A 72,089-nucleotide genomic window follows, 5' to 3' on the forward strand; every position below is an offset into this window, starting at 1 on the left:
TCCAGGGGATCTTCCAGACCTAGGGATTGAACCTGTATCTCTTATGTTTCCTGCATTGGCAGGCAAGTTGTTTACCACTAGCGCCACCTAGCATATATATATATATATATATATATATATATATATATATATATATATATATATATATATATATACACACACATATATATATATATGCTTCCCCAGAGATATCATGGGTTTGGTTCCAGACCACCACAATAAAGCAACTATTGCATACAGTGAGTCACATGAAGTTTTTGGCTTCCCAGTGCATACAAGTTATGTTTATACTGTACTCTAGTCTAAGAGTGCAATAGCATTATGTCTATAAAACCACATACATATCTTAATTTTAAAATACTTCATTGCTAAAATATGCTCATCATTATCTAAGCCTTCAGCAAGCTGTGAATTTTCTTTTGCAACAGTAACATCAAAGATTGCCAATCACTGATCACTATAACAAACGTGGTGGTTTAGTCGCTAAGATGTGTCCAACTCTTGCAACCCCATGGACAGTAGCTTGCCAGGCTCCTCTGCTCACAGGACTTCCCAGGCAAGAATACCAGAGTGAGTTTCCATTTCCTTCTCCAGGGGATCTTCCTGACCCAGGGATCAAACCCGTGTCTCCTGCATTGCAGGCAGATTCCTTATCCCCTGAGCCACCAGAGAAGCCCATAACAAATATAATAATAGTGGAAATGTTTGAAATGTTGCAAGAACTAACAAAATGTGAGGACAAGTAAGCAAATGCTTTTGAAAAAATGGTGCCCATACACCTGCTTGACACAGGGTTGCCACAATCTCAATTTGTGTTGTAAAAAAACGCATTATCTGCAAAGCCCAGTGAAACAGACCAGAATAAAATGAGTTATGCCTAGTTGTTGAAAGTAGTTGAAATGGAGTGCAGTCAGTAAGAATTGGAGAAGTTAAGCCATGTTTTCCACATAAAGACAAAACTGCCTTGGTTAGTGCATTTGTAATTAAGCATTGTTTCAGCCTTATTACTTCCTTGTCTGATAAGCTGGTCTATGCAGTAATAATCAGAACTTTCTCTTATTTTACCTCAGCTCTACCTGCTTGTATTTCTCACTTTCGAATGTTTGATTGTTATTTAATTACTGATGTTAAATGTGCAGACAACACCTTTAGTGCTAATATGTCAAGAGAACAAAGGTCTACCTAGAAACTTTTAGGTGATCATCAGCAGATATAAAAAGTCACTTTATTCCAAAACTCATGTTTTTCGAGAACCTATCTCTGAAGTTGGAACAAAGGTGGAACTGATGTGTTCTCTTCCCCCTTCTCTATGGAGGAAACAGAACAATTTTGACATGAAAATTGGATGTTAATCCCTTGCCAAAATTCTCTAGCAGCTTCTCATTTTATTTTCAATAAAATGCAAATTCCATATCTTGGTCCACAAGGTCTGAATGCTTTGTACTTGTTTCCTCTTTTCTTAATGTGCCATTTTCTCTCTTCCGTACTATACTGCAACCGCACTGAACACTCTCACTGCCCAGGTACACCAACATCGTTCCAAACTCAAGATTTGTTCTTGCCAGTCCCACTACTTGGCATCCTCTTTCCCAGGCTTTTGGAATACTGTCTTCTAATGAGGCTTCAACTCAACATTCCACAACATCAGCAAATCTTCTCTGATAGGTGACTCAATCTATAATTGTCTCTCCTTTGTCCAATTTACTGTCACGTCATCTTAGTCTTTTTGATGGCACTAAAAATATCTCATTTATGTGTTAATTCTCTTCATTGAAATAGAAGTTCTGAAAGGGCAGGGATGAGGTATATCTTAATTATGAATGAATCCTCAGTGTCTTAATATCATTTGACATAAAAACTGCCAAAGGAGAAATGTTTTGAATGACTAATGCTGACACATTTGTAGTAGAAGAGACATTATAAAGGCAATTACAGAGGGCTCACCTGTGATGACAAAAAAAAGTAATCTTATATGCCTTGTAAAGGTTTGTTTGAGGTACAGTTGGGTCCTAGTACAACCTGCATTGCAGCATCTCTTGATGGTGACAGTTATCATGAGATCAACTAAATTATTGAATTCTGGAATCCAGACCTATCTCTTCCTTTTTTTTTTTTAATGCCATAACTACAAGGGTCTATAGTCACTAAGAAGAGGAAGTTCTTATAATGGTAACATATTATAGGTGGGAAGGAAAAAAAAATCTATGGAGAGAAAGCAGCATTACCTTGACTGTATAGACATAAAAAGAAGAATGTTAAGACTTTCTGACCAAAGTGGATATTGTTCAGGGCAATTATAAAACATAAAATTCTTTGGCAGGAAGGTTAGATTATTGTTAGGATATGGTTAAAGAGTAGATCATAAATCCTGGAATAAGAGTATAGACCTGATACAAAAAAACTCCTGGGGACAAATGTAAGTCTTTGTACAGGGAAGTGGCCCAAAGACAGCAACATTTATGAAGTGCAACCTGTCAGTTATAAATTGGGCAAATTCCAAATGGGGGGAAAGAGAGGTTAGGATACTTAAGTTGCACAATTACTGTTTCAATACTTGCCAAGAAGCTAATTGCTTTTACTCAGATAAATCTAAACTTTAATATTGGTTTGAGGTCCTTTGCCAGAAGAACACTGACTTTTCTCTTAACTGCATAAATTATTGGGATTTTGTTACTTAGAGAAAGAATAAAACAGTAGTTCTTCACAACTGTATAGAGAGAGAATAGTTGATATGTTGGTCTGAATTTTTCTTCTTCTTTTCTTTCCTTCTTTCTCTTTCACATATCCTATCTCCCATTCTCATTGTCTTTCTTTTAAAAAGACATTTTAGAGACTTTTTAATGTGTGTTACCAAGATGCTAGATACCATAGGGATGCATGAGAAGAAGAAATCTAGACTCAGTTTAAGACTTTGGAGGAGGAAGTGATGAGTGTGGGCTGATGCTGGAGAAGGAGCCACAAATGTGTGACTGACTACAGGTCTGCTTGGACTTGCTCACAGGCACATTTCACTTTTTAAGGGCAGTGATTTCTCTCATCTCCTCCCAGTTGGAATTTAGTAACCCCAAGAAACTACACCTCAGAATAGTTTAGAAGAGAGAAGAGACAGAATTTTTCTACTCAGTTTCCTCCCATCTCTCGATTCCCATTAGTCAAGACCAATGCCCTACTTTACTGAATGTTACTGGTCAGCACCTTGGTGGTCAATAATAAGGATGAAAAATCCCACACCCCCATTTTTTATTGCAGTATGCAAGCGGATGTGGATTGGTTTGTTGGACATAAGAGGCCTAACAGTCTGGGACCTCAGCTTGACCACCAGCCAGCAGAGAAATCTTGCCAAGTGGAATGGCAAAGGCAGCAGCAGCATGATCCTCAGGGAAGAAAGCGTCTTTGTAAATGAGGAGGCGGCCAAGGGACTTTGAGGAGACACAGATTTTTGTCTAACTGTACAGTAGTGAATGAGTAGGACACTGGATATATGAGTTTAGTTTGGGAGAGTGATCTGATCTGGAGATAGATATGTCGGAGTTATCCGCCCATAGATGCTGTTTAAAGCTTTGAGCCATCTTAGATAACTAAGGTGAATGCAGCTGGAGAAGAGAATAGCAGCAGGGGCTGAGCCTGGAGCTACTTTAACCTTACACTGCCAGGAGAGAGAAAACCATAGTGCAGAGTCAGGAGTGAATAGTGACAAAAGAGAACAAAATAGAGTGTGATGTTCTTGAAAGCCAGTAAACAAGTTATATTAAGAAAGAGCAATCTATAAGCGTTTATTTTGACATGCATGAGTAGGTCATCCCTAAAGCAGGTACCTAGAAACAGAAATACTAAGTTATAGAGTATGCACCTTTCGTATTTTAAGACACTCAAGTTGCCCTGAAAACTGTCTGCCCCAGTGTAAAATCAGTACTCTGAGAGAGTTTTCCAAGACTCAAACATTTAAACCATTTTTGACTTAGGAAAAAGTAAATTTGATGAATGAAAAATGATCTACTCCTATTCTTTCAAATCACGTTTAATTGTTACTGTCTTTGGATACTTTTTAATATGTCAACTGTTTTAATTTTTTGAAAAACTGTCCTTTTCCAGTATCCTGTTTAGTTGTTTGCATATTTCTTATTGACTTATAGATGTTCTTTATGCTATGTACTGGTCCTTTATTTTGTAATATATATTTTATGTATTTATAATATCTTATTTATAGTTATAATTTTTCTTCCAGTTTTTCTCCATCTGTTAATTTTGTTGGTGGTGTCTTTTGTCAATGATTATTAGCACTTTTGAGATAGCCACATCATTTTTTCAATTTTTTTTTTTAACTAATTTTACCTTGGAAAAATTTTAATTAAAGGGCTCAATATCATAGAGACTGTTTTCTTGGTTAAAAGTCATGTTTCTATTTTTACATTTATTCTTCATCTGGAATTTGTGTTTGTGTTTGAGGTAAGTAATAAAATAAATGCATTCTATTTAAATATATTTGTCCATGTGGAGAACTAGAGCCAATAATAATTAATCATTCCAACTGCTAATTTGTCATACGACTTCCAAACACATCAAATTCCCACTTATGCTTCATCTTTAGAATTTTCTTTTCTGTTTGTCTCTACTGCCTTGAAAATCGTTCTATGTTGAAGGTCTCCAAGACCATCCTCAGGTTTGATGATTTTTCTAGAAAGACTCAAGAGAACTCAGAAAAGCTGTTTTACTCAGCCACAGTTTGCTACACCAAAGGATACAAATTAAACCCAGTCAAGGCAAAAGGTGCAAATGTGAGGGTCAAGCAGAGATTAGGAACAAGCTTCCAACTGTCCTCTTCCCCAGAGTCATTGAATAGCATTTAATTTCCCAGCAACTTATGTGTCAAGGTGTATGAACTTTTGTAAAACAGCCTATTTCATAGGAGTCTTGGTGTCAAGGTTTCTATTAAGAGTCAGTAAAGTAGACATGGTTTATTGTCCAAGTGGCTGACCTTGGTTACTTAGTTTCCAGCAACTCCAGAGGTCAAACTGATAAACTATGGTCCGAGTACCCCACCATGTCACATTATTAGCAGAACTATCTGGCATGCCCCAAGACCTCATGTATGTACATACACTCTTAACAGAAAGGGTATTCTAAAGACTTCACTCAGGAACCAATCCTTTCTTTGGAATGTGACAGTTTTGAACACTCCGATGCTGTTGGTTAACGCTTAACTGCAATTTTCAGCCTTTTCTTTCCATTTTGAATGTTGTCTATAAAGTTTTCCTTGGTTGGAAGTGGTTTGAAACCATTAGTGAGCAATTGCAGAAATAGACCTCTCCCTCAGTAATTTGGAAGTATTGCTCTATTGATGTCATGAATCTAACAAACCTCATGTGTCTGATGAAATAGCTCATGAAAATGGATTTTTACACGTTATTATGCTGCTTTTCCCCTCTGATGACTTTCAACGTTTCCCTTTATCCTTAACATGTGGAAGCTACTCTACCATGTGTTCAGGTGTGGTTTCATTTGTTTCTTGCTTTTTAAATTTGTTTTGATATTGCTTTGCATTAAATGGATTTTTGTAACATGTGGAATCACACATTTCTATAATTCTGAGAAATTATTTCCCATTATTTCTTCAAATATTGACTTTTTCTGATTTCTATTACTTTACTCTGAAATTCTATTGAAATTAAAATTTGAACTTCTGGATTTATTCTCCATGCTTCTGAACATTCTTTGACACTTTCTAGAATCAACTCATTTTTTTCCCTTTAATTTTCTTTATTTCCACAGTTAAAAAAAAGAAGCACATAGACAAATGGTTTTTCATAACAGATTACAAGTGGGTCCATTCAGACCTGCTCTCAAGGTGCTGTCAGCCTCCAAGGGGCTGCCCAGCTAGCAGCTATTATTCATGTGGCCAATGGGTTGATCTGGATGCAAAAGCATGCAGCCCTCAGGGTGGCAAGTTTCCTCTCCTCTGGTCTTCAATTAGGTTAAATGGCATCAGCGTCCATATTTACAGATGTGAGGTGTGGTAATTCTAAGCAGTTCTCCATCCGGAGCCAGCGATGGGTACCTGGACCTGGGGCCAAGGAGGAGGTCGGAGTGACTCTGCCACCACTGTGAGCTTGTCTCCCTCCTTCCTAAGGGGACGAGGGGCTGTGCCCGCAGTCAGACCCTTCCAGGAGGGTTAAGCCAGGTAACTGTAGGTGTCCTTTTCATCACCCACTCGCTCCAAATACTCTTTCTCGATCAGAATGTCAATACATTTCTTAATCACTGAGATCTGAGGCTTGAATACTGAGGACAACTGAGTCGCTACTTCTCCGAGTAACTGCTGGTGTTTTACAACCTTCCTCATTTTCATTATTCTCACAATAGCCGCCTGGATCAGCAGTTTGCGATCTTCCTCAATGTTTTTGTACATGGTTTCTTGTTCCCGCTTCTGTTCAATTTTCATTGGCAAGCTGATATTAACCCTTAATTTCTTACTTTTATAACCAAAATGTAATTTTATTAAGGTGTCTGGCTTCAATTCCACCTCGTCAACATTTGCACTTTTGTCTTCCAAAACCAGTAACTTAAACTTCAATAAAATCTGTAAGACTTGTGCCACAATGTCCATTTTGATCTGAGTGCTGTCCATCAGCTGTTGAATGGTGTAAGCATCTTCCGTGTTGTACTGGAGCAGGATGGCCATCTGAAATGTAGATACACGCAAAGTGTAGTTGTTTTTGAAGTAGTTTGTTACTAATTCTCCTTCAGACAGTTGATATGCCCATGACAATTTTCTGTCACTGTAACAGCTGGCATAAAATGCAGTGAAGCGCCGATAACATGGTTCCAGCTCTGATGGCAAGAGAACTGTACAAGATTCCTCAAAGGGCCACCATCCGTAACTCAGAACGTGAATACTGAAATCTAAGTCCAAAGGCTCTGAATCCATCAGGTGCTTTTTGAACTGCGCATTCAAAGCTTTGCTTACACCAATGTCTTGAAACATCCGCTGAAGTTTGGAGGTATACTCAAAACCACAAGCTTGCTTTAACTTAGAGACCATGCTTGCTTCAGCATCGTCACTCGCACTGTTCTGATGGACAAGCCTTTTGGCCAGCATTTTCGTGTAGAACTTCTGAACCACATCTTTGTCATCCATATACTTAAAGACCGTCATCACGTGGTTAAGTGTGTCTTCTAGTTCTGCTTCTTCTGGGTTCTTGGAACTCTTCTTCAACAAGGAATCACAGTATTGAGCCAGCAACTCAGGGGATTTACTGGATGACTGAGCCATTTTGGTAACTGCATTGTTGTTTATGAAGCCGCTGCATGCCTTGTCCAGTGCAGCCACGAAGTCAGCATGGTTCCTGAATGCTGATATCACCAGGGCATTGTATTTTTTATGGATATTCAATACTGTCTCTACATACATTCTGGGGTCATTTAAAGCAGCTTCTCCACACTCCTCAATTGCTGAAAGACCCTGATTATGAATGTGTGTCTCCAGGATCTTTTTAAATTCTCCCAGGCCATTCTTGATTCTATATATGAGCCTATACATGCGACCCAAATCTTCACTTTTGTTGGCGTTCAGTAAATTCTGGAATTCTGTGAGGAAAATCTCCAAGTGTTTCTCCACGAGCACCTGCCTGCATTTCCTGGCTAGCTTGCCCTTGCTGCTCTGGTGAAGGTAGACCCGGGCCCTCCGCCGCTCCTCCAGCAGAAGAGCCTCCACCTTTTTCATATATTCAGTAACTGGGTTCTGCTGCAACAATTCAGTACTCTTTCTGGTATAATATCTCTCTGTGTCAGCCAAGAACTGAGATTCAAAGGCTTCTTTGTACACTGTTAGCATAGGGCTCTCCTCAAACTGATTATCTTCATTCACCCCCAGTTCCAAGTAAGACTGGATAGCACCACTTATCAGTCTTGTATTGATGGATTCACCATTTCTTTCCTTTTCAATCAGTTTTAAAACAGCATTTGTTACTTGTTTATTCAATGGCCTGAAAAGACAATCTCTCCAAGTCACCATTGCGAGAGAATATATTTCACAAACATTGTGTCCTTCGTTATTTGTGCTATTAAGTAAATGTTTATTGAGGCGGGCACAAATCCCATTCAGCACTTTGCTCGAAAACTGGTAATCTTCCCATTGTTGAGTATAGAACTTCAGTATTCCTATATCCATTAAATCTTCTCCATCCTTAGGAAGATTTGTCAAGTGATTCTTCAAAAATTCTTTAATTCGTTTGTATAATTCGAAGCCAACAGTCTTATCTTCCCTCAGCTTCTGCCCCTTTTTTGATTGAGTCTGGGCTTGAGGGGACACATATAAACAGTGGTTATAAAGAAGAGTGTAGAGTTCTATGTATCTGGATTTCACCATACTTTGTCTGGCATACACTTGCTGGATTCCCGCTCTGATGTTATCCCAGAGCTCGTCAATGCCAAGATGATTCAGTTCACTGGGATTCTGGCTCCAGTCCGATGACATTGTACTATTATCAAGTTGTCCACAGTCTTTATTCAAGGTACAGCTAATTCTCCATTAGATGAAGATATACAGTATCACTGCAAATTTATTCACAGCAGCTCAGAAAGGATGTTGTTTAAATGTAGAGAATGAAATCTCACCACAGCGCAAACCTAGAAGGGAACCTGCAAGTAAAGCAAACACCAATGTGATTCCAGCACTGAACTGATTAAGCAGAAACATCTTGCTTGGAAGTGGGCTCTCTGTTTCTATTGTCTTTTGTCTTCATAAACAAATCCACTGCATTGTAAATATCAATACATGTGAACTGCATTTCCCAGATGCCTAAGTGGCTTCTGTGATAGATATCTCCACCTGGTCAATGCACCCAGCCCCAGTAAAATCCCCATCCTGCCAAAGTCCTGTTGAGTCCCTCAGCCTCCAGGCTTGCCCTGCCTGGGCAAGCATGCCTGCCCATCCACCCAACTTTTGTTATTCCTGGTAATATACTGTATAAAGTCTCTGGGAATCTTGAATTAGCAATACTGAGCTATTGTTCCTGGAGGGAAAGATGCAGATCTTACATGTGTGAACTATTTTGTTCTTTAGCTAGGTTCAGTTTGTTATTTAACCTGACTCTAATGAGTTTCTTTTTTCTTTTTTTTTAACCAATTTCCAAGTTGACATTTCTGTGATTTCTAAGTTCTTTTTCCACAACTGTAACTTTTTATTTTATAGCTATTTACTCTTGTGTCATGAGTGTATTTTTATTTCTTTATGAATAGGAACTATATGTATTCTAATTCCTTTTGATATTATTACATTATCTCTATGTTATTGGATACAAATCCTTTGACTTATGAATTTGTTGCCTCAGAATTTGTAGCCTTTCTCAGATGCCTGGTGATTCTTGGTTGGTCTTGATTCCATGTCCTCAATTATGACCACCGGCTGACACCATGGCTTTTCCTAGTAGTCACCTTCTTGGTGATCTCATTGGTTTACGTCTAGGAGCAGCAGTAGCTTTTGTTCATTACTTCACTGATACCAAAATATTTTATCCCATCTCCCTCTCAATGTAATTATATATTAATATTTATTTACTTTTATAAACCTTATGTAGTGTCTGGATTAAACTTACACTACAGTGTCAGTCTTGAATAGGAGCCAGAAATTTTGACATAAATGTTCAGTCCGCCTTCTTGAAACTAGAAGTCCCATAGTGCTGTTAGAACTTGACAGAAGATATAGCCATGGAAGTAAAACTCCCTGACAGAACCTTGACCATAAAAAACAGTGCAGGCATAATCAAACACTATCTCAGGATGAAAGGGGTAAAGGGAATAAATGCTCTAGACTCCTCCTTTCTCTCACTGCCTGCCAGTGCCTTGTTGGATCAGATTCAATCGTAAGCCAGAGAGTAGGTGCACCCAGGAATACAATCCATTGAAAAGTTTAAAGCAGAGGTGAGAGGAAAAGTTAAATGGAGAAAAACCAATACATCAAACTACTTTTAAGGACTAGTTTTCCCACATCCTGCTTTAGTGCATAAAATACAGTGTTCAATTGACTATGAATTTATAATTGAGGGCAAACTTCTTATGTTAACCAAAAATAATGTTTCTGTTATAGTATAATCTCTATGCCCTACTTATGTTTTTTCTTAGTTAAAATTTTCACTAATTTTTCAACATCTATAAGTTAGAATAAATTTATATATAAATATACAGATTTGATTGGGACTGAAGATGCTCTTGCTTTGAACAGAATCATTTAAATTTCTTACTAGGCCTTCTTAACTCATCATTTTTTTTTAAGAGAGGAAAGCAAAGGAGTTAGGGCAAATATTTGACATGTTCAATAAACAATGTTCTGATGTGTGAATTTTTTCTAATCAGGACAGCCAAGGTCAGCTAAGTTAATATACCATTAGGCAGAAAATAGATGTATCATCAGGAATACAGCCTACTAATTTACTGATCAGTGTTGAACACTAGCCAGTAGGTAGTAATAATGGCACCACAAACAGATGTTAACTGAACTATATTAAGTGACACTGTGCAATTCTTTTTCTTTTCAACTCTGTGCTTGATTGTAATATATCATCTTTGGGTTTTCTCATTATTACTAAGTTTACCACAGATATTATGATAAGAATTACATAAAACATATATTTCATCTGATCAAATCTGCTCCAAAGTCATTTTTGCAGTTACAATGCAATAGAAGTGATTCATTTCCTCAAATTAGCCTAATTCACATTTAATGACTGTTTCTAGACATATCATGTGCCCGACACTGTGGTAGGGACTAGGAATATGAGGATGAGAAATCATGGTTGCTGTGCTCAGAAAGTCACCATATGATAGAGGAAAAAATCATGAAAATGAATAATAATGTACAGGACAATAGGTAAGGCAAAGTCTGTAGATAAAATAGGTGGCATAGTAATAAGTCAGGGAATGTGATTATGTCTGAGAGGTTTATAGGTCCCTTAGAGAAGCTGGGGACCTATAGTAGATTCAATAGCCTCCTTCAAGATGTGATCTTACACGAGCTGGTGGCAGATCGGGACATATTAAGGCAAGAAGTGTCCCTTTTGGTTGAACATTTCTCTTAAAGCAGCATTATATATAAGTTGTTGCTAAGTCACTTCAGTTGCGTCCAACTCTGTGTGACCCCATGGATGGCAGCCCACCAGGCTCCCCCGTCCCTGGGATTCTCCACGCAAGAACACTGGAGTGGGTTGCCATTTCCTTCTCCAATGCATGAAAGTGAAAAGTGAAAGGGAAGTCGCTCAGTCGTGTCCGACCCTCAGCGACCCCATGGACTGCAGCCCACCAGGCTCGTCCATCTGTGGGATTTTCCAGGCAAGAGTACTGGAGTGGGGTGCCATATTACGGACTATCATTTATACTCCAATTGTGGAATTAAAAAAATTATGGAACTGTTAACTCCAAATCCAAATAGTAGAATCAATCATATGTTGTTTATTGCATTTATTGTACTATCAACATTATTGAGGACCACTCAGTGAAGATGCCAACTATATATGCTGGTAGAAGATACACAGATGAACAGTAAATCCTTCTTTAAAGCACCCAAAGCTAGTAAAAAAGGTAGTATGTACATAGACAGTAGGTACACAAGATGATAATAATATAACACTAGTGCAAATAATATAAGAAATAATTATCATAAAGTACAAAATATGAATGGTATAATTTATGTTTTTATAGCATTTAATCATTTATACATGTTTCCCACATTAATTTAATGTTCATAAAAACTCTGAGATTGATATTATTATTCCTATTTTATTGATGAAGCAAAATAGGTATAGAGTGATAATAAATATATAGGAAATAAAATAAAAGAAAAAATTCAGGGCCAGAGTGAAAAAAGAAAATAGGGTTTAAAAGATGAACTGGATTTAAAACTCTTGAGAAGAAGCTGGTGAAGGCATATGAAATTGATGGAAAGAAAAAGACTAAGTAGAGACCATCTTGGCTAGACAATGCACATGAAAGAAAAATACTATATACAGTTGTGAAATCTTTAAAGAAAAATTAGAAAAAATGTTCACCAAGAGAGAAATGATTAAACTATTGTGTGTGTGTGTGCATTTATACTGGAATTCTAAGAAATAATAAATAATGTAAACGATCATCTAAAATCATAGTAACGGTGAAAATAATTGACTTATATAACCAACTTTAAAAAATAATTAATAAATGCATAAGGTACAAAATCCAGAAAATATGAAAGGGTTTGTAGTGAAAAGTAATAATCCCTTCTCAGTACCCATTTCCTCCCCCATCAAGGGACACCATGATTATAGATAACTTATATCTCTCTCTCTCCTGGAGAAGGGCATGGCAACCCACTCCAGTATTCTTGCCTGGAGAACTTGGTGGACAGTGGAGCCTGGCAGGCTACAGCCTTTGGGGTCGCGAAGTCGGACATGACTGAATGACAAACACCTATCTTTCTCTAGCTGTAATCTATGCATATACAAGCATGTACACACAGAAGCAGTATATGCACATATTCATTTTTATATATAGATTAAAAATTCTTGGTTTTTAACCTTGTTTTTGAAAATTTAACAATGCATCTTTGAAATGGTTTCATAGTTTATACAGAGATACCATTATATAGATGTACTATAATTTATTGAAGATGGAAATCTTTTCACATTTAAAAGACATTTATATTTCCTTTTCTGGTGAATGATTTATTAATATCCTTATTTTAATTGGGTTATTGATTTTTTCTGTTAATTTTAGAAGCTCTTTTAAGTCTAATTATTCCTATAATCATCTGTTACAATTATTTTTTTTTACAATTTTGAATTTATCCTGACTATAGTCAGGATATTTGTGCTCTGTAGTTATGTCTTATTTTTGTGTAATTGAGTTGATCAGTCATTTTTCTAGTCTCCAGTTATTTCATATTTTCTTCTACAACTTCTATCATTCTATATCCTACATTTATATCTTGGATCCCTTTGGCATTTTAAAAATAAAGGCAGGAGGGAGGGATCCTCTTTAGTTATCAGCCGTTGTTTGTCATTTCCCCAATAACATGAATTACCTTTATCTTGCAGTAAGCTGATATAGTTTTAAATCTATTTGTGGTGACCTCTATTTATAAATCTGTGTAAACATTCTTTGCCTATCATTATCTAACTTATTTTTAAAGTGGGCAACTATTTAACTCTCATTTACCATCAATCACTGTAAGTATTTGAATTACATTTATTTTTCAAAAACTTTGTAAGATACGAGCCATGTTTAATATGCAAACATTAATGAAACAATTGCAGTGGTATGGGTGCTGCATACCTAGTTTATTTTCAGAACCTTCAAGGCCCTGCATAAATCTGTATGCTTCTACCTTGCTGCAGGTGGAAGACACTTCATAAATGAACAGGCTGAGCAGTGCTGGTGGAAGGTATAGGGTTCCTTCCCAAGTAAAGGACTTGTACTTTACTTCTTCCCTTCCCAAGTAAAATTGGATAAAAACTTGTCTTTTACCTAGGAAAGGACATAGTCCATTACAAAGTAATGAAGGCAGAGCTGTTATGCCAGAGAAGAATAAAATAATTTAGAAACAGGAAAGAACATGTGTGTCTGTGTGTGTGCAGAAATAAGATGCATATATATTTTTCTTGATATTAGTTTCAAAATGTGTAGTGAAATAAATATTACCATGGAGAACATTTAAGTAAATTCAGTTAAACATGTAAAAGTCATGTGACCCCATCCTGGAGGCAGAATTGCCTCTTGGGTTTAATTTGATTCTATAAAATCCCAATTCTTTGTTCTAAACAATGTATATAAGACTATGGAGTGTTTGTAACATGAATGACTTACTAATTATTTGTAGATTAGTTCTAAAGGCATGAGACGTTTTCTTTCAAATTCTAGTAGTGGGAAGATGAGAAAGTATCTCAGCAATTGACTTAATGCCAGAAAAATTCCAATTGACTCGTCTTCCTTAACTGCTTAATCTAAGTGATTTCTCTACAGTTTTCATGAACATGGTGTTGAGTTTTTTTCTAAAGGATAAAAACAAATTTTAATGGCCTACTGTAGTTTCACAAATTAGGAAAAAGGGAATACTAGCTGCCTCATGCAATAATAACATTCAAAGATACTACTTTAAGACAAATATTCTCAATGGAAGCAATATCTCCTTCAATGGAGCAGAACTTAGTTCTTGGGGAAGGAAAAACATCTGTGTATAAATGACAGACATGCACACTATGGAGTCCTATACCAAAGGTGTGGAGCCCTGTACCAAGGTCACAGGATAAAAATCTCTGGAACTGACCAAGCCCCTTAGCAACAGTTGCCATGAGCCTCTGGATGTAAACCAGCAAGTTTCCTGACCCCATATTTTATGTAAAATACCCACCCTACTATCCACCCTATAGCATCCTAACCAATCACCTAATGCCACCATTCCAGTAGGAATTTTCTGTCTTGAGCCTATAAAAATTGGTTGCAAGCCTGCAAAAGCAGTCAGCTGTCCCTTGAGCTGACCCACTGTTCTAACAGCATCTCCCACTCTAATAAACACCATTCTTCTCTCATTTTGCCTCATGTCTGGAAATTCCTTTCCCAACCCACGCACGGACCATGACACACAGATTAAAAACACAGTATATCTGTGGCGTTAAAATTTCATGGGAAGTGGCTAGGGGGAAAATGGCTAAAAATGTAAACAAAAAGGACTGACAAACACCACTTTAAAGCATACTTTCTGTATCTCAGCCAGCAAGTTTCTGCCAAGTTATTAGTCGCTAGGTGAAAAACAGTTTATGCTCCTTTCCCAGGAGTATCCCTCCTGGAAGCCAGTGATAAAATGTATCACTGCTGTCTCTAGAGCGGATCTGCATACAAAACTACAGGCAATAAGGAACCCGACAGGCTTTCTTCCCCTGTGTCCTGTGCGCTTTTCAGCACTCTGCTAAGGTAGGTAGCTGTGTGTGTTCTGTGAGTCAGAGTACTATGAAGCACATAGTGAGAGCCTCCATTCATTGTTTCCCATAACTAACTCTAACATTTTTTTCTATTACTTTCAAACACTCTAATCAAGCATAAGAGAATAAAAAGACAAAGAGATTGTGGACTTATTTCTTGGTTGCATTTGGCACATTGTAGATTGAACTTGAAGATTTTTGGTAGGGCCTGCCCTGGACAAATCATGAGCTTTCCATTTTACCAATTTCCTCCTTTGACCTTATACTCCACTGTGATCGCTCCGATCATCCTTCACCACAGAAACCCCCTCCACCACACAAATGTATCCTTTTCATCTCCCTATAATTATCAGAAGATTTAATATTATTTTATTATAACATATGAATTTTATTCCGTATTTAGTTTTCCCAAGGGGTGTACACAATATTTACCTCTAATTAATTACAAAATGAAGTGTTTTTTCCCTACTAAAAACATTTCAGATATGAAATATAGAGGAAATATTTAGAGGAGATCTCCCAGGTCCCTGAACTAATTTCGTATAGACTGTCCTCTGGTCTCTACCCTGCTTAAGTGTAACATCAAGCTTGCTTTTAAGAATTCTTTCTTAATTGAACTCATAGTCTAAAAGCTGCAAATTACTAAAGGAGAAAACTGGCACATTTTCTTTTTTTTGCATCTTTGTCATTTTTTTCTCTTATCTCTGGTTTATTCTTCTAGAATCCCTTTCCTCCAAGTTTTTTACATAATTTCCTCAATTTACTCTTTTGAAGAAGGATCTTATAATTCATATTTTATCCCTATCAATGGACAGTTAAGACCTAAGTTCTGGGCAACTCCATTCTTATACCTTCAAATTTTATAAATAAAAACTTGGGGTAACCATTGTTCCTCATTAACATGCAGATTAAGCAATGTACAGAGGAAGGAAGCCCTTTCTGTGAGTGAGAATTGAGATATAGAAGCCTATTTTCCTTTCTAAAGCTTCATTTTTCATTTGCCTTGTTGCTCTTTCCCTTCATCTGTATTTTAAGTGTCTAATTACTGACCCAATAATACCTCCCAGTTTTGTTCTTTTCATAAAATATTGAAAGCAAAAAGAAAATTCTACTTTCAAATTCAATATAACAATGCTTGCTTTAGTAAGTGACATATTTCAATATAAACTTATATAAAGAAGCAGCAATCTATATCCCCTCCCACCCTCTTCATTTCTCCCTTTAAATGCAAGACTTTTCCAATTTGGCTGTATGCAGGAATATATCAGGGACCTTTCAATATAGAATCTGTTGTAAATAAATCTAAGGATGTATTTGAGTACTCAGTAAGATTTTAGTTTTTTAATTTAAGATTTATGTTTTTCTAAAACTAGGCATAGCCAGGTATATTTCTAGTCCTTTTATATATTTCATTGATTCTAGGATGCCATGCACATTACTTTCACATTTTACTGTCTCCAAACCCAGGTGGATCAGCGGTAAACCAGGTAAAATGAATTCTCATAGTTTTGTTGTTACTCTGAATGGAATATTTTTACCCTAAATTTATTAAAATTTAGAATGTTTGCATCTTTAGTCAATAGTCAAGTTAGTTTGTAGATTTTCCTGTTTGTATTGCTTTTATCTTAAGATATTATAGTAAAGTTATATTAGGAATCATTCCATTTATTAAAAGATCTGGTTGATTTAAATGGCATTGCAATTATATTTTTATTAGAAGTTATATTGCAGTTAGCTTTGAGTACAGATGGTTATTATTATTTTGCTGAGGTATAATTGACCTACAACATTGTTTTACTTTCAGGTGTACAACACAATGATTCGATACTTGTTTCTCTTCTGAAATGATCACTGCAAGTCTAGTTAACATCTGTCACCCTGCGTGCTTAGTTGTCTCCCCATAACATGCTGCTGAGACCTTCAGAAGACTTTGACTTTCCGAAGCTTGTATTCTGAAGCTATCTCCTTACCATCAAAATGCAAACTGTTCTCTACCTAGTGACTTCTCAGGAATTTATAAAGGAAATACATCGTCTCATTATTATGCTAAAAAGAGATATAACACCCATATCATAGACTAAATGCAGTGTTACATACATCACTACCTATTGTGGTTTTGCAACTATTAATTGAAATCTAAGATATTTGAATCTATATAATTTCAAGTCATGTTAAAATAGTATCTTTGGTGCTTATTTGATTTCATTGAACTTATTCACAAAATACATTGTAGCCATGTAGCTAATTTACAGTTTTATTGTAACTGAATATTTGGGAATTGAAAAGTTTTATGTGAAAAGGAAGATTTATAACTATAAAGAAGTATAATGATTTTTCCAGGAAATTGTAACAAAATATTCATATATGTTTTATTAAAGGGGAAGTGGCTATCAATTCACTATATCCCCATATCCTAAGCAAATAATTTAGAACCCATTAATTAAAGTACTTTTATAATTACTTTTCAGAAAAATTATTTTAGTTAAGCTAATCTACTTATCTAAGCTATTTGCATCTATGCATGTGTGCATGCATGCTCAGTCATGTCCAACTCTTTGCGATCCATGGACTATAGCCAGCCAGACTCTTCTGTCCATGGGATTTTCCAAGCAAGAATACTGGAGTGGGTTGCCATTTCCCTCTCCACTGGATCTTCCCAACCCAGGGACTGAACCTGCATCTCTCGTGTCTACTGCACTGGCAGGTGGGTTCTTTATCACTGCACTGCCTGGGAAGCCCCTATGAAATGATAATGGGTCTGAACATCACAAAGGTAACAATATCAGAGGATTATATTTCATGAACTGAAAAATCCTGTAACAATGTTTCCATGTAGCACTTCTTATTCTGGAAGCATTCATTTTTATAAATTCTAAATAATTATACTTCTAAGTGTTTATTCTTTATAGGAAATAAAACATTCAACAATACATAGTGTGAGGCTAGTTTCTAATAGGTTTGACAATTTTTTAATGGTACCATAGGATTATATACTTTGTTACCAAATATTAACTGATCACTTGAGCTTCCCAGGTAGCTCAGGTGGTCAAGAATCCACCTGCAATGCAGGAAATCCCCGTTTGATTCCTGGGTCAGGAAGTTCCCCTGGAGAAGGGATAGGCTACCCACTCCAGTATTCTTGGGCTTCCCTGGTGGCTCACATGGTAAAGAATCTGCCTGCAATGTGGAAGACCTAGGTTTGATCCCTGGGTTGGGAAGATCCTTTGGTAGATGGCATGGCAACCCACTCTAGTATTCTTGCCTGGAGAATCTCCATGGACAGAGGAACCTGGTATGCTACGGTCCATAGGGTCGTAAAGAGCTGGACATGACTGAGCAACTAAGCACATTACAGCATACAACTGATCACTTATTGTGTGCTAAGAACATGTACTGAAGTGAATACGATGGGGTTTCCTATTACAGGAGTATATACAGTACTTAAAGGAAAAAAAAGAAAACTCAGAAGTCCAAAGGACAAAGCAGAGTGGTCACATGGAAAGAGCTCAGATCTGGAGAATTTGGGGCTTGAGTGAAGTTTGAAAGTTTTGACATATTACGAATTGGGAGGAGGGGGCAGCAATGGGGCATTTGTTCCAGGCAGAAGCATCAACAAATGAAAAAGCACAGAGGTTTGGAAAAACATGATACATCAAAAGAAATGCAAGGCATTTTTTATGATTGATGTGACAGGTATGTTGTATTTTGGTCAGTATAGGAGAATATGGACAGAAAAATCAACCAGACCCATCAATGAAGGGCATCATGTATTAAGCCAACAGTTCACATTTTGGCCTCAGGATCCCTTTACTGAGGTCTCCAAAGAACATTTGGCTACATGCATTATATATCTTTGCTAGTTTCATTTCAGAATTCAAGTGAGGGAATTTTAAAAATGTTTGTTAATCTATTGGAAAATAGCAAGAAGCCCATTTCATATTACATAAACAAATTTTTATGAAAAATAACTATATTTTCCCAAACAAAAAAATTGTGGGGTAAGTTGTACTTTTTTGCAGATCTCTTTAATGTCTAGCTTGGCTTCCCTGGTGGCTCAGACAGTAAAGGATCTGCAATGCAGGAGACCTGGGTTTGATCCCTGGTTTGGGAATATCCCCTGGAGAAGGAAATGGCAGTCCACTCCATTGGAAAATCCAGTACTCTTGCCTGGAAAATCCCATGGATGGAGCTGCCTGGTAGGCTACAGTCCATGGGGTTGCAAAGAGTCGGACACGACTGAGTGACTTCACTTTCACTTTCACTTTAATGTCTAGCTTAGGGGAATACAGCTGGATTCTCACATATGTTTCTACATTCACTGTTTTATTTTGGCCAAATTAATGGAGAAAATTCAGCCTCACAACATAAATATTTGGAAAAGGAAGGAGTCTCTTATTAGTCTTTTCACAACTACTTCAGATAACTGCAGATATTCTTTTTTGGGACTACATAAAAAACTCAAGAATTGGATGGGAGGACTTAATACTATTAAGATGGCAATACTTCCCAAATTGATCTACAGATTCCACTTAATTCCTATAGAAACTACAGCTAGTTTCTTTGTTAAACTTGACAAGCTGATTATAAATTCTTAAGAAATTGCAAAGGACCCCAAACTAACTAAAATGATCTTGAAAAACAAAGTTGGAAGACTAGAGCTTCCTGAGTTCGAAACTTCCCACAAAGCAACAGTAATAAAGCCGTAGTGACACTGGCCCAAGGTAGACCTAGAAATCAACAGAATATAACCGACAGTCCAGAAGTCAATCCATATGTTTATGGTCAGCTGACACTCAACAAGAGTGCCAAGATCATTCCGTGAGAGAGAGGATGGCCTGTTCAACAAATGGCACCTAGAAAAGCCACATGCAAAAAAGAAAAAAAAAAGAAAGAAATTGGACTCTTGCCATACCATGTATGGAAAATCAAGTCAAAATGGAACAAAGATCTAAATGTAAGCACTGAAGTATAAAACTCTTAGGAAAAAAAAAAATAGGGGTAAATCTTCATGACTTTGGGTTTGCCATGAATAATGTAACATCAAACTATGAGTAACATGGAAAACTGGAAAAATCAGATTTCATCAAAACTTTAAAAATTTGTGCTTCAAAGACACTATCAAAAAAGTGACAAGGTACCCCACAGAATGGAAAAAATTTTTACAAATCATGTATCTGATAAGACCTGGTATCTAGAATATATGAAGCAGTCTTACAACTAAATAAAAGGAAAATTGACATAATTTAAAAATAGACAAAGGATCTGGACAGACACGTCTGCAAATAAGATATAGAAGTGGCCTATAAACACATGAGATTCTTGACATTATTTGTCATCAGGGAGAAGCAAATCAAAATCACAATGAGATACTACTTCACATCCACTGGCTATAATGAAAAAGACACATAATGAGTGCTGACAAAATGTGGAGAAACTGGAACCCTCAACCTGCCCATGGAAATCTAAAATGACACAGCCACTTTGAAAAATAGTCTGACAACTCCTCAAATAAGGAAGCCTAGAGTTACCACACGATCCAGCAATTTCAATCCTAGCGATATACCCAAAAGTAAACAAATGTTCACACAAAAACTTGTACATAAATGTTTATAACAACATTATCCAGTTATGTAAATGTTTCTAACAATGTTTATAACAGCATAATAGCTAAGAGGTAGAAATAACTCAAACATCCATCGATGTATGAATGAATAAATAAAACATGGCATATCCATACAATGGAATATTATTTGACCATAAAAGGAAATGGGGTATTAATATATGCTATGACATGTATTCACCTTGAAAATATTGTTCTAAGTGAAAAAAAGCCAAATATGAAGGGTCATGTGTATGATTTCATTTATATGAAATTTATATGAATGTCTACAATAGGTAAATCTATTGAGACAGGAAACACATTAGTGGTTGTTTAGGTCTGGGTGAATGGAACAAAACGTGGTACTAGATAAAGGGTATGAGGTTTCTTCTTGCAATGATAGGAAGCATTCTACAATTTACTGTAGAGGTGGTTTCACATATCTGTTAGTATACTAAAAGCCACTGGAGTATACACTTAATATTGGAATTATAGTATGTGAATTATATCTGTGAATAAATCTGTTTAAAAAACTCCACAAGTGTTAGTTCCTTAAAGGTTAGTTGTAATGTGGAATCTGAAACCATTTCAATAAACATTTCTTAATCTGCAGCATAAAATCCATTACTCTATCTAGAACTCTGAATAGATCTTTTACCTATGTATGATTTCGGTCTTGCAGATACCCTAAAATTCTCAGACAGTGACGTGTCCCCAGACTACATTTGGAGAACTGCTGGGTTAGGTTAGAATCTGAACTTTAGAGAGATGCAAACAAAACAAAACAACCACTCCTCGAGAGACTTCCCTGATGGTCCAACGGCTAAGACTCCACACTCTCAGTGTCAGGGTCCGGGCTCAATCTTGGGTAGGACGCTAGATTCCATATGCTGCAACTTAGAGTTTGCACTCTGCAACTAAAGAACTTTCATGCCGTAACTAAAAAAACACATGCTGCAACTGAAGAACCCACAAACTGAAATGAAAATCCTGCTTGTTGCAGCTAAGACCTGGTGGAGCCAATTAAAGAAATAATTTGTTTAAAGCCACCTTTCTAATTTTGTGAGCTTTGGGAGTAAGCCGCCTTCAGCTAGGTCAAATCAAAGTACAAACATTTTATAGACAGAGTACATACACAATTTATAATTCTGTCGGCCTAGTAATAACAGTGACAAATGCATGTGAGATTCAAGTCAATTAAGGAGACTAGTGAGCCTGGAAAGGAAGATTTTGCAGAAAAGTAATTGACTGATTTTATAGAAATTATGAGGGTACACGTGAGATAAAGCAGTTAATAACATAAGGAAGCTGTCTGAGAGATTTCCAAGCTGTCTTGGAAATCTGAGGAATAGTGTCAGAGAAAGGAAAAGAGAGTACAGTGTAATTCTGCAGGCAGAGCCCAGGGAATTCCAAGTTCATGTTACTTAGGCAAAAGGAAATGGTTTCCTCAAGAAATGAAGCAAGAGGTTTGGGGCCCAAGGGAGTAGTCTGGCCATAAATTAAAGTTCTTTTTTACCCCAGAGAAATAAACAACTCTTACTTACGGCCAAAGCTTGAATTAAAGGTGAGTTTTTATTAACTTTTAATATAGTAAGCTATCAAATTCTACGCTTACATAACAACAAAATTGGACACAACACAGGTGGTGTACGAATACATTTTCTTGGGGAGATAGGGCAAAAAATGGGAGCTATAAGGAGGCAGTAGATATTGGGAGTAGCGGTCGTAGGCCAAGGCTTGATCACTCAGGGGGCAAACTCCCCCAACTGCTTTGCCAGAAACCCAGGGTCCCGGGTGTCTGTCACTGTCCCCATGTCCTTCTGTTTCCAAGTTGACCTTACTTATTTTGGTGATATTTATTCACTTTTTCAAGTCACTCTATATTATCCAATGACTAGGCCTTCAAAGTGCATTCAAACTTAATTCTAGCATGTGCTTGTTTGATCCTGGTATAAATAACTTAAAGATAAATAAGTTAAAAATAACTTAAACAAATAATGTAGATTTTCATCTACATTTCATCTTGTTACTTGAATTTTTTTCTAAGTGACTCATTCTTTCAACAAATGTTTATAGCCTATTTACAGACTGTTAGTATAAACAACAAACTTGCTCTTCTTCCCTTAATAAAACACACTTGTAAAACTTTTATATTAGGGTAATACTAAAATTTGTGCATATACATTCTGCAAATAGATATGCAGGACAATTTTTAATTGCAAAGATAATTGCTAGATGAGAAGAGATTTTTACTGAAAAAAAGCAGTACACTGAACACATTCTAGAACACAATGATCCTTATAAAATAACTTTTAGTATGAGATCAGTTATTCTTGGGCCACAATACAGAAAGGATTAATTTTAAAAGGAAGCAAGGATATTTATTATATAGAACTCTCATTTATAAAGATGAGGACCAGATTTGGGCCTAAAGTCTGATTCTCTGATTTTCAAAACTGATTCATATTTACTCTAGTTTTTCCAAGGTAAAGAAATAAGATTTTGCAATATTGAACAATGTTTGTTAGCTTCTATAGGTTTTAATTTCTTGTTTGAACTCCATATGCTGGTATTCTGGATTCAATAGCTAGTTAACGAACTCTAGTTTTCTTCCTATATGTTTTAATTTCTTGTTTGAACTTCGTATGCTGACATTCTGGATTTAACAGCTAGTTAATGAACTCTAGTTTGCATCCAGCCTTTACATTTGATGCTTTTGTTGTCAAAGTAGAGACAGATTTTTTTTTAAATTCAAACAACAAAATAAACAGGTTAAATGTGTTTTTCTGAAATTAAATACTATGCTTTTCTGAAAAATTATTGGGGAGTGACTGAATGTGTTATCATAATTATGACATTACTATCGTTAAGGTTGCTCCAAGAATGCAATTTCAGGTTTTTATGGATATTAATCTTTAGAAGTGTGCATTTGGTAATTTTTTTAGAAGAGTGCATTTGGCTTCTTATCTACTTGGTATGATAATATTTTACTGACATTGTGAAAAGTTTTGATATCAAGATTTTAATGAAAAGTAAATAGAGATATTTCAGGAGGTGGCTCATTTTTTCTTTGGTTTACATAGTCAAAACTAAAAACAGGACTACAAAACAGAATCTAGGCTAGTGAAATGCTAGACAGAAACATACACATCAAACGCTAGCAATAACTTACACTGAAGGAGTGAACAGCACTGTGACATGTTCTGTGTCTCTTTCATTTGTTTATTTGATCAGTTCAGTTGCTCAGTTGTGTCCGACTCTTTGTGTCCCCACGGACTGCAGCACATCAGGCTTCCCTGTCAATCCCCAACTCCTAAAGCTTGCTCAAACTCATGTCCATTGAGTTGATGATGCCATCCAACCATCTCATCCTCTGTCATCCACTTTTCTTCCTGCCTTCAATCTTTCCTAGCCTCAGGGTCTTTTCCAGTGAGTCAGTTCTTTGCATCAGGTTGCCAGAGTATTGGAGTTTCAGCTTCAGCATCAGTCCTTCCAATGAATATTCAGGACTGATTTCCTTTAGAATTGATTGGCTTGATCTCCTTGCAGTTCAAGGGACTCTCAAGAGTCTTCTCCAACATCACAGTTCAAAAGCATCAATTCTTCGGAGCTCAGCTCATCCATACATGACTACTGGAAAAAATCATAGCGTTGACTACATAGACCTTTGTCGGCAAAGTAATGTCACTGCTTTTTAAAATGCTGTCTAGGTTGGCAATAGCTTTTCTTCAAAGGAGCAAACACTTTTTAATGTCATGGCTGCGGTCACCACCTACAGTGGTTTTAGAGCTCAATAAATAAATAAATAAAGTCTCTCACTGTTTTCATTGTTTCACCAGCTGTTTGCCATGAAGTTGATGGGACCAGATGCCATGATCTTCATTTTTTGAATGTTGAGTTTTAAGCCAACATTTTCCACTCTCCTCTTTCACTTTCATCAAGAGGCTCTTTAGTTCTTCACCTTGTGCCATAAGGGTGTTATCATCTGCATATCTGAGGTTATTGATCTTTTCCCCAGCAATCTTGATTCCAGCTTGTGCTTCATCCAGTCCAGCATTTCTATAATGTACTCTGCATATAAGTTAAATAAGCAGGGTGACAGTATACAGTCTGACATACTCCTTTCCCAATTTGGAATCAGTTTGTTGCTCCATGTCCGGTTCTAACTGTTGCTTCTTTACCTGCATACAGATTTCTCAGGAGGCAGGTCAGGTGGTCTGGCATTCCCATCTCTTTGACTTTTCCATAGTTTATTATGATACACACAGTCAAATGCTTTGGCATAGTCAATAAAGCAGAAGTAGATGTTTTCCTGGAACTCTCATGCTTTTTTGATGATCCAGTGGATGTTGGCAGTTTGATCTCTGGTTCCTCTGCCTTTTCTAAATCCAGCTTGAACATCTGGAAGTTCATGGTTCTCATACTGTTGAAGCCTGGCTTGGAGAATTTTGAGCATTACTTTGGTAGCATGTGAGATGAGTGCAGTTGGGTGGTAGTTTGAAAATTCTTTGGAATTGCCTTTCTTTGGGATTGAAATGAAAACTGACTTTTTCCAGTCCTGTGGCCACTGCTGAGTTTTCCAAATTTGCTGGCATTTTGAGTGCAGCACTTTCACAGCATCATCTTTCAGGATTTGAAATAGCTCAGCTGGAATTCCATCACTTTTACTAGCTCTGTCCATAATGAGGTTTCCTAAGGCCCACTTGACTTCACATTCCAGGATGTCTGGCTCTAGGTGAGTGATCACACCATCGTGTTTATCTGGGTCATGAAGATCTTTTTTGTATAGTTCTTCTGTGTGTATTATTGCCACCTCTTAATATCTTCTGCTTCTGTTAGGTCCATATCATTTCTGTCCTTTATTGTGCCCATCTTTGCATGAAATGTTCCCTTGGTATCCCTAATTTTATTGAAGAGATCTCTAGTTTTCCATTCTATTATTATTATTTTTTTCCCCTCTATGTCTTTGCACTGATTACCTAGGAAGCCTTTCTTATTTCTCCTTGCTATTCTTTGGAACTCTGCATTCAAATGGGTATATCTTTTCTTTTCTCCTTTGCCTTCTTTGGTGGCTTCCCACCAGGGCTTTCCTGGTGCTCAGCTGGTAAAGAATCCACCTGCAATGCAGGAGACCTGGGTTTGATCTCTGGGTTGGGACAATCCCCTGGAGAATTCAACAGCTACTTACTCTGGTATTCTGGCCTGGAGAATGCCATGGACTTCTATGGGATCACAAAGAGTCGAACACGACTGAGCAACTTTCACTTTCACTGCCTTTTCTCCTTGCTTTTAGCTTCTCTTCTTCTCTCAGCTCTTTGTAAGCTCTCCTCAATCATTTTTCCTTTTTACATTTCTTTTTCTTGGGGATGGTCTTGATCCCTGCCTCCTGTACAAGGTCATGAACCTCCATTCATAGTTCTTCAGGCACTCTGCCTATCAGACTGAATCCCTTGAATCTATTTGTCACTTCCACTGTATAATAGTAAGGGATTTGATTTCGGTCATACCTGAATGATTTAGTGGTTTTCCCTACTTTCTTCTATTTAAGTCTGAATTTTGCTTTAAGGATTTCTGAATATATATGCTCACACCTGCAAAGTGGAATATAAACTAGAATCATAATATCATGAAATTCAGATTTGGAACCTTTTAATTTAACAATGGGAACCCCAGACTAGTTTGTCAATGTACATATTTTTCTCAGTTAAATTTATGAAATTTTAAATTTCCTCATGCAAACATACTTTTACTGATTTTATTAGGGTGTTGTACAGCAGGATGCCAAATTGAATTTCTTTTGTAATAAAAACTTTTATTGACCTTTTAATTTTTATCTTAGGAAGGAAATGATTTATAAAACTATCTGAATGAATATGTTTTCCTTTGGTAACTAAGTTATTGATATTGTTTTGTGCCCTAGGGAGGGAACAAACTACTATCTCAGGTTTTTTTTTTCCCCTGTTTTCCCATTAAATGATTAGATTAGCCATCAGCAAAGCATGCTTATCAATTGCTTGTTGAAGAGTTATCATTTAGGCTAGTTAGTAAGATTAAGCACTGAAATTGTAGAACTGCTGCTGATGCAACTCTTGCCTCTGAAGATGCCTGCCAGAAAATATGTTCAAGGTTGTTCCATAAATAGTAAATCTTCTTCCTGCACAGTCTTTAACAGGAGCTTAAAATGGATCTTTAGAAGGCTGTGTGGATTGAGTAACCGGAAATTTTAACCAAGTCATTAATAGCTAATGATGTAAACTGTGGGCCACTATCCATGATCAGTCAGAAATGAGTGGAGAGAAAAGCTGCAGCAAGCAAGAGGATAAGACAGCTCTTAATGCAGCAGCTTCTCACTTCTTGCCTCTGGTGTTTTTTATTTTAATGATAGACTTAATTTACTGGCTCAATGACTTTTCTTTTGGTCTGTTTGTATACACAGATGCACAAATACATATATGTATGCATAGACAAATATATATTTATATATTATTTCTAATAAACACTTTTCAAATTTATTGTTGTTTTCCTGTTTTGCATTATTTTAAATAAACACAAAATCTCCTAAATATTTCTCTTTCCACTTAAGGCAGGCAAATATTTGTTGAAATATACCCTACTAAGAATCAACAATTTGTATTTGGAATATATAAAGAGCTCTCAAAACTCAATAATAAGAAAAAAATAGTTCAATAGAAATAATCATAATATTTGAAAAGGTACTTCATCAAAGAAGCACATGAAAATATGCTCAATATCATCAGCCATTGAGAAAATTCAGACTAAAACCACAAAGATATTATCACTAGCCATCTACTAGCATGTTTAAAATTTAAAAGATCAAGTGTTAGGGAGAGTGTGGAGGAAGTGGAACTCTTGTGAACTGCTAGCAGGAATGTGAAACAGCACGACCACTTTGCAAAACAATTTGTCAGTTTCTTAAAATTACTAACATATACCTATTATATAATCTAGTCATTCCATTCCTAGGCATTTAACCTTAGAGAAATGAAAGCTTCTATCTATACAAATACTTGTATAAGAATGTTTATAGCAGCTTTATTTTTAATAGTCATAAGCTGGAGAAACCCAAGAAGTCTTCAAAGGTAAGTACATAAACACATCATAGTATAATACATCTACACAACTGGTTACTACTCAGCAATAAAAGCAATAAAAGTTGTTGATACCTGCAACAACTTGAGTAACAATCCAAATGGTTATTTCAAGTGAAAAATATGATAGTATGTACTGTATGATTCTGTTCATATAATATTCTGGAAAATGCAAATGAATCTACAGAAAGGACACTACAGACAAGGGTGAGGGATGTAAGGAATGGCAGGGGTAAAGGACTACAGTGGGACGCTCGTCAATGCAACATATGTAAGACTTCTGAGCGTTACATATGTTCATTCACTTGGTTGTGTTGATGGTTTCACAGGTGAATATACAGGTTAAAACTCATCGAATTGTACACCTACACGTATCCAAGTTATTTTATGTGAACTATATCAACTATACCTTATGAAGTTTTTAAAAATGTATGTTTCTTAATCCAAAAAGCATATTTTTGTGAGTAAAAATATCTAGACAATCAATCATAGATCTGGAAGAGATTAAAGACTCTCATGTTTGGACTTTGTCCTCAGATTGATTTGTATCAAGGCTCTCTCAGAGGGGTCTCCTCCTCCCCCTTTCTCCTTTTTTCTTCTTTTCTTCCTCCTCCTCCTGCCCTTCTTCTCTTCCTGTTTTTCCTATCTTTCTCTTCTTCCTGTTCTTTTCTCCTTCCCCACCTTCTCTTTCTTAATCTAAAACATTTCCAACTTAACCTCTTATATATCCTTAGTGACATTTCCTTCATTCCTCTCCTTCTTTTTCTCTTTCACTTTTTTTTCTCAGCATCACCTTTGGCTGGGGACATGCTTGCATTTTTTGGGTTTCTGTAGCCACATGAACTGTGTTGCATATGGTGTTATTGCATATCAGATCTGAATCAAAATACTAAAAATACTCACTGTTGGATTTCAGCTTATGTATCACGTCTTCAAAGAGCTCTTCTCACCTAACACATATGGTTTCCCAGTTCTCTGTTCTACTAAACCCTTTACTCCATCTAATGTGATACTTTTTATCCTTTAGTATAATTATTTGTTAAATATCCATTTCTCCTTTTGATCTGTAAGATCATTGAGGGAATAAATTATGTTACTCTATTTCCTGCCTGCTGTGAAATAGACACTAGCATCTTATTTGACTGAACTGAAAGAACGCCTGTTAGATTAGAACCCTCTTATCTAGACATCGTCTAATGGAAAATATAAGCAGAAACCCGGAGAAAAATCTTCCTACTTCAACATTCACCTACTATGTGGTAATCATGTAGCAAAATCATGTGTTCTTTCATTTTTTTATTAAATATTGATTACAAGGTACTATTACATTTTGCCTTGAGGAATCCCAAGACTGAATAAACCCCTTTTACCTTTTCTTAGGTTATTTAGAGTAAAGTCAAGGGACTAAAAATTACAAATGATAAGGTAACCAGTAATGCAAAGACTGCAGAGGGAAATGTGAGGTATTCTTTGAAAATTGAGTATCAGGCAAGTTGAGTTTTGGTTACTAGTTTTAGAGACTCAAAGAGGCTTAAACACAGAAAAGTTTATGGCCTAGGGTGAAAGAAGTTTAGAAGTTGTGACACATGTGGTTGGGATTATGGTTCCAGTTAATGTTTCATGAAGTCATCAAAGCCCATGATTTCTGTCCTTTTTCCTTCTCCGCACACATGATTTCTATCCTTAAATTTTCTTCCTGGTATCATGTGACAGCTCCAACCACCACACTAAATTCTAAAAAGCACTAGGATATAAGCTGAACGTGAGCACTCAGTTTTTACTATTTTTCTCTCTAGCATATAGAACAAAGCCTAGAACAAAATGAAGGAAGGAAGGATAGAAAAGGAAAATGCAGGAGAGCAAAAGGGATACATGTATCCATTGGATCTAATTTCTGCATATAACTGTTCTTTAAGGAGCTGCCACAGACACCCCATGGCACGCTTCTGCTGACAACTGACAGGACAAAATTTAGTCTCCTGGCCACATGTAGCTACAGAAGTGACTGGGGGATGTAATAATTATATCAGGTGAGAAAGCGCTCATACAAAATGTACAAAAGTTGAAGGGGAAAATGGATATTAGGAAGCTATCAACATGTAGGTAGAAATAACACATGAAAGAAAGGTTTATTTCAGATTTTGAAAAGCCTTGAATGCCAACCTAAGCAGTTGGAACATAGCTACTAAAAATCTAGTGCAATGCTTTTTTGGGAAGTAATGAAGTGAACAAAATAATGTTTTAGGAATATTAATCTTGCCTTGTTCTACATATAAGGAGCTTGGAAATTGTCACTCCATGCTACCAATAAGTAGAAAGTTTAGGAGAGTGAAAAATCAGTTTTTCTAGGAACCATAAGAGAGGGGAAAACACGTGGAAAATTTCTGCCCCCAAGGTTGGAGAGGCAGACAAGTGAATACAGGGAGTCCCAGCTTAGCAGAGCAGAGACTCAGGGGCAGAAACTACTACATCAACCAGAGGCAGAGAAGGAAAACCTGCTGTGGCATTGAAGAATTGCTGGAGGGTCAGTGTCGACAAATCTGAGATCTATTAACTCCGGGGGGATGCATATGGGAGGCTGCTACCGTATTGTGAGATTTATGTCCTGGAGCTTGACTAGATTCCCACAGTAAGTATCTGAGAACAATCCCCTTCTGCTTCCTGAAGAGGAAGTGAAAAATAATCATTTTGAAATATATCAGAGCACTCTGTTCTTCTAAACAAGGCCTGCCTTCAGGAGAAACCATGTAACCATAGCCTAACGTGCTAGGGTATTATCAGAGCCAGATAATAGGGACCTGGAGAAGAAAATTACCCAATTCTAGCCTTTTTGTCCTACTCCTACAGGACAGATGGAAGAGAAAAAACTGAAAAACACTTGTTAAGTTCACATTGTAGAGGCATGTTTTCACTGAAAAGACTGAAGTTTAATCAGAAAACTATAAAATGCTTCCCCTTTCCTCATACCTCAGTATCACATTAAAAAAGGCCTATTTACCTCCTAAATGGCTTTTGTCCAGTACATCAGGCCTGCCCATCAAAAAATAAAAATAAAAAACTAAAAGGCACACCAAAGGCAAAAACACAGTTGGAAGAGACAAAATGAGCGTCAGGACCAGACATGACAGAGATGTTAGAATTATCAGATTGGGAATTTAAAACAACTATGATTAATATGCTAGAGACGCTAATGAATAGCATAGCAGCATGCAAGACAATAAGGCAGAAAAAGAGTGGAAGACATATAGGGACAAAAAACAGGAGCATCAGATGGAAAATGGTAACAAATACGGTAGATATAATTCAACTATAGCAATGATTACTTAGAATGTCAGTTGTCTAAATGTATCATTTAAAAGACAGATCAGAGTGGTTCAGTTCAGTTGCTCAGTCATGTCCAACTCTTTGAGAACTCATGAACCGCAGCACGCCAGGCCTCCCTGTCCATCACTGACTGTCGGAGTCTACCCAAACCCATGTCCATTGAGTTGGTGATGCCATCCAACCATCTCATCCTCCGTCGTCCCCTTCTCCTCCTGCCCTCAATCTTTCCCAGCATCAGGGTCTTTTCAAATCAGAGTGGACTGACTCTAATACCTGTTGTCTACAAGTAACTCACTTTAGATATAAAGAAATTAAAGTGAGTTACTTGTAGACAACAGGTATTAGAGAAATTATGGATTAAAGATAGACATTACTTTGTCAACAAAGGTCCGTCTAGTCAAGGCTATGGTTTTTCCTGTGGTCATGTATGGATGTGAGAGTTGGACCGTGAAGAAGGCTGAGCGCTGAAGAATTGATGCTTTTGAACTGTGGTGTTGGAGAAGATGCTTGAGAGTCCCTTGGACTGCAAGGAGATCCAACCAGTCCATTCTGAAGGAGATCAGCCCTGGGATTTCTTTGGAAGGAATGATGCTAAAGCTGAAACTCCAGTCCTTTGGCCACCTCATGTGAAGAGTTGACTCATTGGAAAAGACTCTGATGCTGGGAGGGATTAGGGGCAGGAGGAGAAGGGGACGACAGAGGATGAGATGGCTGGATGGCATCACTGACTCGATGGACGTGAGTCTGAGTGAACTCCGGGAGTTGGTGATGGACAGGGAGGCCTGGCGTGCTGTGATTCATGGGGTGCAAAGAGTCAGACACGACTGAGCGACTGAACTGAACTGATCCCTAAAGAAAATAAAGCAGCATTAGGTACATTAATTTCAGGCAGAACTTCAAAAGTTATCAGGGATAAAGAAGTACATTACTTATGACAAAGGGCTCAGTTCTCCAATAAGATGTAACAATTTTCAGTGTGTATCACCTAACCATAGAACACCATAGAGCTGCAAGAAGAAATAGTTTAATCTACTATTGTGGTTGGAGACTTCAATACTCTCTATCAGAAATGGGCAGATCTAGTGGTCAGAAAATTTAGTAAGGACATGTGAACTCAACACCATCAATCAAGTGGATATAATGGATATCTACCTATAGATTACTGCATTCTGAAACAGAAGAATATACATTCTTCTCAAACTCATGTGAAACATTTTCGGAGATAGACCACATTCTGGGCCATAAAACACACCTTAACAAAATTAAAAGAATAGAAATCAATGTTTGCTTGCAAACCACAATGGAATTAAACCAGAAGTCAGTAACAGAAAGATAACTGGAAAATCCCCCAATACAAAACATTAAAAACACACTTATAAGTGACATATAGACAAAAGAACAAATCTTGACAGAAATTTAAAACTGTTTTGAACTAAATCAAAATATAACTTATAAAAATTTGTGGGATACAGCAAAAGCAGTTCTTGGAAATGTATAACACTGAATGCATATATTAGAAAAAAAAAGATTTAAAATCAACAAGCTAAGCTTCCAATGTAGGACACTAGAAAAAACAAGAGCAAATTAAGTTTAATGCAGAAGAAAAGAAATAATAGGAGCAGAAAGTAAAAAAATTGAAAACAAAAAGTCAATAGAGTAATCAACAAAACCAAAAGCTATTCTTTGAAAAAAGTCAATAAAATCAATAGGACGTTAGCCAGGTTAACTAAGATAAAAAGAAAGCAGACACACGCTACTAATATCAGAAATGAAAGAGGAGACACCATGACAGACCTCATAGAAATTAAAAGAATAATAAGGGAATACTATGAACAACTCTCTGCCCATAAACTTAATAACCTAGATAAAATGGACCAATTTCTTAATGGAGAGAATCTGCCCAAACACATACAAGGAGAAATAGATTATCTCAATAGGCTTATGTCTATTAAATAAATTGAATTAATAATAACCTTCCAAAACAGAAATTGCCAGGCTCATATGGGTTCAATGGTGAATTTTACCAAACATTTAAGGAAGAAATTATACTAATTCTCTATAATCTCTTTCAGAGGGTAGAAGCAGAGGGAGTAAGTCCTAACTCATTTTACGAGGCAAGTGTTACTATGATAGAAAAATCAAAGACATGACAAGAAAACTATAAACCAATATTTCTCATGAATGTAGGTGCAAATGTTCAAGAAAATATTAACAAATCAAATCTAAAAAAGCATAAAAATAATTATATATATTATATACCATAACCAAGTAGGATTTATTCCAAGTATACAAAGCTGATTCACCATTCCAAAATCAATTACTGCAATCAATTACATCAATAGACTAAAAAAAATAAATCACATGATCATGCTAATAATAATGATCATGCAGAAATAAAATATTAAAAACTAAAAACCTCAATACCCATTCATGATAAACTCTCAGCAAATGAGGGCCAGAGAGGAACCTTTTCAACTTGATAAAGACTATCCACAAAAATCTTACAGTGAACATTATACTCAATGGTGGGAAACTTAAAGCTTTCCTACTAAGATCAGATGCAAAGCAAGAATGTTTCCTCTCAATTCAGCTTTTCAACATTGTACTAAAAGTCTTTGCTAATTAAATAGGGCAAAAAAGGAAATACAAGATAGAGTGAGAAGAAAAAAAGGAAAATGCTCCTGTATACATGCTCATCTAATTCAGAGAATCTGAAAGAATCTTCAGAAAACTTCTGAAAGAAATAAGCAATTATACCCAGGTTGTAGGATACAAGGTTAATACACAATCAGCATTTGCTTTCCTATATACCAATAATAAACAAATAGAATTTGAAATTAAAAATACAATGTCATTTACATTAGCACCTCAAAATTGAAATAGATACATATCTAACAAAATACATATATGATCTATATGAGAAGATATGTATAAGGAAATCTATATCAGAAGATGAGAGAAACTGAAAAACTTAAGATCAGCAAAGAACTAAATAATTGGAAATTATTGGATAAATAAAAAATAATTGGAGAATGTTCATGGATATAAGACTCAATATTGTCAAGATGTCAGCTTTTCCCAAATTGATCTATAGATCAAGTTGCAAATCCAGTAAAAATTCCAGCGATTTATTTTATGGATACTGAAAAGCTGATTCTAGGATTTATATAGAGAGGCAAAGACCCAGAATAGCCAATTCAATATTAAAGGAGAAAAACCAAGTTGGAAAACTGATGTCATCCACCTTTAAAACTTTCTATAAAGCTATTTCTATTCAAAACAGCATGGATTAATGAAAGAACAGAGTAAAGAGCTCGGATGTTGTTGTCGTTTAGTCATTAAGTTGTGTCCAACTCTTTTGTGACCCCATGGACTGTAGCCTGACAGGCTCCTCTGTCCATGGGATTTCCCAGGCAAGAAATGCTGGAGTGGGGTGCTTTTCTTTTCCAGGGGATCTTCCCAACTTGGGGATAGAACCCACATCTCTTGTATCTCTTGCATTGGCAGGCGGATTCTTTACTGCTGTGCACTACCTATGACGCCCAGAAAACTTGGAAGTAAAGACGCCAAAGTGTCTTTAAGTAGGTGAATGGATGAATAAACTGTGTTATACCCAGATAATGAAATATTATTCAGTGCTAGAAAGAAATGAGCTATCAAGCTATTAAATTAAAAGACATTTAAGCATGACTAAGTGAAGAAGGCCTATCTGAAAAGGCTACATATTATATGATTCCATATGGAATGGATTCCATATGCAATGTATGGATTCCATATGGAATTCCATACAATTTCATACGACATTCTGTAAGAGGTGAAACTGTGGAGATAATAAAGATTGGTGGTTGACATAAAGGAAGGGAGGGATGAATAGGCAAAACAGGATTTTAGGACAATGAAAACACTCTGTAAAATATGCATAAATGATGGATGTACAGTTGCTCAAACTCATAGAATGTACAGCACCAAGAGTGAGCCCTAATGGACTTGGATAATAGTGATGTGTGAATGCAGGTTCAGCTTTGATAGCAAATATACCATTTTTTATATGATGTTGATAATGAGGGAGGTTGTGTATGTGTGGGGCAGGGAGTATATGTGAAATCTCTATATCACCTTCTCAATTTTGTTGTAAACCTAAAACTGCTCTAAAAAACAGTCTTTTTAAAAAATATATTAATCTTGCATTAGTATGCAGTACTGGAGAAGGTAATGGCACCCCACTCCAGTACTCTTGCCTAGAAAATCCCATGGATGGAGGAGCCTAGTAGGCTGCAATCCATGGGATCGCTAAGAGTCAGGCACGACTGAGCGACTTCACTTTCACTTTTCACTTTCATGCATTGGAGGAGGAAATGGCAACCCACTCCAGTGTTCTGGCCTGGAGAATCCCAGGGACGGGGAAGCCTGGTGGGCTGCCGTCTATGGGGTTGCACAGAGTTAGACACGACTGAAGTGACTTAGCAGCAGTATGCAGTACACAATTTGTAAGAAAAGACTAAGAATCAGGGAGATAATTGTGGAAAGCAGTGGAAGTCTAAACACGAGAAAGATCACACTCAGAAAGAAGAGATAATAATGGAACAAAAGTTGCAATTATATAAGCTGAAGAACCAACTTTATGACTCAGTTTGGAGTCATGGAAGTCATAGGGAGGAGACTGTAGAATGGTATAATTTAAGTTGATTTTTCAGTCTTGGATGAACTAGTAAGTTATGTTCATTAAAAGGGCCTTCAAATAAATCAACCAAATTTTTCTTTAATTAACCAATAATTTGAGCAAATTGACTATGAATTTTGTTAAATTGTACACAAGTACTTGAAAAAGGTATCTCTTTTTACTTTTACCAGAGTGTGGTAAAAGTAACTTGAATTTCTCAATTTTATCGAAAATAATAATTTTCCCCAAAATTATCCCAAGAATTTTGGATTTTCAAAATCAGAATAATATGTAAGTGAAAAAATTTAGAATGCCAAACTGTGGAAATCTATAGTTATTTGATAAATAATTTAATGTAATAGTTACATGGCCAAAGTAATACAATTTTTTATATGTCAGTTACACTTGATAAAACTTGAACAAAATCTGAATCATGACTGTTTTTTTTAACTCAAGTATCCTTTGGTAGAGTACCTATACACGGCAATAATTGTACATCAAAGAAGAATTTTTACATTTCTTTTATTGTTGCTGTTCTCTAGTTATGTAGGTACAAATATTTTTGTGTTAGAATTCTTTTTTTTTTTAAGTAATAACAATAGGTCAGTTACTTTGATTAGCTGAGCCTAATGTTTGTCAGAGCATTTTTGCTGTTTCTTTTCTTTGGTTAAGACACAGAAGAGGAAGTAGTAAACACTCTCCCTTTCGCTTTGAGCAGAGTTTCACTGCATTACATAGTGTCTTCAAAGGCAAAGCTAGACGGTAAGCTCAATTCAGTTTCAATCTCTTTGAAAACTCATGTCACTCTGTTCTTTTCTATGTCTGGCAATTGACCCAGCAGTGGCCAGATAAGAGGGCTTGGCATCTGAGTAATTTAGACCACATCTGTGAAACTCAGATGTACACTCTGCATGCATCATAAGCTTTTCCCAAAGTAGAAAATGAAATACACAGAGATAATTATTGCTGCTGAAAATTTCAATGCTCTCCAAGACAGATTTTATTTTGACTAGTGCATATTACAGTACATTTGTGGAACAAAAGACAAGCTTAGTTTTTAGAGCTTGTCTCCACATTCTATGTGCCTTGAATATTTTCCAACCTAGCACAGTCAAATGCAATTGGGTGTTTCTCCTTCCTCCCTTCACTTCACTCGTTCAGATTAACAACACAGAAAGGCATCAGGACTATTCTAATTTACTTATCCAACATTTGACCATTGATTTTAGCTACTTAATCTTTCCTTAACAGTGGGATATAAGGAAAAGAGAACACCACAACAGGGCAGAATCTTTTTTTTTTTTTTTTTTTTAAATTCATGACAGAGGCAAAACTTAGCTTGATCATACCCAGAGTTGATGAGAGTATGGATAAACAGGCATGCTCAGACAGTCCTGGTAGACATGTAAATAGTTTCAACCTTTCAGATGCTTATTTAGTAATCTTATTAAATTTTTAAGTGCATATAAAATTTGGCCCAGAAAATCCACTGCTAGCAATTTGCAGAAGTATTCAAAGGTACCAGGTGGTTTACTGCGGTATTGATGGTGCTAGCGAAACAATGAAACCAAACTAAATGTGCATTTGTAGAGGAATGGTTAAGTCAAGCTAATTTTTGTAGAAATCAGTTCATGAGGTAGTTGTCTGTGTGCTAATAAGGACAGGTGACTATGACGGATAAACCCACATACATATACATTGATAGGGCTCCAAAATATGACACTTTGACATATTAAATACCTTAAGTTGAAGGACTTTGACAAAATGGAAGAAGCAGGAAAGTCATTGTGACCTCCAGTCCATCATGCTTCTTCCCTGAGTCAGGCCAAGAAACAGTCATGTGTGAGGAACTCTACCTACACCCAGAGGGAAGCAGCATCCTTATCTCTGAAGACAAAGGGATGCTGAGAAGAATCCTAACCAACAGGTCTTGCTGTTTCCCCCCATTTACTGCAATAGCCTCACGTTTTTTAAGTTATCAGATTCCTCCACTCACTGCCATGCACTTTACCAAACCTGGCATAAAATGCTCAGGTCTAACTATTCCTTTGGGACTTCATTTCCTCATGCAGGCTCTCATGTCACATAAAATAAATAAATTAGTATACTTTTCTACTGTCAGTCTGTTTGTGTCAGTTTAATTTTCAGACCCAGCAAGATATCCTAAGACTACTGAACAGTCTATCTTCCTCTACAATACGCACATGTATATCCTTGTCAACTCATGGATATTTTCTTAAGGGTACCTGTGGAATAGTCAACACTGGATATTCTTAGAGACAAAGGAGTTGTGGAGATGAAGCCTTTTACTTTTCTCATTACTAATCAATTATTTTTGTTTACCCTGAGCATGGATTACTTTTAAAATCACAATAAATATTAAGAGAGTATTAAAAAGACATAAGATAATTCATTCTTTGGAAATGTTCAAAAGCAAGTGTATTTCAGGTTTCAAGATTCTATGTTTTCCTAGCTTAAAATTTCATAAGTAAAACTGCTATCATTTAATAGATACAGAAGCAAAATATTGACCATAACCACTTATATAAACTTCTAGAAAACAATAACAATATTATCTATTTCAATATTAGGGTATCCTATCTGTAAAAATGTTGGTTTTAAGAAAGTAAATGAAATGATTCATCTATTACATTTAAATATCCATGGTGGTAAGTATCCCAGAGACATCTCAACAGCTCAGTAATGACCTCATTGGCGACAGAACCTACGAGCTTCACAGTGACGTATCTGTTGGGCACCTTAGGAAGACCTCAGCTTCCACTTCAGCTAATAGTTTCCCTCTTTCTCCAAGGCAAAACTTAGTTGGTTATATCTGACAGAGATGGTGGAGTGAAATGATAGGAGAATGATGGAGGAAGGGGATAAACAATCATGAAAACCGTTTCAGAAAGTTCCTTCAATAAATCAGGAGAAAGAAGGAAGGTAAGAAGGCTTCCTCTTGAAAGGGGTGCTTAACAGACAAAGAGCTCAAATACTAGCAGGTCAGCCATAGGGAAAACTCAAGAGAAACAGTTACAGAAACGTTGGCAATCAGTTTAAAAAATATTTGAAGATTTTTAAATTAATCTATTTTATTAGGACAGGGGACACGTTGTGGTAGGATATGTTGAACTGATTTATGCAGTAAATAGAGTCAAGTGCTTAGGTTATAGGTATCACAAGAGATTAACATCTAACTGAAGCTTTATTCCTGAGGTAATACAGAATTCCTCAGGAATTCTGAGCAGAACTTTGGAAATTTTACTGGCTATGTTATTACTGAGCTGTTGAGATGTCTCTGGGTATTAATCACAACGGGTATTTAAATGAAATAGATGAATCATTCCATTTACTATCTTATTAGTTATGATACTTGGGATTGTCAAATGACAAAGTTAACACATTTAGTAATGAGTTTGATGTCTTTCATTCAACGGAAAACAGCCCATGGATAGAGGACTACAGAGCCTCACAAGCAGTGGAGTGCTTTTATCTGGGGATTTTGAGCAAGAGCAAATTCTACAGAAGAATTCCTCAGAAGAGGCAGACTGGAGAAAGGGCATGATTGGCCAAGAGTTCAGGCATTTCCCTTTAAGACTAGCAGGTCCTGTTTTCTCGGGGAAGGTGAGCTACCTTAGCCGAGTTGGAGGATGGTGAACGATGTCCATTGGGATTCTTTGACAGCTGTTTCCTGTCAGTGCAGACTGATTTAGTTTCAGATTTCTGACAATGGGCTAAACATGAGGTCAGTGGAGTGGCCTCCATTTTGTAAGCCCAATATATGAATATTAGAATAATGTGAATTTTTACTTTTCCTACTGGTAGTAAGACAAAATAATTTACAGACAAGTTCTTACACATAATAGATGTTCATTAAACACATGTTGGCTATTAAATTAATAAGCCTATATAAAGATATTCAGTTCTAAAATTAACATCTGACCCATGACTTTCTGCTTACGGCAACAACTATCAAAGATTTCAGTGGAGACCATGATCAAACCACTATTAATAAGGCATTTAATTTAAAAGGAAGGGGCAGGGGACAACCTGTAGCAGGATATGTTGAACTGATTTATGTGGTTAATAGAAAGTGCTTAGATTACAGTTTATCACAAGTGAGATTAACATCTAACTGAAGCTTTATTCCTGAGGTACTATTTAATTTTGAGCAGAAATTTGTAAGTTTTACTAGTTATGTGTAACTAAATCATATGAGCAACTGTGTTCAATTTTTCTTTAAAATGATGCAATTATAGTTTAAATGATGCAATTAGTTTTCAGTCACAAGTCAGTCTTGAATGAGTTTGGGTTTTAGGAGCTTTTCCTGGGGCTTAGTGTTGTTTTTCCTAGGGCTCATCCATGAGGAACCAAGCAGATTGCCTTCAGGAGCAAATCAGAATTTTTTCTTCCTTCTTTATGCATATCAACTACTATGCTTTTGTGAAACAAAAAAAAAGTGGTTTCCTGAAAGATTGGCATAAGGGCCCATGAGTTTGTGCCCTCAGTTTGTACAAACAAAACTAGAAAACAAAGACAAATACAGTTTTTTTTGTTTGTTTTTTTTTTTTACCTTACTCATATCTATGTGAAGTGGAATAGCAATGGTCTTTTCACTTGTGGCAAGTGAGAAGCTTCCTTCTTTCTTTCCATCCTTCTATCCCTCCATCTTTCTCTGATCTGTCAAAGGAGCTTTCTGAAATAGTTTTCATGATTGTATATCCCCTTTCCTCAGTCGTTCCCCTATCATTTTACTCTATCATCTCTACCAGATAAAATCAATAAAGTTCTTGCCTTGGATAAAAAGGGAAACTAGATATTACCTGAAGTAAATGGAAGCTGGGATCCTCCTAAGGTGCCCAACAGATACATCACTCTCAAGCTTGTAGGTGCTGCTGCCGCCAAGGAGTTTACTACTGAGCTGTTGAGATGTCTCTGGGATACTCATCCTAATGGGTATGTGTCTGAGTGCATTCTAAGTTGCTTCAGTCGTGTCCAACTCTTTGTGATCCTATGGACTAGAGCCCGCCAGGCTCCTCTGTCCATGGGATTCTGCAGGTAAGAATACTAGAGTGGGTTGCCATGCTCTTCTCCAGGGGATCTTCCTGACCCAGGGATTGAAACCAGGTCTCCTGCATTGCAGTCAGATTCTTTACTATTTGGGCAATCAGGGAAGCCCAATATTGAAACAGTAGATAATGTTATTGTTTTGTAGAAATTTATGTATATGGTCTTTGCTAATAAAAAATTTATATTATAGATATATTTTGTTTATTCATCATTATTTGGGCATTTTGAAGGACAAAGTAGGGTAACTTCAGCAGAAATAAATATATCACTTTCCTCAGCTTAATTAAGATCTGACTGACAATAATTGTATTTACTGAAGGTATATAATGTGATGTTTTGATGAACATATGTAATGTGAAGTGATTATCACAATCAAGATATCAGCATACTCCTCACAGCACATAGTCACCATTTTGTGTATGTGTGGTGAGAACACTTGGGATCTTCTTTGTTACCAAATATCAAGTATACAGTACATTATTATTAATCATAGTCCCCATGCTATAAATTATGTCTTCAGAACTTACTTATTCTGTGATTGAAAATCTGTACCCTTTAATCAACATCTAATTTCCCCTACCCTTCACTATTCCCCCTCCCCCTGGTAACAATCATTCTATTCTCTACTAATATGAATTCAAATTTTTTATATTCCACATATAAATGGGATCATGCCATATTATCTTTCTGTATAGGGCTAGAAATAAATATATCTTGCTTCTTCTTATAATGATTACAGTATCTATTAATTTATCTTTGAAATAAATTTGATTTTAGAAAATTAATGTTGGCTCAGAATCATTTGATCTTTATAAAGACAGATACTTGGGTGTTTGGGACATGATTTTTCTAGTGCATTATGCAACTCAAACTGGAGAGAAACCAAGCTATTATTCATGAACAGGTAGGGCATTCCATACTTGCAATCATGACCACAAAGAACATGAAAATCCCATAGTCTCACCAATTTTCTTAGTTTGACAATGAGACATGTACACTATAGTGATATTCAAGTACCACAGGGAAAATATAGCAAATAAGTAACTTTGGTTGGCACATAGTAACGACCAAAATAAAATGCCATGATTTCATAAATATATTCCTTAAACATTAAAAAATAGATAACAGGCCTCAAATGAGTCACTTGTGCTAAGCTCACCTCACCAAACCCAGGCTTAATATCTAACCTAACAGCAGTGTCAGCCTCTCCCAGGAGTGAAATCTTAACCAGTCAGTCTGACATTTCCTGGTCAACGCTAGTGAAGTAATCTGCCTGATAGAGCCTGCTGTTCTCCCAAAAGAAAGTGACCTTGCCTGAAACAATCCACTCTTTGCTAGTAATTTCCTTGTCCCACCTGCCTCTGCCTATGAAAGTCGTCATTTTGTAGAGCTCTCTGGAGTTCTTTTTATTTCCTAGGTGGGATGCTGCTCTATTCATGAATCATTGAGTAAAGCCAATTCGATCTTTACAATTTACTCAATTATTTTGCTTTTTAACAATAGAAACCACACAGTGAAGTAAGCCAGGCTTCATAAGAGTTTATAACTTAGTAAAGGAAGTGTGATATATGTTTTTTAGGTGACTGTGTTAAGTTCTGACCATGATAGCATCAAACTTTTTCAAGATACTTTCATACTTGGCATTATTAAAAAAATTTCTACATAATATAAATGTAATCGCGGTCAAAGGACATGGTGGTTGTGCAAAATTTCAAACAAATGTTGAAACACATTTGAAAGGATAAGATGAATGAAAGAATTCCCCAAATGAAAGCTATAGTCGGCTCATAAAATACATGCCTCTACTCTACAGCTATGCTTGCTTTCCATAGTAATAAAGACACACTCGGTGCATGTATTAGGTCAGAGAAGTGTACATGTTCTTGATAATGACATTATTACTTAGAGACAACTAAGAAGTAATAGCACTGTTTTGAGACCAGACCTACACAACTCCAGACACATTTAGAACACCAATCAACATTCAAATCAGAACTAAACATGATAAGGATAATTTTATGAGTCAGTTTGATCACAGAGAGCAATGGACCATCAGAAGAAGCACAGTAGACACAGCAGCTTACTATAGTGGTTTTGCTTTCCCTGCAAATAAATACAACTTAATTTCTTTGAAAATGTCTACCCTTTAGCAAATATTTCCTGAATCTCTACCATATATCAAGTAGTTAAGTTTCTTGGTAGAGAATCTAGTAAGCATGAAATAAGGTGACAATATAACATTGTACATTTTGAAGGTTTGGGTGATCTTTTTCCAGACACAGACTATTTAAAACATTCCCTGGATAACCTGGAAGCCACTTTTTCTCCCCCTTCAAAATCATAGAGATTGTGAACATCCATCAGCTCAGACTTCTGATAATTCCTCTTATTCCTGGGGAGCATAACATCTGCTTTATGCCTTTGCCATCTCTACCAGAAACCCCAGAGAGGAAGTCAGCTTTTAAGATATAGAAGGAAGGAATTCCCTGGTGGTCCAGTGGCTAAGATAACATACAGGCCACTACCGAGGGCTTAGCCTTGAATATGTGCTCAGTCGATGATAGATGCTACTACCAACTACTACCATTACATTTTATTCTGAAGTCTCAGCATAATGGTATAAAAAGTATAATGGTAGTAGTTTGTAACAGCATCCATCATTCATTGACCACTTGCTGCTGCTGCTAAGTCGCTTCAGTTGCGTCCGACTCTGTGTGACCCCATAGACGGCAGCCCACCAGGCTCCCCCGTCCCTGGGATTCTCCAGGTGAGAACACTGGAGTGGGGTGCCATTTCCTTCTCCAATGCATGAAAGTGAAAAGTGAAAGGGAAGTCGTTCAGTCGTGTCTGACTTGTAGCGACCCCATGGACTGCAGCCTACCAGGCTCCTCCGTCCATGGGACTTTCCAAGCAAGAGTACTGGAGTGGGGTGCCATTGCCTTCTCCGCATTGACCACTTACCCAAGGCCAAACCCTATAGTAGTAGCATGTATATTATCTTATTAATCTTCAAAACAGCTGTGTAGAATAGGTATTATTAGCCGTGCTTTGCAGATTAAGTGTGCTAAAATAGCTACCCAAACTACTCATAAAGCCAAGATGTATTCAGACACAATGTGTGAGAGCTACTTTCCTATCTCTAGAAAACACTAGAAGATATAGTAAATTTTCGGAAGTTGCTGATGGAAGTCTTGGAAAAACTGTGCCTAGTTGTGAGACACGGAAAGAGGGAGTGGTGTACCATTAAGTCAATCTCAGCTATTCATATATGGTGAGTCAGTGGTCATTAAAGATGGTTGTCAGACAAATCATCTCCCAGCTGAGGCAATTATACCTGATCTGCTCATCTTGCTTTTCCCCTTTTACTCCTTCCCAAACACTTGCTAAGCAATAAATTCATTTCCAGCTCCAAATTTATTATTGAAACTTGATATAATTTTGATTTTGACCCTTAAATTTCCACAAGTCATGGCTCACATTCTCCAGGGGAATTCAAGTAAATGGTTGACTGAAACTGACCCCAGGATTCTTGCAATCTCACATCTCCTAGCCTGACAAATGACTCTCTATAGAAGGAAAGTGGGTCATTTCTCTGTTTGATGAAAGTGGGACTAGGGAAAAATGTAGGAAATTTGTAGTACGTATGGAATGCAAATCTATTCTAAAAAACATATTAAAATATGTTTTAAGCATAATTCTCATGCTGAATTCTTTGATGAGAAATTAAAAGTGTTCATCTTAAGTTATACAAAAACTGTTCTTGCTTACTAATAGAACCCGTTTATAGAACCTCAGCTTTAGCCCCAGCTCCAAGTCATGAAGTAGAACAAATTAGATATACAACAGATACCTATCCAGTTTGAAAAAAACAAGTGATTCTTTTCAGGCTCTGTATTCACTAGGCACTGCAATGTTCCTTTTCTATTATCAATCATGTTTTATAGAAATATGAAAACAGGATTCCTAAAAGATGTAAATACAGCATTTATATCAAACCATCTCTCTTAAATACCTATTTGAATTCTCTTTTTAATTTCCCTTTCTCATCTCAAGGAACATTCACTAGCAAATTATGTATCACCCTTTTTTGCCAGAGTTTTATGCATACTTAGATTAGTCACTTAGTCACAGCTTTTACAAAATTCTAGTGAGGAAAGTCTACTTATGTCTTTGTTATTGCCTGGTGATAATATCATCTTCAGAAGTATATCATCTTCAAATTCACCCTCTGAATTTTTGGAGCCCTCAGAAAGCACACACTGGTTGTGATAATATCTGTGTCTCAAGACAGGCTAATATGGAAATTGTGGGTACTATACTGGAAACTTCATAAGATTTTTTCCAAAAGTCATGATAAAGTGCTGTTCTTTACTGTCAGTAGAGGATGATGGAAAGAACACTAGACTAAGAGTTCAAGAGATGAGTTTAAGATGAGTTTAAGAGCACTGGACCAAGAGTTCGAAGAGTTGAGCTATGCTTGCAGTGTCAACATGGACAAATTATCTCACAGCTTTGGGATTTCACTTGCTTAAATTATCTGGGGGGTTGGAATTGTCATTTTCAGCTCTGAAAATTTAAGCAAATGTGATAGAAAACGGTCCTTTTATCAATTTGTCTTTTAACTTTTAACCCCTTATTTATCAAGTTATCATTTTCCTAAACATTTTGAAGAGTCCTCTTAACACTCCTTGGAGAAGGCAATGGCACCCCACTCCAGTACTCTTGCCTGGAAAATCCCATGGACGGAGGAGCCTGGTAGGCTGCAGTCCATGAGGTCGCTAAGAGTCGGACACTGAGCGACTTCACTTTCACTTTTCACTTTCATGCATTGGAGAAGGAAATGGAACCCACTCCAGTGTTCTTGCCTGGAGAATCCCAGGGACGGGGGTGCCTGGTAGGAAGCCGTCTATGGGGTCGCACAGAGTTGGACAGGACTGAGGTGACTTAGCAGCAGCAGCAGCAGCAGCTAACACTCCTACTCACCACACCTTCTACTCAAGATCACTTTTTTTAGCTATCTAAACTTTTATTTCTCAGCAATTTTGTTCAATATGTTCTGGCTTTGGGATCTTTCCTGTGTAATACTTGGTAAAATTTGGATTGTAGAGATGGGACATTCTGGTGGGCATTTTAAACCTTCCACGACCTGACCCTCTCTTTCAACACTCAGCCATTCTCATTTATATCTAAGGCTGCTGTGAGTTTGAAGAGAGAGAAATAGGACACCTAACTATTCTTTGTTCATGCTGGTTCAGCTGTAATAAACATAATTAAACTTTGGATAATTTGGTGTCTAAGGGCACATATTTCAGGTTTTCCCATTGCTTGTTCTCAGCCTTAAAGGAAGGGATGACCATAGCACACACTCACTGAACAAAGCTGGCCCACCTTGGACATGTATGAAGTTAGAGACCAGATAGTTTAACTCAGTATCATAGGCAAGGCTCCTTCACAGACTGTCTTAAGAGGTTAATCAGAGCATGTGCATGTTTCATTCTACATATGAGTAAGTTCACAAACCTATACCAGAATACCTGGTAGTATCTGGATCACACTGTGTAAAATGTCCAGTGATAATTACTTAACAATTTGTTGCTATTGTTTTACATTTTTTGAGGTTTCCCTCAATTTTATTTACTACTCTTTACTCAGAAACAAATGGATGTACAATCTTGGTATGGTAGTTTTTCCAGAGTGGAAAATCCCCCACAGAATATGACCAACTATAAATAACTTTTTTCCTATGATGCTATTCATATTCATAGGTTAGTATATAACCTCATTTATATTTGTACTTTTCATATCAATTTTAAATTCTCCATCCCATAAGATGTACATGACTCTGTGTCCTTCCACCTCCCAATGGAAAAGAGTAGAGACTATCACTCCATGTTATAGTCAGAATGGGCTTCGTCTAGATGTCGAGTGCTATGGTAGGGAGGGAGAGGAGTTTTTGTGCTCCAGCAGTTTATTGGCTCTCAGACGATGAGTCAACCATTTCAGACTGTTGGAGGGGAAGGGCCATCTACAGGAGGAAATCACTACCTACTCATCCTCAGAAGGGCCCACGTGTGGTGCGCTCCCTCAATGAGAGCCTCTGGTCTCTCCTTCCTGTTGGAAAGAGTCCTTTTGTCTCACAAGGACACAGGGAGAAAAGGACTGTCTGCATATTCCAGAAACTTCTGCAACCAATGTCAAAAAGAAGAAATGAAAAGGAATCTTGAAAAGTCTTTAGAGAAGATCAAAATGCACTGGCTCTTTTGACTCAGAGAAACAAGCAGAAGTTTCTATTTCCATGGAGCCTGCCTAAATGCTCCCCTCATAGAGAAGAGGAAGCAGCAGCCTTACGGGCTCCTAAAGGTGGCCAAACTCCAGCTTTAAGGAAAAGCTGACCTAGAGGGCCCCTTTTGGATGGCAGCTGAGATTTATTTTGCTTTGGGAAACTTTGCCAGGTCCCTGGGCTGGGCAGCTCTGACCTCCTAAAGTCACATGTTACACTTTGCCAAGGCATGTGTAGGTCTTTAGGGATCCCAAGGAGACTCATGAGTTCCCTCCATCCCGACACTCTCAAAAGTCTAGGTCTAGTAGAGCTCCGTTCATATGGAGAGGAGCTTGTGAGGTTCCTTTTTGTTTTGCAAGCCAGCAAACCAGGTGAGGTTAGGACAACCACAGAGCAAAGAGAAGGCTCATGAGACTTAAAACTCATGACCACCTTTCCATTAGCACTAATTCAGCCCAGTGCACAGGCAACACAGTGTTCCCAAGCAGAACTCATGACTGTTTTTATAGCAGATTCCTTGTTTTTCGAAGAGTAACGTGTGGAAATACTATATGAGTGAGTGAAAGTCACTCAGTCATGTCTGACTTTTCGCGACCCCATGGATAGTCCATGGAATATACCAGGCCAGAATACTGCAGTGGGTAGTCTTTCTCTTCTTCAGGGGATCTTCCCAACCCAGGGATCAAACCCAGGTCTGCCACACTGCAGGTGAATTCTTTGTCAGCTGAGCCACAAGGGAAGTCCAAGAACACTGGAGTGGGTAGCCTATCCCTTCTCCAGGGGAAATACTATATAGAGAGATGGTTTCTTGATTGGTCATAGAAGTAAAGATTCTTTTGTTATGCTTCTCTAAATTAAGAAAAAGAGAGAGCAATGTTATAAAATACAACGGCCCCAGTGATGTGTTTAGGTCACCCCATGACAGGCAAATGAATAGGCAGTGGAGTAGGGTAAGTACAGACTCTGTGTAATTTACAGTTAGTTATTCCAAACTATGGAAGTATTTTGTTTCCATTTTGGAAGAGAAAATAAAGTTCTTATTTATTTGGACTTCCAGAGAAATATCCTATTTAGAACACAGCTTAAGCAGCCATGGAAGTAGGAAATACTTCTAATTTGTATTGCCTGCTTGCTAGTCTTATTTTCTTCCTTTAGTTTTTCTTCCTTGCCTGCTTGTAAAGGGTGTGAATGTGAGGCTCCAAATTTCCTGTCACTCTTAGAGCAAAGTGTTTGGATAGTGTCTAAGGTGTTAGGAACTCAATATGTTTAAAAGAATAGCTCATTCGTCCTCTCGGGAATAGTTATGACAGAAAATTAATAAAATAGATGGAAAGGACCATGCTTTACACACAGGCAAGGGACAGCATTCCTGGTATTTGTCAAATTATGTCATGTGAAAATACAGTATTTTAACAGTAAAGATCATGATATAAAACACACACACACATTCACTACAATAACAAAGTATCATAAGCAAACAGGAAGACAAAGAGAAATGTCTTGCATGATAGAGATGTAAGTTTTTCTTTTAAATTTCTTTAAAAAGATACAGGTGTATAATTATTTGTTCTTTGTACACTCACACACACACACACACACACACACACACACACACACATGATATCTGATAGAGCCTAAAACACCAAAGATCAAGGTATCCTGGCAGTTAGGGGAGGGGAAAACTAGACTTTCGGTGGCATTATGTTTTTTTCTCACTCATCTAACCTGCATTACAGCAATAGCTCCTTGTCCCTTCTTGTGGCCTAGAGTATGGTAACCTTTGTTTCTAAGGCTCTGCATCAGGATGCCCGATACATTCCACCTAGCAGAAATACTGCTTGCACAACACTTTTGGCATCTATACTCTTCTGTAATTTAATTAATCTCTTCTACTTACAAACACACAAATCCACAGAAAACCTGGGTGGAAATTGGGTGGTGGTGGTGGTTGGTAGTGGGGTGTTATTCTACTAATCTAACACAATCCTGAAAGGTCAAATCAGTAATTCAACAGCAGACTCAAAAAAAAAAAAAAAAAAAGTGTGATTTATAGGCATTCTCATCTCACACCATTTCCTGTCAAAGAGAGTAATAGCTATTGGGTACAATAAGAACCAAAATATTTTGATTCAAAGAATGATGAAAATGGCTGGAAAACCTATTTACATTCAAGTAAATCTGTAGATTGGAATAATTCTAATCTAACATATCCTTCTTTATGCATAAGATCCAGAATAACAGCAAATGTTTTCAATGTGCTAACCATAGGCCAATTTAGTAATTTTGTCTTTCATATGTGGTGACTCATACAAACCTCATAACACCACAAAGTAGCCAGTACTATGATATTGATATTAAATACGAACAAACAGAAACAGGAAGGTTAACTTACTTGGCTAAGATCACACAACTGGGTGGTGGCTAGAACTCAGACCTAGGCTGTGCTTGTAAAATCAGTCCCTTTTTTTTCCTGAAGATGAATGGATTCCTTTTTCTGAAAAAGAACAGAATCTGTCATTTGTCTCATGTCTATGAAAAAGAAATTTTCAGTGATTTAAAACGTAATAGCTGACATTTATCAAGCGCTCCCTCTGTGTCAGGGAACTTTTAAGCTCTTTGCTGAAATACCTCACTATTGGCTGCAATAATCCTTTGAGGTATTATTAGCTCCGTTTTAAAGACAAGGAAACTGAGGATCAGAGAACGAATAACTTGTCTAAATTTCAAAAAGTAAGAGGAACACAGGATTTGGGTAGTTAGATTCCAGGGCTCATATCCTTTACCATTACTTTCCATATTCGGTGAGTTAGTCAACCACCCATATTTATTGAACACTCAGCTCAGAGTGCTTGCAATGCAGGAGACCTGGGTTCCTTCCCTGGGTTGGGAAGATCCCCTGGAGAGGGGGATGGCTATCCATTTCACAATTCTTGCCTGGAGAATTACATGGACAAAGGAGCTAGGTGGCTACAGTCCATAGGGTCGCAGAGTCGGACAAAACTGAGCAACTAACACATGAAGTTTAGAGTTAAACTGAAGGGTATCTCCCCCTTGAGATGTTATTACTGTCCCCTTGGGATGTAGAGTTTGTCTGATACCATGAAGTAGGAAGTCCAGGGAGCACCAATAATTAGGACCATTTAAAGCCCATGGAGATTGACTATCAGATAATACGTTCTTTCCCATGTATTCTGACTAGCTGCAGATTTAAATCCTGCACTCTCTGCCAAAGCATTCTTGGACTTATTATTAATGTTTGAGTATGCCAAGACATGCCAAACTTATATGAGTAACTATCCCTGTCTTGTAATTGGTAGAGTTGTTACTATTTCTCTCAGTGATTACATTCTGGGCAGGAAGATGACATCACATTAACTAGATAAGGTAAAATTTACCTGTGAACTTTGTTCAACATGGTATTCTTGATGTATTCTTTGTAGAAAGGGGAGAAGCTAACAACAGGAATGAATAAATTAACACTGACATTTTAGAAAGAGAATAGACTGATAGTTGATTGTCAGGGACTTTACCACCAATAATCTGGATGACCTTACATTTCCTGTAATATTTAAAATCCAGAATTATGTATAATGGTGGGGTTGGGTTCAATGATCTATAGAAGAGACTTCTATTTCTAATATTTAAGTGCTTTATAAATAAGAGGTATATTGTAAAGGAAGATTGGGGAGATTGAGAAGAACGGTGGTGATAGTTTGTGGATACGGACATACAATGAAAAGGTAATTTATAAAGTAAATGAAATCATTAGAATAGATTATATTAGTAGTCTAGGGATGCCAAGCTGCTGAGTCTCTGCCAGTAGCAGTTTATGTTTGATCATGCACTAGCTAATCAGTTAGCATGTCAATTCATCCTTAGCAGTTTTTATCAGGCCTGGACAGGGTAGGTGAAGATTGTTTATGGGATCAAATCAAGATGGTTGTAATCAGTAATCAGTGTTACAGCCAAGAGTTGAGAGACTATGGGTCAAGTTGAAAAGGCAAGGCTAGCAGCTAAGGCAGAAGATATAGACTAAGAATTCAAGTTCAAATGGGTTCGTAAATATCAGATCCTGTGTAAGTATTTGGTCGCTGTGTCAGGCTTCATTCCTTCTAGGCCCTATAGGCTCATGACACCAAGTCAGTGAGCAAGTCTGATCAAAAGCACCCACTGCTGAGAAATAGAAAAAGCATCAGATTAAAAACAAAACAAAACAAAAACCTAAGTTCAAATCCTGGCTCCAATATCACTGTCACAATAGAAAGGTTAACTAATTTCTCTGAAAAGCAGTTTTTCTCCAACAGCAAAATGGGTGTAATCTTCCTTCAAGAGAGTTTAAGTATTAAATTAGGTCTGTACATGAAATTGCAAACTAAATATATACCACAAACTAAAATATATACCCAAACTAAAATATACCACACGCAATGAAAATCGGCTATGAATGCTGTATTTCAACTGACAACTCAGACAAGAACTCTTTCAGGAGATGGAGTCTCTTCCCTTTCTGATTTACATGATGCCTAGACACTTGAAAGTTAGCTAGCATCTTCAAAGTTCTATTAAAAATCCCTGTTATAGCAAAAGATCATTCATAAACACTTAGACAGTTGAAAGAGCTTAGGATAAGAGTATACTAAGGACTCAGTGTGGAATTAATAGGAAGATTTCAGCTGTGCAAAAAGATCGTAATACATACTGAAGTTCTATATGACCAGATCTGAGAAGACTGTGTCCTCTGAAGACCAGAGAAATTACTTTCCACCGTAGTAATCAGTGTGGAGACTCGGGGAGGCAGGGGTGGTGGATCTCAAACAGCAGTAGCTGGCCAGAGAGACAGAGGGGCAAAGGCCAAGAGCACTGGACCTGGAAACAAATGACCTACCAAGTGCTAGTGATGACCGTGCTGCCCATCGAATGTGACCTTGCAGACAAGTTCAGTGCCTATACTACACTTGTGAAGTGAGGGCTGGGACCAGGTGACCGCTAATGTTTCTACCGGTTGTAAGACTGTGATTCTGCAAAGTGACTGTGCCTGGTATTTGTCCATCAGATTTCACTGTTCAAAGCATGTTTGTAACTGTTAATCACTGATCCTATTTGAGACAGGCATGGCGTATATTTTTATCTGTATTTTATGGATAGACAGGGAGGCACTTGGAGGTCGCGGTACCCATCAAGTTTCATTTTGGGGCCTGAGTCAGGACCTAGATTCAGAAACACTTAGTTGATTTTTTTAAATTATGTCAGAGTTGGATATGTTTCCCTTTAAGGATTCTTGGCAATTATAAATTATTTTGAACTATCATGTGATACGGTGGCTGCTATGGAAACTGCATTAATACACGAAGCATGCAAAGCTTGTCACCACATCAGATGGTGCTGCCCTTTGGCTATGCTAACTTACTCATCTGGCTTTTTTTTTGTTTTAATAATTTTCTTTCTTATTTTTTCCCAAACACATGCACATTATGCTTATAACCCAAGAAATCTCATTTTGAAGTGACTCATTCTTACAAAATGTATTCAATGACTTGGAACAAAAGATTCTGGTAGAAACACAACCTGGAAAAAATATTCTATTTAAAAATATATGCATAGTATTCATTTTGTATTTCTGTGCCTCAACTAAAATATTGAAACTATGGAAGAAAAATTAATGAGCTGCCATAATGTTTATATTAAAATTGAAAAGGAAAGCCATGCAATAGTTTAAGTATGATTTTTTTCAATTTAAATAATATATAAAGATATTTAGTATGTCTGCATTCTGACCAGGCTATGCATTTTTAAACTTGGCATACATTTGTGAAATACTGGCATTTATAAGCATCAATGAATCTTAAAAGAGTAGTCATTGCTTTTATATCTGTACAGACTATTAAATATAAATATATATTACATATAGGCATATAATATTTGTAATATCTATAAACAGTTACCACCTGCTATAGACTGAGTATTTGTGTTCCTCAGAATTCATATATTAAAATCTAACCCCCAATGTAATGGTATATGAAGGTGGGGCCTTTGGGAGTTAGTGAGGTCATGAAGGTGGAGCCTTCATAAATGGGATTAGTATTCTGTTAAGAAGAGACCCCAGAGAGATCCCTTGCCCCTTTTAGCATATGGGGACAAGGAGAAAAGACTGTAGAGTGAACCAGGAAGCAGGACCTTGCCAGATACGTAATTTGCTGGCACCTTGATCTTCAATGGCCCAGCCTCCCAAACAATGAGAAATAAATTTCAATTATTTATAAGCCATTTAGTCTACAGTATTGTTATAGCAGCCTGAAAAGACTAAGATACCACCTACACATGCTCCGAAGCTTGATATTTGTGTTTTGAATGCTAGAGCACTCTGTCTTAAGTGTGATTTAATTGTTTTGAAATTGCCCCTGTTCTACCCCTCATACTAGTGGAGATGTAGATCCATAAATTATATGGACCAGTAGTATTTACTTTTTCCTGCATTCACTGCTCTCAGGCAAACCCTTGTATCCTCATTTCTTGGGCCTCTTTCTTGCTACCTTGTGACGCCAACTTTGGTTGAAGTGGTAAATAGTCAGTACTATGTATTTCTTGGTGCCAGTTTATAGGCTATTATAGGAAATTATCAAGCTTTTACCCGGGGCCAAGTTATGCTGCAGGTAATGAAGATAATGGCGACCTCCTTCAAAAGATCCCATGCGTGTACTGCTACACTCAGTGGCCCCAGCCCTGCAGCAGGCCACCACTGACCCACCCCTCTGCTGGAGACTCCTGGATACTCCTGGGCAAGTCTGGGTCAGTCTCCTGTGGGGTCACTGCTTCTTTCTCCTGGGTCCTGGTGCATATAAGTTTCTGTTTGTGCCCTCCAAGAGTCTATTTCCCAGTCCTGCTAAGTTCTGGCAGCTCTATGGTGGGGTTAATGGTGACCTCCTCTAACAGGGCTTATGCCATACCCAAGTCTGCTGCACCCAGAGCCCCTGTCCCTGTGGCAGTCCACTGCTGACCCGTACCTCCACAGGAGATGCTCAAACACAGTTCCATCTCAGTCTCTGTGGGGTCCCTGGGTCCTGGTGTCCACAAGGTCTGTTAGAGGCCTCTGAGCATCTCTGGAATGGGATTTGATTCTAAACTCAAATTCGCCCCTCCTACCTTCTTTCTGGGGCTTCTCCTTTGCCCTTGGGCAAGGGGTATCTCCTTACAGCCCTACAGGTAAATAGCAGGGAGGGAACCCAGCCCCACCCATCAACAGAAAACTGGATTAAAGATTTACTGAGCATGGCCCTGCCCATCAGAACAAGACCCAGTTTCTCCCTCAGTCAGTTCCTCCCATCAGGAAGCCTCCATAAGCCTCTTATCATTCTCCATCAGAGGACAGACAGACTGAAAACCACAATCACAGAAAACTAAACAATCTGATCACATGGACCAATTCAATGAATCTATGAGCCATGCTGTGTAGGGTCAAGATGGACTGCTCACAGTGGAGAGTTCTGACAAAATGTGGTCCACTGAAGAAGGCAATGGCAAACCACTTCAGTATTCTTGAGAACCCCACGAACAGTATGAAAAGGCAAAAAGATAGGACACTGAAAGATGAACTCCCCAGGTCGGTAGGTGCCCAATATGCTACTGAGATCAGTGAAGAAACAACTCCAGAAAGAATGAAGAGACAGACCCAAAGCAAAAACAACACCCAGTTGTGGATGTGACTGGTGATGGAAGCAAAGTCTGATGCTGTAAAGAGCAATACTGCATAGGAACCTGGAATGTTAGATCCATGAATCAAGGCAAATTGGAAGTGGTCAAACAGGAGATGGCAAGAGTGAATGTCGACATTTTAGGAATCAGCGAACTAAAATGGACTGGAATGGGTGAATTTAACTCAGGTGACCATTATATCTACTACTGTGGGCAAGAATCCCTTAGAAGAAATGGAGTAGCCCTCATAGTCAACAAAAGAGTCTGAAATGCAGTACCTGGATGCAATCTCAAAAACGACAGAATGATCTCTGTTCATTTCCAAGGCAAACCATTCAGTATCACGGTAAGCCAAGTCTACGCCCTGGCCAGTAAGGCTAAAAGATGTCCTTTTCATTATAGGGGACTGGAATGCAAAGTGGGAAGTGAAGAAACACTGGAGTAATAGGAAAATTGGGCCTTGGCATACAGAATGAAGCAGGGCAAAGGTTAATAAAGTTTTGCCAACAGAATGCACTGGTCATAGCAAACACCCTCTTCCAACAACAGAAGAGAAGACTCTACTCATGGACATCACCAGATGCTCAAACCAAAATCAGATTGATTATATTCTTTGCAGCCAAAGATGGAGAAGTTCTATACAGTCAGCAAAAACAAGACTGTGGCTCAGATCATGAACTCCTTATTGCCAAATTCAGATTAAATTGAAGAAAAGAGGGAAAACCACTCGACCATTCAGGTATGACCTAAATCAAATCCTTTATGATTATACAGTGGAAATGAAAAATAGATTCAAGGGATTAGATCTGATAGATAGAGTGTATGATGAACCATGGACAGAGGTTCATGACACTGTACAGGAGACAAGGATCAAGACCATCCCCAAGAAAAATAAATGCAAAAAAGGAAAATGGCTGTCTGATGAGGCCTTACAAATAACTGTGAAAAGAAGAGAAGTGAAAAGCAAAGGAGAAAAAGAAAGATATACCCATTTGAATGTAGAGTTCCAAAGAACAGCAAGGGGAGATAAGAAAGCCTTCCTGAGTGATCAGTGCAAAGAAACCCAGGAAAACAATAGAATGGGAAAGACTAGAGATTTCTTCAAGAAAATCAGAGATACCAAGGGAACATTTCATGCAAAGATGGTCTCAATAAAGGACAGAAGTGTTATCAACCTAACAGAAGCAGAATATATTTAGAAGAGGTGGCAAGAATACACAGAAGAACTATACAAAAAAGACCTTCATGACCCAGATAATGACCATGGTGTGATCACTCACCTAGAGCCAGATATCCTGGATTGGGAAGTCAAGTGGGCCTTAGGAAGCATCACTACGAACAAAGTTAGTGGAGGTGATGGAATTCCAGTTGAGCTATTTCAAATCCTGAAAGATGATGCTGTGAAAGTGCTGCACTCAATATGCCAGCAAATTTGGAAAACTCAGCAGTGGCCACAAGACTGGAAAAGGTCAGTTTTCATTCCAATCCCAAAGAAAGGAATGCCAAAAAATGCTCAAACTGCCGTCCAGTTGCACTCATCTCACATGCTAGTACAGTAATGCTCAAAATTCTCCAAGCCAGGCTTCAATAGTACATGAACTGTAAAATTCCAGATGTTCAAGCTGGTTTTAGAAAAGGCAGAGGAACCAGAGATCAAATTGCCAACATCCACTGGATCACTGAAAAAGCAAGAGTTCCAGCCTTTGACTGTGTGGATCTCAACAAACTGTGGAAAATTCTGAAAGAGATGGGAATACCACACCACCTGCCTGCCTCCTGAGAAATCTGTATGCAGGTCAAGAAGCAATAATTAGAACCAGACATGGAACAACAGACTGTTTCTGAATAGGGATATGAGTACATCAAGGCTGTATATTGTCACCCTGCATATTTAATTTATATGCAGAGTACATCATGAGAAACACTGGGCTGGATGAAGCACAATCTGGAATCAAGATTGCCAGGAGAAATATCAATAACCTCAGATATGCAGATGACACCATGCTTATGGCAGAAGGCAAAGAAGAACTAAAGAGGCTCTTGATGAAAGTGATAGAGAAAGAGTGAAGAAGTTGGCTTAAAGCACAACATTCAGAAAACTAAGATCTTGGCATCCAGTCCCAACACTTCATGGCAAACAGATGGGGAAACAGTGGAAACAATGACGGACTTTATTTTTTTGATCTCCAAAATCATTGTATATGGTGACTGCAGTCATGAAATTAAAAGATGTTTGCTCCTTTTAAGAAAAGTTATGACCAACCTAGACAGCAGATTGAAAAGCAGAGACATTACTTTGCCAACAAAGGTTTGTCTAGTCAAGGCTCTGGCTTTTCCAGTAATCATGTATGGATGCAAGAGCTGGACTATAAAGAAAGCTGAATGCCGAAGAATTGATGCTTTTGAACTGTGGTGTTGGAAAAGACTCTTGAGAGTCCCTTGGACTGCAAGGAGATCCAACCAGTCCATCCTAAGCGAAATTAATCCTGAATATGTGTTGGAAAGACTGATGTTGAAGCTGAAACTCCAACCCTTTGGCCACATGATGCAAAGAGCTGACTCATTTGAAAAGACCCTGATGCTGAGAAAGATTGAAGGTGGGAGGAGAAGGGGATGAGAAAGGATGAGATGGGTGGATGGCATCATAGATTCAATGGACGTGAGTTTGAGTAAACTCTGGGAGTTGGTGGTGGACAGGGAGGCCTGGCGTGCTGCAGTCCTTGGGGTTGCAAAGAGTTGGACACAACTGAGGAACTGAACTGAACTGTGAAACTTTTATTTGTATTTCTCTGATTATAATGAGTTGGATTTTTATATGTCTGTTAATTATATGACAAAATAATTAGTCTTGAGTTTGGCCATTTTGCTTATTGATTTATATTAATGATTTAGATATAAAAGGAATTAAACATTTTAATAGAATGGAAAATGTCAATATTTGATATATTAAAGGTTTAAATTTTATGTAATAGATAAGTCTATTTTGTCTTCATACATATTATAATGATTTCATTCTTAGAAGGTTATCTTCCACATTGAAAAATTTGCATGTATTTTATAGTTTTAGATGCTACCTTTAAACTTTTCATCATTTCAATATATTTTCGATATAATGCCAACTGAGAATTGGATTTTGTTTTCAAAAGAATTTTTCCAACACAATGTTAAACATAATATATCCTTTTCTTATGGATCTGTGACATATTACACCCTATATGAGATTCTAGTATTTATCCTAGAGTTTCTCTAGTATCTGTCTCTCAGTTCTTAAGACACTACCACACTATATTACCTATTGCATCTTCAAAATAAAGTTTATAATCCGATAGCATAATTCCTTCCTTAACATGACACAAGTCTCATTTAATTTTTCCAGATAAGCTCAATAAATCCTCACCCTCAATCAATATTCCCAATGTTTTTCCTGTTTCATTTCTATTTACTTTATTTGTTCTGCCTTATTTTTAACATTTTATCTCAAACTTGTAAAAAGTTGCCAGAAATAGTACATACTGAACTCAGAATTTATAGAACTGTTTTTACAGAGCACCTTGGATGAATAAGAGTTAACATTGGGCAGGAGTTCAGAAAGACATTGCAGCTCAGGTTCGATGCACGATACTGGATGCTTGGGGCTGGTGCACTGGGACGACCCAGAGGGATGGTATGGGGAGGGAGGAGGGAGGAGGGTTCAGGATGGGGAACACATGTATACCTGTGGCGGATTCATTTCGATATTTGGCAAAACTAATACAATATTGAAAAGTTTAAAAATAAAATAAAATAAAAAAAAAAACCAGAAAGACATTGCAAAAGTTGTTCTGAGTTCATGCAACTTGAAAAATGGACAATTGAATACAGAATTTTTTTTTAAAGCAAGAGTGGTAGCAATAAAGAATTAATATCCTATACTGGGAAGGCATGGAATGTTTAACTGGTAAGTTCAGATATATTACTCAATTTGAGTATCCTTAGCCCCAAGAGCAAGAAATTTCTTTACCTTGGGAAATTTGCTTGCAATCACACTAACATGGTATAGAAGATTTGCACTGAACAAAGTTACAAGCAAGACTCATATCTCTAGCAGTTATGGCACTGCATGCTCTCATAGGAATTACGAGACCAATGGAATTATGATTTGGGGTCTTTAATGGAGGAAAGAAATCAATATTTTTTTTTAAATGTCACATTTATGAGGCAGTGAAGTATCACAGATAAACTAAGATTTGAAACCAGATTCCCCTATGTACTGGTAGTTGGATAATGGACAGTTCCTGAGCCAATCTGATTTTAGTTTCCTCATTCAAAAAATAGTTTGTAAGGAATGTAAAAAAGATTAAAAGACATAATGAAATGATTTATGAACTAGGAGCACTTGAAACACAGTACTAATAAATGTTAATAATTATCCGTTACAATTAATGAGAAATTTTTAAGCAAATGAGGTCACACAGAGTCGGACACAACTGAAGCGACTTAGCAGTAGCAGCAGCAATACTAGGACATCAAGAAATCACTGCTATGGGTTATAAAAACATAGAAAAAACAGCTCATAGACAAGAAAAGGCAGATCTAGACAGAATCAGGACAGGGACAAATCTAACTGATCCTTTCTAAAGGAATTTAATACATTCATAGAAAGATCAACATTGAAACATTTAGTCTTATAAAAGATAGGACTTCTTGTAAATGGTGCTCGACTCTCTAGAACTTTGTTTGAATTAAGCTGTTTGAAACTGGAAATGTAAGTGATTACATTTGTTTGAAACAAAGGCCAGCCCTAAAAATAACAGGAACAAAAAGGTGTATATATGAAAGATCCCTGTGTGTAAGGGAGACAAAGTATAGGGAAGGGGTCATTTTGGACATACACCCAAGAACACCAAGACAGAGAAAGGTTCAAAAAACAAAGAAATTCATTTGCCAACAGAAATATCTTCAATCTAAAGAAATTTGTTTTCTGTATTGGGAAAGTGTAAGCTATATCATTAAATTTGTCCCCAAGATGTATCACAAGTTCCATAACATTTGCAGTGAAACATGCATTATGGACTGTAGAAAAAAGAGGTCCTAAGTTAACCAATCAGATAATTACAGGAGAGAAATGGAAAAAGTGGAACTTATTTTAAAACGTATGGCCTGATTAAAAACCCGAAGATACAAAACAAAAAACAGTGCTGTGACCATTTGTCTCCAGTGATACAGAAGTAGTTGAAGTAATCTCTGAACAGATTAATAGCAAATGTCCTCACAGAAGGTATAAAATGTACCATAGCTTTTTCAGATAAGTTATCAACACCCAGAAGGGAAATTTATAACTCTACTAAGAGAGTTAGAGAATTATCAGAGTAAGACAACATCCTGAAAAAGATAAGAGATGGAAAATATTATTGAGTTGATGTGCCTAAGTTCTAAATATACTCAAAGACAATAGCAATTAGTTGAAAAATGTTTGGACGTGGGACTTCATTTTCTGTAGAACTGACAATTTGGTTCTTACATATAAATTATAATAGAAGAAAGCACTTAAAAAAAAGATTGAAATTAAGAAAACAATGTTCCTTAAAATGTAAACAGTAAGTTCTTAGACAGGACATCTCATCAGGTGATATTTCAAGAATGTGTAAACTCCTTTGATGTCCACAGGAGTTACCAGGATTGATTGACCTTATGACATTGCCATTCAAATATATTTCATAGCAGAATGAGATACTAAGAAGCAAAAAATAAAGAAGAAGAAAAGGGGGCAGGGAGGGGGAGAAAGAGAAGTTAATGAATTCATTAATTGTGATACTCATCAGATGACCAAAATACATTTCTCAGATATATTTGGTCTTCATTCATAGTTCTTGCCACACAGCTCCCCAAACCCTTGGGTTTTCTCCCATCACAATTGGGTGTATGTTAATGAAGGTGACTTTTGGATCCCACCCCAGGGTGGGCCAGTTGCCAGGAGAACCAACCATGTGAGTAGAGGATTGGAACTTTCATTCCCGTCACCTGATTTTCCAGGAGGGGAGAGCAAGGCTTGAGGTTCAGTCAATGACCATTAGCCAGTGACTTAGTCAGTCATAACTGTATAATGTTGGAGTATGAAATATCAATCCATTCCAGTATTCTTGTCTGGAAAATTCCATGGACAGAGGAGCCTGGCAGGCTACAATCCATGGGTTGCAAAGAGTTGGACATGACTGAGCATGCACATGCATGTGACTATATAATGTAGCCTCTATAAAACCCCAAAGGACAGCTCTTTGGCCCTTTTCAGAAAGTTTCCACATTGGGGAGACAGAACACTTCCACATGCCACTGTGCTGAGCCCCAACTTCTACAAGGACGTACGATTCTTTGTTTGGGACCTATGTATCTCTTTATCTGGTTGTTGATTTGTATAATTTAATACACTTTTATAATAAATTGGTTATTGTATGAATAAACAGATTTTCTTAAGTTCCTGAGTGAGCCATTCTAGCAAATTAATTGAACCCGAGGAGAGGGTCGAGGAGATTACTGACCTAGAGCCAGTAGCTCAGAAGCACAGGTAAAAACCTGGGCTTGCAACTGGCATCTGAAGTGAAGAGTGGTTTTGTGGGATTGAGGCATCTAGCTGTGGAGTCTTCTGCTGCTGCTGCTGCTAAGTCACTTCAGTCGTGTCCGACTCTGTGTGACCCCATAGACGTTAGCCCACCAGGCTCCCCCGTCCCTGGGATTCTCCATGCAAGAACACTGGAGTGGGTTGCCATTTCCTTCTCCAATGCATGAAAGTAAAAAGTGAAAGTGAAGTTGCTCAGTCGTGTCTGACTCTTAGCGACCCCATGGACTGTAGCCTACCAGGCTTCACCGTCCATGGGATTTTCCAGGCCAGAGTACTGGAGTGGGGTGCCATTGCTTTCTCCGTGTGGAGTCTGACTCCATCTCTAAGTACAGTGTCAGAGCTGAGTTCTCCAACACCCTGCTGGCATCTGAGAATTGCTTGTTGGTGTGGAAGCCTCCAAACACACATGTTGGAATTGGATTCAGGAACACTTTCACTCATTCATTTATTTTATCACTAATTTAGTAACTGTTTACCGAGTGCCTGCTTATATTCCAGTCAGTGTTCTAGGTGCTGGTGATACAATAATTAACGAAGTGTCATCCTCTCAGGTTTTATGGTAGCAATGAAGATGTGCGGGCATGTTTAATCACGTCTGACTCTTTGCAACCCCATGGACTGTAGTCTCCTCTGTCCATAGGATTATCCAGGTGAGAATACTGCAGTGGGTTGCTATTTCCTGTTCTAGGGGACCTTCCTGACGCAGGGATCAAACCCATGTCTCTTGTGTCTCCTGCATTAGCAGGTGAATTCTTTATTACTCTGCTACCTGGAAAGCCCACAAAGATGTGACTGTGACTGCATGTAATTTATAATATTAGATAGTAGTAAGTGCTATAAAAAGTATATAGTACCAAAATCCACAATGTTAATGAAATCTCAGGAGGTACAGAGTAGGCCCAATGTAAATAACCTGGAAAAGTAGGCTGAATGTAAATAACCCAAATGAATGTCACCCAGGAGAATCTCAAGGAAGTTGAGGAAATTTAAGTCAGTATCTGTGATAACTCACAGTGTGGCAAATTCTGCAGCGCTCTGCCCAGAGCTGACTTACCCCTCTCCAAGCTGGTAGAGAAACAAAATTCCACCAGCTCACAGTGGTTCTCACTCAGTGTTATATACCCTCAGAGCAGGTGCGACGAATGACTGATGAGAGAACACTTAGGCCCAGCCCTTCCCACCAGATATAGACAACTCTCAAGGCCATCACAACGCCAGATCGCCAAGTGAGATCAGCTGAGGCCTGCGCTGTAAACGCGCGATTGGTCAGCTCCTGCCTCTTGGTTCCTCCACCCTTAATTCCTTACAGGTGTGTCTCCTGAAGGCCTTTCTTGGTAAACATTCTGCCTGAAATTCTCCATCTTGTAATGCGTTTCCAGGGATCCAGTCTAACACAGATATACTGAAGGAAGTCAAGCGATTACCTAAGAAGCTTGGTGAAAATTCAGTACAGACTTTTTTCCTTCATGTGCTAATTGGCTATTTGTATATCTTCTTTGGAGAAATATCTATTTAGATTCTCTGCCCATTTTTAAAATTGGATTCTCTCTATTTTTTATTATTGAGTTGCAAGATTTCTTTATATATTTCGGGCAAAAACTCCTATTGAGGTACATGATTGGCAGATATTTTTTCTCATTATGTGGGTTGTCTTCACTTTTTTAAAAATTGATTTTAATTGGAGGATTATTGCTTTTCAGTGTTGTATTGGTTTCTATCATAGAACGATGTGAATCAGCCATAAGTATACAATGTCCCCTTACCTCTTAAACCTCACTCCCACCCCATCCCACCTGTCTAGGCTATCACAGAGCACTAGCTTGAGCTCCCTGTGTTATATAGCAACTTCCTGTGATCTATTTTACATATGGTAATATATGTGTTTTGATGATATTCTCTCAACTCATCCTACCCTCTCTTTCCCCCACTGTGTCCACAAATCTGTTCTCTGTGTCTCTATTCCTGCCCTGCAAGTAGATTCATCAGTACCATTTTTTCTAGATTCCATATGTACACATTAATATACAATATTTTTTTCTCTTTTTGAACTTTCTTCACTTGGTATAACAGGCTCTGGGTTTATCCACTTCTAGATACTGACTGACTCAAATTTGTTCCTTTTAATGGTTGAGTAGTATTCAGTTGTATATGTACTACATCTTCATTATCCATTCATCTGTCAATGGACGTCTAGGTTGCTTTGGTATCCTGGCTATTGTAAATAGTGCTGCAATGAACTTTGGAGTACACATATCTTTTTTCAATTATGGTTTTCTCAGGGTATATGCCTGGGAGTGGATTTGCTACATCATATGTTAGTTTTAATCTTAGCTTTTTAAGGAAATTCCATACTGTTCTCCATAGTGGCTGTATCAATTTACATCCCCGCCAACAGTGCAAGAGTGTTCCCTTTTTTCCACATCCTCACCACCATTATTGTTTGCAGATTTTTTGATCATGGCCATTCTGACTGGTGATACCTCTTTGTTGTCTTGATTTGTATTTCTCTAATAATGACAATGTTGAGTAGTTTTTCATGTTTATTGGCCGTCTGTATGTGTTTGGAGAAATGGCTGTTTAGGTCTTCTGCCCGATTTTTATTGAGTTGTTTCACTCTCTTTTTAAAAACATTTATTTTTTTATTTAAAAAATTTAAATTTTAAGGTTACTTTCCACTTACAATTATTTCTTAAGTACAGTTTTAATATGAAAGGAAATAAGTACAACATTTGGGGGTAAATTTTGATACTGAAGGAATATGAAACATGCAAATAACATTCACTGAAAACTTTAAACAAGAAACTTGAGCTCACATCTGTTTAAAAAAATACTTAAAAATTTTTTTCTTTATGCTTAAAAGGGCTATCTACAACTCCTTATCAAGACCTTTTAATGATGATCTTTTCAAATTACTGATAGTCACCATCAAGGAAAACCTTTGTTCATACAGATATATGAGATACCATTTAAATATATTTAAAAACTGTTTAAAAATTCAAAACTATTGAAATTATGTTTAAAGCTATTAAAGAGATTATTTCCTTCATTAATACTTTAATGATAAATTTTCTTATAATAACTGTAATAGATTTCAAATTCATTCAAACTTTTTCAAATCAATAATTTCAAAATAAGGTGAATATTTCAATTGTAGAATACAAATACATTGCTAGGACTGTAACTCGGCTGCTAGCTTAGATGTCTCTAAAATTGCATTTGGACTGCAAGAGGAATATAATGTATGTAAAGACAGTGTAAGATCCTAGCCCTGACCTTGGCCTATACACCATGCTCTTTTGTGTGCCTGGAACATACAACACGCAGCAGCTCAATGGACTGCACATCCAGAGTGGCTACTGATATAGATGTCCCAGTGGTAGGGGATTTGCATTCTTATTATAGAGCAGAACCTACTGGATGTTTTGTGTGTTCACTGTTCACAGGGACCTTGGGCACACTTTCTGGCTTGCTTGCTCTGCCTGGACCATTGTCTGAGAAAATCAGGGAGAAAGAACTTCAGTGATCTGTATTTCAGGGCAAACCCAGAATCCTTTTGTGGAACCCCATGGTGTGCTGCATACAAATTGGGTAGCTCAGGGATATACTTCTAGGAGTATATTCTCAGATGACCAATAAAGAATCTCAGGGAAATATGCAGATCTTAAGCAGTTTAACTGGGATAAGGAACTAAGACTTACAGCCTCAGCAATTCATGACATTTACAAAGCCAACATCAAGGAAATTTGCAAGCTGGAAAACAGATGGACCTGCAGTAACTGGCTGAACATACCTGAAAAAGAGGAATTCTAAGGAAGTGGTATTCTGAGGTCTGAGAAGCCTCCTGATTTAAAGCAGAAAATTATCAAGAGTCAGGAGTAGGTAACACCACGTGTCTCCAGAAATAAAAGTGAAGCGAGAGAAACTAAAATGAAGAAAACTGGAGGAAACTGCAAAGTAGTTGGAACTCTAGTCCCTCTTCCCTGCTATCCCACTGGATAGAAGACAAAGGACTCATTTCCTGGAAAAGGTAAGACTGAGGATCTTCAGAATGAGCATCAAGTGCAATGAATGAAAATGTCGGTATCACATACACAGTAGGAGATGCAGTGACTAGATGCATCTGCAGGCTGGGTTAAAGTCCCCAGCTTTATTTTTCTGCTGAACTCCCAGAATTCTTACAGCTAGATCTTTACCCACCAAGTAGGAAATGAAGAGAACATTCTGGGGAAGGTGACCAGCTCAAAAGAAAAGGAATAAAGACTCTAATACTTGTGATTCATCCCCCTAGTCAAATTTTAAAGTTCAAAAATCACACACACATGCTCAGTGTTTCCACTCAAAATTTTGGATCATCTCCTTCCTTCATCTGTGGATTCTCAGTTCTCCTAGTTTTCTCTGCTATCTGGTGACAACTTTCCAAATTAAAGTTTCTATTTCTTCATCTATGTCATTACTTGGCAGTACTGAGAAAAAAACTGCCCCTTTTCCTGCCCTTTCCCCTGAAACCTGGAGGCTGAAGCTGGAGGACTTGATATAAACTTCAAATAAATCACAACAGATCATATATGAACAACCCTCAGGCCTGCTACTATGTGGGCAACTCAGAAAGTTTAGCAGAATAACCAATGCCATCACCAAAGACATTCAAACTGCAAACCAGGAGATCCACTGGCTGGCCACTGCTGTCTCTGAGTCCAGCATATAGAAATCTCAACTGATTGTGCTCTGGACTCAGAAACTGGGTTTCCAATTATTAGTGTTTGCTCTTCTTCTATTTTTATAGAAAATGCCTTCGTTAGATGCTTGACTAGTAGTATCACCCAGCAAATATCCTCTGCTAACAAATTCCAGCAGATGCTTCAGTTGATCTTTTCTTTTTTTTTTTTTTCAGTTGATCTTTAATGAATAAAATTTGACCAAATGAGAAATGTCTTAAGTTAGAAAAGACATTCTTCTTTCCATGAACAAGAGGAGAGACTGACCAGGATTCACTCCTTCACCAAACTTTAGTCTGGTTCTTCTGAGCTAGACAAAGCCCCATTCTTGGGCATGTTGCCCAACAGCCCAGTTTTACCCAGAACTCCCTGACCCTTGGTATCTGATCACCCTCGATAGTTGATGTCTGGTCACCCTGGCTGCTCACTTCATTGAGAATCCTGTTAGATGGGTTTAACCAGAATCCCTTTTGCCTGTCCTGTTTCCTCTTAGTAAGTTTCCACCCCCACTACCTTCCCTCCATCTTCTCTTTGGCTGGAAAGTCCCACTTTTTATTGTATTCAGAATTGAGCCTAGGCTATACTAAGGTTTCTTTTCTCCTATTGCAACAGTTCTGGAGTGAAATCTTTTTTTTTTTTTTTTATCATCTCAACTACTATCAGACTCTGGTTTTTCTTTGACAAAGAGAACCATCTGTCTACCGAAACTAAGGAAAGAGATTCCACAGGACTCCTCGGAAGAAATTATTTTATTGTTGAAAAGTTAAGCCTGTGGGAAGCCTCTAGTTTCTGTTTCAGAATTTTTTTTTTTTACACTTTTGACTTTAAGAAAGATAATTGCTATTACATATTCTATTGTCTTATATTTGGTTGATCACTAGTGTCAGCATCAAAAGAAATGTATTATGTAACTTTTTATTTCTGAAATTATGTTGTAAAATTAATTCAACTACTGTATTCTATGAAGGAGAAACAGAATGAAAAGAGATTATGGGTTTCTGTGGCCATTGTTGTTTGTTTCTTTTCTTTGTTTTTTTTTGTTTTTTCTTCTCAGCAGCCAAGAATAATCTCTAAGCCAATAAAAGATTGTGTGATGCTAATGATATTGAGAGAGATCTTATTGATAGTAATCTGTGATTAATTGTAACACAGAAACTAGTTTATGAATGGGTGGCAAAGGGACATGTAATTACAAAGAAAATCACAGGCAGTTTGCCAGTATCCAAAGTCTCTGGAGAAAATGAGAGTGATCCCATGAAGGAAGTATTTAGAGAATCCTGAATTCATGTGAGTGTTTATAATGCCCCTGATATATGGGTTGGTGCCAGTGGAATTTGACTCAGCAGGAATCAAGACCAATATCCTAGGAAATGATGCTTCAGGAAGATGAAAGCACAAGGTAAAAGCTTAGACAATTAGGCGCTCTCATCTACAAAGGAGGCTTGAGACTCATTCCTAAATTTTCTGAAAACAGGAAATCTATCTTTCAGGGAGAACAACACCCATGCTGTTTTGACACTATCCTAGATCAGCAGCATTCACTTAGTAATGGAACCCTTTTCAGATTACTGTATTTTAAAAATCAACTCATACAAAAGAAAGCAGAGAAGAATTAGATTCTATTTCTCAAATTGTGCAACTCTTCTCCCCAAGCTTGGTACTGAGAAGTTCCATGATCCAACTCCCACCACCCCCATTCTTAAAATCTAGCATTAACTAAGTTAGAAGTAAAGTATTTAATACGATTGCTTTAGCATCTTCAAAGAATTTTAGCTTGCTTAACACAGAGAGTAGGTCTTGCTTAAAACAAGAAAAATCTTGTTTGTGATCATGTAGACTGCTTGGACAAAGTGTAATTGTTGTTTTTAGAATAAAATCTTCATCTAGTGAGGCATTTACAGGCTTCCCTCATCGCTCAGTTGGTAAAGAATCCACCTGCAATGCAGGAGACCCCTATTTGATTCTTGGATCAGGAAGATCTACTGGAGAAGGGATAGGCTACCCACTCCAGTATTCTGGCCTGGAAAATTCCAGGGACTATACAGTCCATGGGGTTGCAAAGAGTCAGACACCACTGAGCGACTTTCACTTTCACTAATTGGTACACTCTATCTCCTGTAACTACCTCCGCATGTGCAACAGCTGGGAACATACTATATATACTGAAAACACAGCACTATACAGAGGAATTTTGTTGTTAATGTTGCTTATATCATATAAATAATATATAAATATATATAACAGACCATTCAAAATAAGTGAAGTGAAGTCGCTCAGTCGTGTCTGACTCTTTGTGACCCCGTGGACTATAGCCCACCAGGCTCCTCCACCCATGGGATTCTCCAGGCAAGAATACTGGAGTGGGTTGCCAGTTCCTTCTCCAAACAGACCATTCAGGTATGAGCTAAATCAAATCCCTTATGATTATACGGTGGAAGTGACAAATAGATTCAAGGGATTAGGTCTGATAGAGTGCCTGAAGAACAATGGACAGAGGTTTGTGACATTGTACAAGAGGCAGTGATCAAGACCATCCCCAAGAAAAATAAATGTAAAAAGGCAAAATGGTGGTCGGAGGAGGCCTTACAAATAGCTGAGAAAAGAAGAGAAGCAAAAGGGAAAGGAGAAAAGGAAAGATATACCCATTTGAATGCAGAGGTCTAAAGAATAGCATGGAGAGATAACAAAGCCTTCTTCAGTCATCACAAAGACATAGAGGAAAGCAACAGAATGGGAAAGACTAGAGAACACTTCAAGAAAATTAGAGATACCAAGGGAACATTTCATGCAAAGATGGGCTCAATAAAGGGCAGAAATAGTATGTACCTAACAGAAGCAGAAGATATTAAGAAGTAGCAAGAATACACAGAAGAACTATACAAAAGCAGTCTTAAAGACCCAGATAACCATGATGGTGTCATTACCCACCTAGAGCCAGACATCTTTAGGGTTTTAGCCAGACATTTTTAGGGTTTCCTTAGGCTTCCTGTGGTCAGCAAAACAATATACATGATTGGGACTTAAGATTGTAGTACACTCTGGCAATATCTTTTAGCTTCTTTGAGATATAAAGAGACGTCTTTACTGTGTTCTGACCTTTTTCATTATCAAATCTGGAGTAGAACAGGTCACAAAAGTGATGTTTTACACCATGATTAGTGTCATTTATGGTTTTTCCAGTAGTTGTGTATGGATGTGAGAGTTGGACCGTAAAGAAAGCTGAGCACTGAAGAATTGATGTTTTTGAATGTGGTGTTGGAGAAGACTCTTGAGAGTCCCTTAGACTGCAAAGAGATCCAACCAGTCCATCCTAAAGAAAATCAGTCCTGAATATTCATTGGAAGGACTGATGCTGAAGCTGAAACTCCAATACATTGGCCACCTGATGCAAACTGATTTATTGAAAACTTTGAAAAGACCCTGAGGCTGGGAAAGATTGAATGTAGTAAGATAAGGAGACGACAGAGGATGATATGGTTGGATGGTATCACTGACTTGATGAATATGTGTTTGAGCAGTCTCTGGGAGTTGGTGATGGTTGGAGAAGGCAATGGCAACCCACTCCAGTACTCTTGCCTGGAAAGTCCCATGGACGGAGGAGCCTGGTAGGCTGCAGTCCATGGGGTCGTGAAGAGTTGGACACGACTGCACGACTTCACTTTCACTTTTCACTTTCATGTATTGGAGAAGGAAATGGCAACCCACACCAGTACTCTTGCCTGGAGAATCCCAGGGATGGCAGAGCCTAGTGGGCTGCCGTCTTTGGGGTCGCACAGAGTCGGACACGACTGAAGCGGCTTAGCAGCAGCAGCAGCAGGGAAGCCTGGGAGAAGGCAATGACACCCCACTCCAGTACTCCTGCCTGGAAAATCCCATGGCTGGAGGAGCCTGGTAGGCTGCAATCCATGGGGTCACTGAGGGTTGGACACGACTAAGTGATTTCACTTTCACTTTTCACTTTCATGCACTGGAGAAGGAAATGGCAACCCACTCCAGGGTTCTTGCCTGGAGAATCCCAGGGACAGGGGAGCCTGGTAGGCTGCCATCTATGGGGTCACACAGAGTCGGACATGACTGAAGTGACTTAGCAGCAGCAGGGAAGCCTGGAGTGCTGCAGTTCAGGGGGTCACAAAGAGTTGGACATGACTGAGTGACTGAACTGAACTGATAATATATGTGTGCACGTGTGTGCAAAGTCGCTTCATTTGTGTCTGATTCTTTGTAACCCTATGGACTGTAGCCAGCCAGGCTCCTCTGCCCATGGGATTTTCCAGGTAAGAATGCTGGAATAGGTTGCCATTTCCTCCTCCAGAGGATCTTCCCAACCCAGGGATCAAACTCATGTCTATCTCCTGCATTGGCAGGTGGGTTTTTACCATTAGTGCCACCTGGGAGATATATAGGAGGTATATATATATACCTTTATATATAATGGTATATATGTGTGTGTGTATATATATATATATATATATATATATACACCTTTAGAAAAAAGTAGAAAATAAACTAAGAGGAAAAATCACCTATTTTCAAAACACTCAGAAAAATAACTAATACCATTTTGGTGTAAAGACTTACTTCATATATATACATAACTACAAAAAACATATACATTTTTAACTGGATATTGGAACTAAACCTCCTTTTACTACCTACTACTAACAATCCTCTACCATGAAGACTGTGCCATTCCCTGTTAATACATGTTTATCTTCATTCTCAATGATACATAGAATTTCAATATGTATATGTATTCATTTTTACTCAATATCTATTAATGGATATTTTTAGGGTTCTGCCTGATTTTTCACTAATAACAGTGGCCATTCTCCTGAATATATATGTATATACACACACACACACACACACACACACACATATATTTGCCAACATGTACAATTATTTCTTTATAGTATTAGAAGTAGAATTTCTTGATTAAACAATGTGAAAATGTTTGACTTTTTGTCTATGTTGCTAAATGTCCCAGTGTAAAGTCTATATGAATTTAAAATCAGAAGTATGCTGGGAGAATGGAAACAAGAAATTGTACCACTCTAGAGCAAGGAATATTTTGATGTGTACTGCTTTGAAAAAAATCATTTTTACTCAAACTCAAAAAAGTTTTCAGTTATTTCAGAGAATCTGTTCCCTATTCCTTTACATTTAGCATGACAAGCAGTTTGTGCAAATATCTTTCACATTTAAGAAATAAAAGAATCACAAAAACAGTTTTCTAAAAATGTTGCTTAGAAGAAGAAATAAAATTATAGAAGACAAATAACTAAGAAACTTATGAAAATAAGGATACTTCAAATAAATGTGAAATTTAACTAAAGTCATAATTAGTTTTAAAATCGGAGAAGGCAATGGCACCCCACTCCAGTACTCTTGCTTGGAAAATCCTATGGATGGAGGAGCCTGGTGGGCTGCAGTCCATGGGGTCGCTAGGAGTTGGACACAACTGAGCGACTTCACTTTCAAGAAGGAAATGCATTCAAGAAGGAAATGCCAACCACTCCAGTGTTCTTGCCTGGAGAATCCCAGGGATGGGGGAGCCTGGTGGGCTGCCGTCTATGGGGTCACATAGAGTCAGACACAACTGAAGCAACTTAGCAGCAGCAGCAGCAGCAGTTTTAAAATATCTAAAGCATTCAACTTAAGGAGTTAGGAAAAAACAATAAAGAAAAATTCCAATGGAATACAGACAATGCATATTTTTGCTCATAATTTTAAACTCAAAGCCTAATAGAGCATAAGAATTTTGTTGTTCAATAAGTCTATAAATTGTACACTGTGATTGAGAATATATAACTGAGGATTTAATAAAGATGAAAGATAAATAAGCTTCTCTGGTGGCTCTGTCAGGAAAAAATCTTTCTGCATTGCAGGAGAGGCAGGTTCGATCCCTTGATCCCTAAGTCTAGAAGGAAATGGCAACCCACTCCAATATTCTTGCCTGGGAGATACCATGGACAGGGGAGCCTGGTGGGCTACAGTCCATGCAGTCACAAGAATCAGACAGGACTTAGGGACTAAACCAACACCAAAAGATAAAATTAATGCTACTGCTGCTGCTGCTGCTAAGTCACTTCAGTTGTGTCCGACT

General features: G+C 37.5%; 1 pseudogene across 1 annotated transcript; it reads right to left on the minus strand.

Annotated features, from left to right (window-relative positions):
- Nucleotides 1-5,749: 5,749 nt before the first annotated feature.
- LOC113891891 lies at nucleotides 5,750-49,473 on the minus strand (annotated as a pseudogene). The gene is made up of 2 exons (XR_003510899.1): nucleotides 49,377-49,473; nucleotides 5,750-8,637 (listed from the first exon to the last, which is right to left on the minus strand). The product of XR_003510899.1 is annotated as a cullin-1 pseudogene (transcript).
- Between the last annotated feature and the right edge of the window lie 22,616 nt (nucleotides 49,474-72,089).

Source organism: Bos indicus x Bos taurus, chromosome 4 (genome assembly GCF_003369695.1).
Source record: "Bos indicus x Bos taurus breed Angus x Brahman F1 hybrid chromosome 4, Bos_hybrid_MaternalHap_v2.0, whole genome shotgun sequence".
In the NCBI taxonomy this organism is placed as follows: Eukaryota; Metazoa; Chordata; class Mammalia; order Artiodactyla; family Bovidae; genus Bos; species Bos indicus x Bos taurus.